This window comes from Melopsittacus undulatus, chromosome 3, assembly GCF_012275295.1.
Source record: "Melopsittacus undulatus isolate bMelUnd1 chromosome 3, bMelUnd1.mat.Z, whole genome shotgun sequence".
Taxonomy (NCBI): Eukaryota; Metazoa; Chordata; class Aves; order Psittaciformes; family Psittaculidae; genus Melopsittacus; species Melopsittacus undulatus.
In genome coordinates this window covers 22,363,145-22,435,233 of record NC_047529.1, presented here as the reverse complement: position 1 = coordinate 22,435,233, position 72,089 = coordinate 22,363,145, and the positions used below count along the sequence as shown (strand labels likewise).

Genomic DNA, 72,089 nt, shown 5'->3' with positions numbered 1-72,089 from the left:
AACCAGCTTGTTGCCAATTTCCGACAAAATAATGACCCAGGTTAAATCCTGGTCCTATTGAAGTCATTGTCCAAATGCTCATTGGCTGCAAGGGGAGATCAGGATTTGTCCCATGCAATTCAATAGTGATGGTATGAACCCCAAGTAGTATTACGCTCCCTTGAAAGAAAGAGAAGCTCCTACTTACTGTTCATACACTAACATTATTTCTCACACGTTTATTGTGTTACTCTCCTTAATTTGGTGCCATGCTGGGTCACTGTGGGACACCACTCAAACATTATGTCAATGATCTCAAAATTGAACTCCAGTGCTTTATTTTACAAATGGCTTCTAGCAGATGTGTGGCACACTTTATTAACTTAAGTACCCATTAGTTGAAAATTTCATTAGTTTGAGCGAAAGGGATCAGGTTCCTCAATAGATCTGGTATGGGTGGACCCTTTGTGTCAACCTGACCCATATCAAAATGGATTATTGTTGTAAGTGAGACAAGTGACCTAATGTTCTGCCTATTATGCACACATGATCTATAACCTTTTAAAATACTAGTGTGGGAAAGGAGCACACTTCACTGCATCCCCAAACCACGGATTCTTAACAGGTGGCAGTCCCTCTCTTAGCAACGTTTGCCATGGACTGTCTGCACGAGCGTATGAATTATCAGGGGGTACAGTTTCCAACCAGGTAACCAGGGGAAAACTGGGATGGAGAATGAAACCAGAATAATGAACGGTCGAGCAGACGTTTTAATGAGTGCAGAAGGCAGACGGTGGACCTGAGTCTGTAGTGCCATCATCTGACTGAGTGGAGCATTTCGGCCAAAGCATTTTGCATGCTGCCTGGGTCTTTTGGTCTGATAAAGCTGCAGAGGTAAAGCTGGATGCAGTTACAGCAGTAACATATGTTACATTTTACTCCACAGTTTTAATGTTTTGATGTTGTTTGCTCGTTGAATGATGGCAGCAGCAGTTTCCAATGTATTCGCCTGACCTTATTTTGGAAACTGGTTTACGGCATGCAAAAATATTTGGTGGGACCACCCACTGAAAGGTGTACCATATAACCCTTTGGCTGCTTTGTGCAGCAGCTCTCACACCTGCCCTAAACTCTGGAGAGGGAAAAGTAAATCTGGAATTGATGAATCATAGAATCACTGAATCAGCTAGGTTGGAAAAGACTATTAAGAACATTGATTCCAACCATTAACCTAGCACTGCCAAGTCCACCACTAAACAATGTCCTTAAGCACCGCATCTACATGTCTTTTAAATACCTCCAGGGATGGTGGCAAAGTGGGCCACATGTGCAGTAAAGTCAATCAAAGTTTGTGCTTTTAACCCAATCTAAATGAGATGTATTACCATTCATGCACATGAATTATATAGCAAATGCAACTTCCTGCTATATAAACCTCTGACAGTGTCTGGGAAATCCCTGAGAGTAGGATGCTGTTGCAAGGAAAGTTGTGCAACTCACCTCTCCTGAACTCTGGAAGCTGTAGGTTGGGAAGCAGAATTAGACTGGATGAACTACCCTGGGTGGAGCAGCCCACTTCAGCTGCCATCCTCAGGTGGCTTTTCAGTACTTTCCATGACATATATTGGATACCAGCACATTGCTAATGTGACATGAGGTGTGAGATAGCCAGGATAGCCAGGAAGATACTAGCTGGAGTAAACTGATCCTGCTACAGCTGTGGACCTGATTTGCAGCTAATTTCTCCAGCAGCACCTGGGCAGCCCACAGACAGCACAGGCTAGATGGAACTGGCATGGAAAAAAGGCTCATTTTTAATGTTGTGAGTTTGGGAAGCAAAGAAAGGTTGGTTGTGCTCAGTGTTCGTGGAGAGAGAGTCGATTGTGGAGACACCTGTTCACCTTCAGTAACAGAGATGCATTTTCCTGGAGCAAGACTCTCCTATCTGCTGTTTATTAAAAACAAAGGCAAAATGCAGAATCACTAAACTATAAAAACTGAACAAATCAGGACAGGGAAAATGGGTTTCCCAGTTTAGTGAAGGGTTCCCTTCCTCCTTCTGCCAGCTTTGACTGATTTTCAAAGGGGTTAGTTGATTTTTGTAGGAGTCAACTGAGCAGAGGGAGGTTGTCTAGCTTCTTCAGGAGCTGATTTCTCTAAGTGACACTGTTGTGGTTTAAACCCAACCACACAGTCTCTCTCTCACCCCCCTCTCCCCTCTTTCTTTCCTTCTGCACCCCCCTCCCCACTCCCAGAGGGATGGGGAGGAGAATGGAAAGAATGTAACTCCCACAGGTTGAGATAAGAAAACTCTTGGACTTTATGAATCATTTAATCCGCTGTTAGTGGTACTGTGTCATTCCAGGTTACTGTTGCCAATGAATGGGTGTATGACGACCCTGCATTCTGTGTAAGTTTCGCCACATGGGTCGTGTACATTCAACTTCATCTGGGTCTATGGGTATATCCCCATTATTCGGCTTGATGAGATAGATCATCTCTACAATGGCTGATTCCCTCTGAGACTGGATGCCTTTGCCTAAAGTAGTCCACTTGGCCGAATGACTCATATCATCCTTGTATGGAAACTTATTTCACAGCTGCCAAGAGCTGCCTCCAAAGACTGAGGGACTTTTTCCCTCTTGCAATTGCTTTGTCAATTCCCCCTTCTCTAGCAAGTGATCCCAGCTGCTTGACTTCTGTACCTGCTAGTTCGTGACCATCGGCCCCATTATCCCAACATCGGAGCAGCCAGGTGATGATGTGCTCCCCTGGTTGATGGGTAAAATCTTTTTGCATACTCTGTAGCTCGGTTGAGGCCTGAGGTTGAGAAGTCACCTCTTCTTCTTCTTATTTGTCATGTGATGATGACTCCTGATCAAATGCTGGACCAGGTGGTGAGTACATTGTTTCTTCTTCTTGCCTCTTTTTTTTTTTTCTCTTGCATACAGGGGCAACTGATATTGGTACTAATTGGTCCTCTGGTTTAGCTGCAGTGATTATCACTGTGGTTTGAGGAGCGACTGTACTTGTTGCTGGGTGTGGTGTAGCTGCTGTGCTTGGAGCTGGAGTAGCTGCACTGACTGCTGCTTTGCCCTCAGATCCAGGGACATTTTTTTCCTTTTGAAGGTGCTGGATAGTGTTGAACAAAGCCTTATAAGCACAGGACAAGCCCCAGCATGTTGCCATGATTTGTCCATCTCTGGTATGGCCAGAATGACAACACACCTCATTTAACTGTTTTACTAATTTTTCTGGATTTTGCACTTGTTCTGTGGTGAAATTCCAAAGTACTGGAGGGGCCTACTGACCTAGATACTTGCCCATAATATCCCACACACCCTGCCACTCATGGCTGTCCAACCTCAGGGAAAATCTCTTGGTCCTCCTATATTGTCATTTAACCCCAGACAAGGTCCAAACCTGACTCTGCTTAACTCTTGAAATCAGACAAAATGGTCATGAGCAAAACATACTCTGTATGTGTACCAACATGGTGATCCCCATCACAATCAGCAAACAGGTCTCAAGGGTACTTAAAGGCCATTCAAAACCTTCAAAACTCTCAAATGATGCTGTAAATGGTTTGGGGAGGGCAGGGCTGGGAGGGTAAAAGAATGTCTCCTTCGGAGGTTGACCACCTGAGAATGAGAAAAAAGATGTGTAATTGCTAAGGGTTTTTATTATATACCTCCCAAAGTATAAAGGTGGTGACCACACTGGGAACATAAGCCAGATCAGTTTCATGACCAATGATTCTATTGTATTACAAGTCATTATTATAAAGTACAATGAGACTAGAACCTTAGCCCAAGCCCCACACTTGAAAAACACTAACACACAAATACTGGCTCTAAGTAAGGTATGATACACTGAAACTGTGAGATCAAGAGAAACAACTTTGAGAGCCAATAAATCAGTATTGTGACAAGTGACTATAAATCCATGCAGATCTGTTGTTATCTCAACCCCTTGAGCCCCACATTGGGTGCCAAAAGGAACTGTCGTGGTTTAAACCCAACCACACAGTCTCTTTCTCACCCCCCCCCTGTTCTCTTCTTCCCGCCCCCCTCCCCGTTACCAGAGGGATGGGGAGGAGAATCGAAAGAATGTAACCCCCATGGGCTGAGATAAGAACAGTCCAGTAACTAAGGTATAACACAAATCACTACAGCTACCACCAATAATAATAATGATAAGAGAAATAACAAGGGAAGAGGATACGATACCACTCACTGAAACGAGCGCTACCCAGAAGAGAGTAAGCCCTTCTGGGTAAATCCCAGTTACCTCCCTGGGCATGACATGCTGGGGTATGGAATACCTCTTTGGCTAGTTTGGGTCAGGTGTCCTGTCTCTGCTTGCTCCTGGCCTTCCCTTCTCCCTGGCAGAGTATGAAACTCACAAAGTCCTTGGTCAGAGTAAACATTACTGAGCAACAACTAAAAACATTGGTGTTATCAGCTCTGTTCCCAGGCTGAAAGTCAAAACACAGCGCAGCATCAGCTACTAAGAAGGAGAAAAAAATTGACTGCTACTGCTAAATCCAGGATAGCCATACAGGTTGGGAACAGAAAAAAAATGGCTCAGGAAATCGAAAAGATGTGGTATGTGCCTTGGCCCACATGCTCTCAGTTGGGTTTCTGGGCTTCTAAGTGGTTGAGGGACACTTAGTTCACTTCTGGTTGCTCATGCCTGTTTTCCACATCTAAAATTAAGGTACATTTGCTTCCTACAAAAAGTGTTTTCAGGTAGATTGAAGAAAACTCTGTGAGAGAAGGAAGTATGTAGATTCTTATTTTATAGTGTCACATCATCATAAATAGTGCTGTGAAGCAAAACCATGTTAATGTTATTACACTTAATCTTCTAGCACCGAGCAGAGAAAGAACTTACGGAAATTTAATTCTAGTCATTGCTTCTTCTGACAAGCTGAGGTCTTCCCTCTCTCAAGTTAGTAGGAAAACATTCATTTCAGTTGCTTCTTCAGCTCAGGTTTGTTGCACCAATCTCAGTATGTTTTGTTGCAAAGTGCTTTCTCACACCCAGGACTCCCATGATACCAGTGTGAAGTATACACTATATTCTTTCTCTGTTTCCCCCAGAGCCTAATATATCCTTTGCAGCACTTTCAGTCTGGAATGACCTGTATGACCTAAAGTCTATAGAATAGCATGAATTATAATTTATGAACAATAATTTATAGGATCACCTCATAATTACTATTGGGTAAAACATGACCCTGTTTATTGGAATACATAAAGGGGAAAGGTTATTGTAAAAATTTTTGTTGTTTATTCAAGCCAAAATATTTCTAAATCTGAATGGATTTGTTGACGCCGTATTAAAAACAATTGTCAAAACAACTGGGAAAACACTTTTTACAGAAGTAGAATCTTCCGGCTCCTGAAACTTTATTTCTGGGAGGTAGGGAGTGATCTGTGGCTCATGGCTTTCCTGCAAACTAATCTTTTTCTTATATAAAGAACTGTTTAGGGATCTGTAATAAAAAAAATAACTAACTAAATGATAACAAAGCATGTTGAATGTTAATGTTCAGAAAAATACGTTGTATTTGGAAGGAAAGCAAGTTAAAGCAAAGAAGAAGCCAACAACTTGCAGGGAGAAAGTTAAGTTTTGGGCTTGTTTCACATATTCTCAGGTTTATTTACTGCCACTATCCCCCTGTGCTCTTTGTCCATGGGAAAAGTAAAAGCAGTAAGGCATAGAACAGGCAGTGCTCAAACCAGTAGTGGTTTTGGTAGTAAACACAAAAATATGTGGGCAAAACACTTCTGTGCTGTTGTGATTATCTGGAAAACTTTGAATTTTCTTTTTCCATGATCATATTTGATTTGCAAGGCCACCAAGGTCACCACTGAGTCCTGGAAAGGATTAATCCTGATGGTGTATCTTCCATCCATACTTCTGGCGTGGAGGTGGGGAAGGAAGAACTTTGATAATCACATTATCTGTGCTGAGGACCCTCCCTGGCCTGCAGGCCAAACTGTTCCTTCTCTCCAGCCTGAGGCTGGGAGCGTGAGCAACACATTCGGAAAAGAGAGGATGTGAAAACCCATAGTCTTTTCTTTTCTTGGGCAACAGCTGCAACATACAGGAGGCACTGCGGTGTACACAACTTTGTGTACTTTTAAAGAGCTATCATAGAAGGCTGAAACATCTAACAGATGTCTGAGTAGGTAGGAGCATATAACCTGCTTGGGCATACACTTTCAGAGGTTTCTAAGAATAATTTTGCATTTATGATGATTGCAGAAATGACCTCATATTTCTGAGAGAGGTGTTGTACAAGAAGCCTACCTTTGGCATATGTCTCTGGAATGAGAACCAGAGTCTGCTGAATTCTGCAGAAAACTTGATGGGTTAAAAACCACCAAGACACTTTACACTACAGCAGTGACTCCAGAGGCTTGACAACCAGAGAAAGTCAAAGCCTTTGCAAGAAATACAGTAAGTGCTGAGTTTCAGAAGCCCAACTTGTTACTCTTCTGATATTCAGGATCCCTTAAAGCAGTCGTACATTCCAGATGTGCATTCCACACTGCTCCAGTTCTGAAAGTATGCTTGGCTTGACCAAATATGGGAGGGTTTATTCCAAGTATGTATTAATTTGCAGTCATAAAAAAAATGTATATTTATGGAGGAAAATTTGGGTATAGCATGCCAACACACCAATTAAGAGTATGCAGAGTAAAGAGGTACTGTCAGTCTCCATGTGTTTTACATATCTAAATTCAGAGACAAAAAATGTAGGGACAGCAGATGGATTAATGACACATTTGGAAAACTATGGGTACTTGTATATTCTAGTAACTTAAACGGTGTCAAGGCATGGGCACAGGCACTGGAACTTACTCATCCATGCTATTCAATTGTTAGAACAGTTCTTGGTGTGTTTTTGGACCAGGTTGACTATCAATCTCCCAAACAATTTCTAGGTATGGTTTGTGAATTAGCACAGGCCAGGAACCATTGCCAGCAGGCAACATGCATGCGGCTGTCCTGTTCTAGAGGTTAAGAGAGTTTAGTATTATGGGTGTGATCAGATTGTTCCAGATGGCTTGATGGCTCTGACACTGTTTAGTTTACTACTATAGATGTAACCTTTAGGATTTTATACTTATTCACTTGGATCCATGACTCACATATGCCAAACAAGCAGCTGTGGTGATTTAAGATGTTATTGCACCTGAGCTCTTTGTTGCTGGCTCTTGCTGGAGGTTGCTGACCCCACTGTAGAGCTGCCAAAAGTTATGTACTTCAAGTGGTTTAGACCAGTGAAGGTCAAGCCACAATGTGAGGTCTGTGGATGCACCATTGGGGAACAGCCCGGTTTAAGAAGATTCTTTCTCCTCCTCTTGCATCCATGTATTAATAAGGCCTTAGTTAAAGCCAGGGCTCTCAATGGAGCTGTTGTTTTCTCAGTCTTCAGCACAGGATACTCTTAATCGTGAGTGACCTTTTGGATAGTACCTCTTAAAGATACTATTTGGCTTCCATGGGCTGCACTGCTTTTCCTGAATTTGTGCTTTTCTGACTAGTATTGCACAAGTTTTGCATTCTATAGTTTTCCCCAATTGCAGTCACACTTGCTTTCAGCTTTCAACAGTTTAATGTCTGTTCTTTTGCACAACATGGATTTATTGTGAATAGAGCTTTCAGCTGCCTTTAGGACTATGGTGGGGTACAGAGATGGTAGGTGATTTGTGCTCCCTTGTCTATAGCAGTGATGAATCTCAAGCTGCTGGTAGGACTATGACATGGTAGTGACTGGGGCTCTGCGTATTTCCTTGTATCTTGGGTAATTTTCCATTTAGAAAGTTGCAATGCTCTTTGGCTGAGTGCCAGAGGCTGTAATACATAGGATAAGGAACAAAGGTGTAGCAACCACCGCTCTGCCTTACCTTCTGATTCCTGCCCTTGTTCATTCAGCCACCTCCAACTTGTTGGCCAGCCTGAGTTGGCAAAGCCCTCTTTGTACCCACTGGACCTAGGTTTGTCACCAGTCCACCTGTGACAGGGCCACCACCATGTTCTGCCTGCTGTGACATGATCATGACTTCACCAGGGCTGATACGTCACTGTGACATCTATTATCTTCTACCACTTGTGAGAAGAAACAATCAAATAAGAATAAACAACAACTTATAATGCTGGGAAGGGAAAGTAAATGTTTGGGCTGCTGCTTGTTATTGGGATTTGAAGATTTGGAGGTTAAATTCTGGAAGAAAAATGCTTATCAGGTTGACTGAAGGTAATATTTCACCTCATTGGTTCACTGTGAAAGTGTTGCATGCTCTTTAACTACATGACCAGAGACAATGAGCATAACTAAAACACAGGTGGTTCCTTCTAATACTGGGGGCTGACTGAGCACCAGCCCAGGCTGCCCAAGTGGATTGTGAAGTCTGCCTCCTTTGAGACATTCAAAAGCAATTTTGGACATTGTGCTGGGCAGCTGGCTTGTGATGGGCCTCTTGGTTAAAGGGTTTGGACGAGATGACCTCTGGAGGTCTCTTCAAACCTCTATCAGTCTGTGAGTCTGATTCTGTGAAAGTATTTAACAAACGGAGCATGGTCTGACAGGCACTCACTGTGCCTTTTGGCAGCCAGATCAATGGCTTAAAGAAAGAACAGAACGTGGAGAAATCCCTCCTAGCTTTCTACCAGCCACTTCTAGGGCAGTACCTGAAGGGGCATGGAAAGGGCATGAACAACTTTTAACACAAGGGATTGAAGCAATTGCAGCCCTCTTAGAAAGGTTCTCAGACCCTGGTGTACATGTTTGAGTTGGTGTAGACTTTACAGACACTCCTTAGAAGGATGTGCATAAATGGTCTTTTTTGTGATTTTTTTGTTTGTTTGTTTTATTCATTTTGGTTGGTTGTTTTTTTTTTTCCCTAGACAGCACTATCTAAAAAGTTTGGGACAACAGTAACAACATGGTATTAGAAGAGAAGCTCAGAGATAAAATTAATCATAGACTGCTTGTCTTGTTCAGTCTCCTTGCCTTCCTACAGTACCTCTTTAGCTGGAGAAACACAGGCAGTAAATGTATTTTAAAAGGCATCCTCAATATTTCTGACCTCCTTAACATTGTAGTACCTGCCATTCTTGCCCTTCAAAATGCGTGGGGAAAGTGTGGTCCTCTCACACAGTACAAAAGGACAGCTGCTGCTTAATGATTCTGCTAACTACAAGTGCATTCTAATAACAAACAAGTTCTGCTACATTTTATTTTAAGCCAAGTTTATGTGTTTATTTTAAGAACAAGGCCCAACTGCATAAAGTATCAGCGTTACTTTAGCTGAAAAAAATGTAGACATCCCACCCCTGCCTTCTCCAAAAGAAAAAAGCCTTCCTTATCTGGTTGACTGCAAGAGCAACAATCTTAGATTAATCTCAAAATGGCATCCAATGAGTAAAAGGAATGCATTACATCTAAACAAAAGATCACATCTATTTGCCTATAGTTTCCCCAAACCAGTTTTTCCATTAGTTGAAGATAAACACAGCAGCAAAGCAGGGAGTCTATGACCACAAAATGTTGTCTAGGGCAATTTTCTGTGGCTTCCAGTGTGAGTGGGGAATGTGAACTTCCTCCGCTTACATTACACTAAATAGTTCTGGGAGCACAAGAAGTGCTGAAGCCAGGTTTAATATACATTTGGGTTGCATGATTGATCATGAGTTGCATTTTAAGATTTTCCTGTGGCTGGGTCACCTATAACTAAGCTTTCCTTTGAGGAATCTCTGCCATTAAAGAGGTGTGAATGTATCCACAGCTTGTCTGGGATCTATGATGGTGTTTGATCACTCATGTGGTGACTTTTTTCTTTCCTTCCTGTGTCTTTTATCTATTGCTTTTTGTGAAAAGACTTTTGCTCTGAGAAGAGCTTGACTCTCTCTTCTCTATAACTGTGTAACAGGTCTTGGAAGACAGAAATAATGTCTCCCCTTAGCATTTTCCTCTTAAGACTCAATAGACCTATCTATCTATCCATCCATATATCTCCCCCTTGTTCACACACTGTATGCTTCAGCTCCCTGACTAGGCTGCTGGCCACTGCTGAACTCACTCTGGTGCGTCCATGTCTTTCACTGGGGATCCCCAAACCAGACACAGTAATCCAGATGTGGTTTCACAAATGCCAAATAAAGGAGAAGGATCTCTTCCCTGACCTGCTAGTTACAACTGCCCAATATGCAGCTGGCCTTGGGCAAAACACCATACTGCTGACTCCTGTTCAATTTCTTGTCCACAAGGAGAATATGAATAAGTAGATCATAGATGTAACATGTAAATGTATATATTATATACGGCATATTACAGTCTATATCTATATATATCCTAAACTTTATTGTTCCCAATGGAAAAAAGTGTGTTTAAAGAAGTTGTGTTGCAACCTTATCCACAGGGGAACAAATGGGGTATCTGCTAACTACATTATGGTGGATATCAGTAATCACTATGGGAGTACTTGACTTCAGAAATGGAGACTGGCTGCACACCAGATACAGAGCAGAAGTGGAGATGGGATGAAGGAGCAGCTGAGCTTAGCATCAGACTTTCCAATATGTGCTGACTTTTTGCTATCAATCTTTGCAGGCTATGCTTTTCTACTTTTTCTGCTTTTTCATTTTTTGTTGCAATTATTTGTTTTTTTTTAATGGAAAAAAAGTAATGTAATTTTATTAAATAAATCATCTCCCTGTAATATCGACTATTTTGCATGCCTTGCTAAACATTAAACCAGATGAAATGGGGCTTGGTTACAGACAGTTAAGTGGCACACTTTTTGTGAACAGTAAATGAGATAACTATTTGTTATTTTTAAACAAATGTTCATCTATAAAAAGAAACATCTCTATTAGACATAGAAGTGACCTCACAAAGGTGCATTATGTGGCAGCCAAAAATTGAAACGGGTGGCAGATTATTTCCAAAGTTAAAAGTTTATGGTGGAACCACGATATAAATTAACTGCTAGCAGCCGTTGAGTCCATTCCTCAGATCATTTATCTGTATGAGAGTGTTATATGTTTGATGCCTGGTATGTATGATGCTTTTGGGGTGGACTAGAGTGTTTCTGAGTGATTTAGCACATGAAATCAACTCCAAGTTTCTAAAACAATAAACATGAAGATGAGAGAGAGAAGTCATTACATGTATCTTGATTTCTTGTTGCTATTACAGTGTGCCTATCAATTTCACGATCTTCAGCACCATTAGATTTGTTAGATTACCTCTAGGTAATGAATTTGTTTTATTCTGACAATTTCATTGAAAAGTAGAGAAGTATAATTCTGATTTTACTTATGGGAAGCTAGTATATCAGAAAATGAGGTGACGGAATCATACAGTAGATCCCAAACTGGCCAGGAACTGAACCTTAATCCAGCATGTGAGCTATTAAAACTAAATCCTGGCTCCATAATATGTTGTATGGGTAATCAGACATGGCGTATATATTAGGCAGATTTGTAAAAAGCAGGAGGACAGTGACATTCAGTAGAAACTTGAAGAGGGAAGACATAAGTCCAGATGACACATGCATGCACATGGCCACAAACAAGTCACCAGGTCATTCCTGGGCTACCAAAATATCCACAAACCTTTTAAAAACAAAAATGTTGCTCTAAAAGGACTGGAAAACTTCAGTTCAAATCTTTTGGTGGAGGAACTGTCCAATGTTGAATAAGATGAGCCATATCTCCACAAAATTGTACATCAAATTCATCAGAGTATTTCCATTGGAAGAACAATATTAAGTCAATCTGCCTCACTACATCTAAAAATTAAAGCTTATTGCTTTCGTGTTCAAACAAAAATTGAAGCTTTAGATGATGAACTTGGTGGAACACCCTGGTGAAGCTACTGAATTAATGGGACCTGAATGTGAAGAGTTATGTCAGCTAACTGTTGACAGGCATGTTGGGAAGAGTTGCCTGGCTTGATGTGCTGAAATGAAGGGGATGACCTAAGGATTAAGGATCAGGTTTAGGCTTTTAACTTGACAGTAATGTACATTGTACATGTGCGTGTGTTTGCATGCATGTGTGCACATAGAGACAGATGTGTCTGAGAGAGAGACGAGGTGGGGTTTGTACTGCTGTAATGCCCTTGACTCTATGTATACAGGCTATGTGTGAGGGATGTGGGTTCTTTCAAATTTGGCTGGTTTTCTGTTCTGCAACTTTAAAATTAAATGTTTTTGTATAACTTTCCATTTTGTTTTCAAGTAGTTGTAAGCCAGTCATTATCATAGAGAAAAACAAAGGTTTGTTATTGAAACAAATACAATAACAACCAAAAACCACCATTATGGAGAGACAAACAGCCTGCTAACAATAAAACCATCTGTCTGAAGTGTCACATAACAGAAATGTAGTAGGTGTTTGTGAGATCTTTTTTTAATTAATGTCTCTGAGAACACTCAAAGGTAGTTTTCTTTAAATAAATTAAACTAACACCTATGCTGACACCTATGCTGAATTTGAGCGACAGCGATACTACGGCTCCCCTTTTCTTCCTTCTTTTTTTGCAGTGTAATGTGATACAGACCCAATGGGAGTGTGAAGTGTGAGGGAGTAAGCATAAACATGGGAAATGGCTGTTTTATGGCTAAATGCAGAATCTTGATTTGATTGCCTTAGCATAGGGGTCTACAAGCATCTTGTTATTGGCTTTGTACATTAACTGCCTCTCAAGCCAGTCACTGGTTTAAAACTTAAGAATTTTAAAGGCTTTATAAGGAATTGTCTCTTAGTGGTATTGGGGTATTTGGGCCTATGTCTCATAGTTGCAGTCAGGATGATAATGCATTTATTTGCAGGGATACTATAAAACTTTGTATAATGATGTATTAGAATAATGATGGAGCCAATTTCTCACAAACCATTTACCAAAGGCAAGTATGGCATTAAGTAAGGTAAAATAAAACCATATCAGTTTAGTCACAAAGAGTCACAGAGTAATTCAGGTTAGAGTCAACTTTGGAGGTCTCTAGTGCAACCTCCTGCTCAAAGCAGGGGAAACCTTCAACTCAGACAGGGTTGCTCAAGACTTTGAAAGCAGGGTCTTGCAAACCTCCAACACATGCTTTTGTTCTACAAGGTCTCAGTTTCCCATAATGCCTTGAATGGGTAATGATATTAGGGAGAGGGTGGTGAGAGGTATATGGATGTTTCCATGTTTAAGGCATGTGACCAGAACCCAGGATTCTTGGCATTGTCAGACCTTCTCTGTGATACTAGGTAAAACTGGGTAAAAGTATGTAAAGGGACTCTTGTTGGTGTTGTGCAAGTAACCTTCATTCTGGCCTGTGTTTAATTCATTGGTGATTAATTTTCCTGTCTGCATGGTTTTTCAAAGATATTTTTGTCTAGTTTTTTATAGATAATAATATAGCCTTTGTCCTACAGGATCCCAAAGTGCTTCTCAAGTTATACACCTAACTGGCCAAAGCCTACTCCTACTGAGGCCAAAAGACATTTTGCCATTGATTTCATTTGGGTCAGGATTTGGCAATATAGAAATGAAATACAAGCAATTCTATATGTCTGTATGGCCTTTAATAAATTCTGGTTTCCCACCTGAGCAATAAATCTGCCAGCAGAAGAGTAGTACAAAATTTGGTGTCACTTACTGAACAACTAAATGTTTCAATATTAACTTTGTAAGGTATCAGTAAGGCCATAATGACAGTTGCTCTAAAAATATCAGTAACATAATTTAGACCCAGAGGTGGATGATGCACTGTATGGTGTGCATGGATGTGTGTGTAGAATCTCTGTATATGCAGCAAATGATACACGTATTTTTAAATCACTTAATAAAAATTCAGCTCTAGTTAGTTGCATAATCTAAAATTCTGGAACATTTTTGCTGTATTATGTCTGCAAAAGTTTTTCATTTAGGAACACACACGTTTCTTGTCAATGTTATTTCTACAATCACTTAGTTAGAGCAGGGCATATTGTTCTCTGAATTTCTTGTTAAAATTTTTCACTTAATTAAACTTTTACAACCAGCTCTGCTCTATGTCTGACACTTGCTGTAAATTATAAAGAAAAGCCCCTCTGGCATTTATGAGAATTTGATGATGAAGACTATAGAAAAAAAAAAATAAAAGAAGAAAAAAAAAACCAGTGTCACTGAGCCCCAGATAGTTGTTGATCCCCTGTTATGTCCTACATGATTCAATTTAATGAAATATAGAACCAGAAGTATTGAACAAGACTGAGAAAAGAAGCCAAAATAGAACTAATAATATTTCAAATATTGCAAAAGTTTCATAAGTGAATTGCAGCAAAACTTGGATAATTGTGGTTTTGTATACATTTCTGTAACATATTATGTGGAAAATAAGGTTAAAATTTTCTAGAAGCTGAAAATAAAACAACAAACAACAGGAAAAGTCATGGAAATTAAAGTTACACCTGGTTGCATATGCTTGTGGGAAGTACCTATGCACACATGTAAACATGCACGGCTCCTTTCTGTATCAGAATGCCAGTTTCAAAGGGGTGCTTCAGATGACCTCTCTGGGGTGGGGATTTAACAGCAGCTAAGTTTCAGCAAGATCTTATTTTTTCAGAGCAATGTTGTGATTCCAGTCCCTCCCAAAACCAACTTGTGGGATGACTGTAAGATGGCTGTCACATCGATTACAGGATTGAGAGCTTTAATCCAATTGGCTGCAATGCTGCTATGAGACTTGGAAATCTCCTCTAACCTCTAACCACAGTTTAGTGTGCAAACTATTGTGTTTGCTCTTGGGAAAGTTCACTCTTTCCAAAGAGAGCCAGTATTTATGCTATTTGGCATATTTATTATTCAGTTAACCTATTCCTTATAAGTAAATCTTTTTCAGAATTTATAACCCTCCCAAGAACGATGGATGATGGACAGAAATAAATACAGAAATAGATACAGAAATATATATGGGGGGAAAAAAAGAAAACAAAACTTTAAATCTCTCTTGTCCCATAACTGTTATATTTTTTCTATTGTCCTTTGTTTCACTGGGCTATTTGTCATGATGCAGGGAAGCAAGAATCAAACAGTCTCTGAGAAATCTGGTTGTGAAATTCAGGGAAACAAATTGTGCAATCTGACATCAAACAAAGATCAGATGACCCGTGGGCTTCAGTTTCCTTGTTAATGAAGGTGAAAGGGCTCTGCAGCCAATATCTATTTTCTGGGATACTCAGTAGGACAAGTAAACAGGGATGGTTATACCTCTGGTTTTCCTGGGCAGGGTGACATAGGCAGATTAATTCTATTCACAAAACTCCTTATTTTACAGTTCACAGGGGACTACTCCATCTCTTTATCTAAAAATTATTGCTGTATTTGTGATGGATGAAAGCTTTAAAGAGAAAAGGGATTTACTTTACTTTCTAAGAGATACCCACTCTGCTGACAGCTAGACAGATTTGTGTATATTGCTGTGCTTGTCAGGTTCTGATTTTGGGGTTAATGCAGCTTGTCTGATAAAAATCATTACTGTCAGACTTACTCAGGTAATAATATTAACTGGCAATAGGGATATTGAAATTCTATAGCCCAACTTGCTCTGAGATCTGGCTATGTTGGTGCAGACCAGCTATAGAGGTGGGAGCATTATTGCTGCATAAACTCAACACAGGCACTGGAATCTCCCATCTCCAGGACCTGAGCTACCATCTTTACATAGTACTGCTCTGTGCTGTAAATATGTATCTGCTGACACCAAACTCATTTGGGTATTTGTAAGCTGGTGCTCAATTGCTTCATACATGTAACCAATCATTCCATGGGATAAAATGAGACTCTCTGTTTATCCAGTAATGATCAATCAACAACCATACTGCAGAGTGAACTGACTGAATAAAAAGCATATACACAAAATTTCTAGTGTTGTTTGTTAAAGAGTTTATTCTCAAAGAGGTAACATTATTTCAGCCTGAGTACGCCTTTTTCAAGGACTGTCTATGTAAAATTCCAAGAACTGAAAATAAACCATAAGAGGTCCACATATTTTCCACTCACAAGCAATCCTATTTTCTGAGTGAATTCTTCAACATTATTTAAATTCATCTTTGAATTGAGAATTCATTTAAATGAGGCCTAGGTTTCAGCTGAGGAGGCTGAGGGAAAACTTTTTGACTCCCACCCTTTACAGTCATGTCAGTGAAACTTGGACAGTTAGCTAAACCCACAATAACTAGAAGTTAGACAATTTCATGTGAAAACAGAAATATCATGGGGAAACAGGTAAGAATACCCAGTATTTCTGTATTATAAATTAGCCAGTAGAAAGAAAACCCATCTAAAATTCTTGGCATAGTTCTCTGAAAACAGGTATATACATAAATTCATTTTTCTTAACAGAACATTGATATTAGTATCTGCAGTTTCCCAGGAGTCAGATTTCTATGTGTTTATATTTCTATGGTTTTTTTTTCACTTTTTGATGTTATTTCCATAATTCATTATTTTTTATCTTCGTGGTTTTGTGTATATTTTTTCCTCTTCTTTTTTTCCCAAACTTACCTATGAATGTATCTGTGCTGGGAAATAGGTATGTTTCTAGGTTGTTCTTCAACTGGCTTATGAATGTGACCTTTCTCTTAAAACCTTTTTATTCTATGTATTCCATAGCTTTTGTGACTATTTACAAAATGTATTGCACATTATTGGCTTGATCCAACATACAGTGAAATTGAAGAAAAGACTTCCCACTGACCTTGACAATTGTTGGATTAAGCCATATGGTCCAAGTGAAAGCAGCTGCAATGAATAACACAAAAATGTAATAAAGAGCTCATTTATTTGCTTATTAAGCTTATTAAAATAACCTAGTGTAGATTATTCACTTTTCATTTACAAATTCAGATTCAAACAGTATCTAACTGAAGCTCCAGTATGCTAATTGCTGTTATTTTTAAATACATTGCGGTGCAAACTTACTACTTCTCCTCTTCTGGAGGTCCATTCAGGTCTTCATATGCTGCTGTATATTTTCCATAATCTGCTGAAGACTCCGTTGCTCAGTCGCAAGTTGTTCATCAATGAATCTTTGCATTTTTTCCCATTTTCTGGAGCCTTGCTCAATGCCTCGCTGAATCAGTGTGCATGTTAGTTTCACTTTTTTTCTGAGTGCTTCTGCTTTTCTGGTGGCATTTGGTAGATGGACTGCCAATCAAATGGCTTGGGCACCTATTCTGAGCTCTCCTTGACCAATAGCTATATATGGCTTTATGCTCTCAGCTGCTATTTGCTCAAACCAACGAAGAAGCTTTGAGATATATTGCAGGAATGCAGAATAATTTTCTATACTTAGATCGATTAACCTTTTGGCCTCACTGACTAGCTTTTCTTGGGAATGACTAAGCTGCTCATAGATCTCCTGGATTTTTTCTTTGAATTGCTTGTTATATTCATTGATTTTCCTCTTAGCAGCTGCAGACCAATATCGCATTTTTTCCTGAGCAGCAGATGATAGCTCCATGATCTTCTGTCTTCCTTTTCCTCCAACATCAGTTATAGCATCATAATACTCCTGGCTGTACTTTTCCACCAGTTCTCTAACTTGGTCTGTCAGGTGTGTAACTGAGTCAGCAAGACCTCTGACATATTTGTTGTGACAATCCACTAGTGCATCTGTTAGATTCTTCAGCCATCTTAGTACCTTGTCTTCCACTTCATAGTATTTCACTGACCATCCAAGTGTAGTTGGATCAAAATATTCCTCCCTCAAAGCCTTTACATAAAGGAGCAGCTGGTGCAGCTTTTCTGTAAGGTCCTGGAATGTCTTCTGGCTAAAATTTTTAAGCTGAGAAATGTATTTTTTAATATCTTCTGCCAAGTATCTCAGTTTCTGTGCATACTCTGAAGCCATTGCATCTTTGTACAGCTGCTGTGTTTGGACTTTGATGTCTTCAAAATTTTTGGATTGCAAGCTTCTCACCATTTCTTCTACCTTCTGAAAAACTTCTTGCACTATTTGTTTCAGTTGCTTAAGCCTTCCTGCAAAGTCAGCTTCCCGGAGAGTAGCAAATGTTTGCCTGATTTTTTCCTGCAACTGTTTCAGCATTTCTTTAATTTGGTCAAGTACATTACGACCTCTCAGAATTGTTTCAGAAGCAGGAACTCTAACTTCAAGCTCATTGATAGCTGCAATCAAGGCATCAAAATACTCCTGGAGTTTTGAAAGCCATAAATCAGTGGTTTTTGCTACCTTTTCTGTAGTCATAAGGTATATTTCTCCACCAGTGTACTTTTCAGTCAGCCCAGGGACCTGGAATTTTGTGGTCTTCAGGAATTCAATAGCTGAGTCAATTAGGTGTTTTATTCTCTTGTGATACTCTTCTATTATGTCAATTGTAGCATCCAAAAGCTTTGCTTTTATTTTTTGATAGTCAAACTGTTCAGCTTGATCTGCTGCTTTTTGATACAGCTGTTTAGCTTTGACCTTCATCTCCTGATATTTGCCAGAGGCCTCATTGGCAGCTGTGCGAAGCTGAGCATCTATTTGATCTATCTGTTTTACAGCAAATGTGTATGCTTTGTCAGCATTATTCTGCATGATGTTCTTCATCTTTAAGGTGGCAGCACTAATTTCCAGTCCCATATGCTCCTTATGATACCGATTAACATACTTATAGACTGCATTTGTCACTTTAGGTACTTTTTCTTTTAGACCCAACAGCAAGTCTTTGGCAGCATCCTCTTTCCAGTTGAATTTTATTTGAATCAGGCCATTTTTGTTGGAGGATATCTCACTTTTTAATATGTCAATGTCCTTCTGAGGAGCAAACTGAAAATATAGAAAAGAAAAAGGTAGCTTGTATATGAAATAAATCCACAATTATTTGTGGGCATATTTCACAGAGTCACAGAATCATTATGGCTGGAAGAGACATCTGGAGATCATCTAGTCCAACCCCCCTCCCAAGGCACAACCACCTAGAGAAGGTTACACAGGAACACATCCGGGCAGATTTTGAATATCTCCATAGAGGGAGATTCCAAGGCTTGCTCTGGTGCTCTTTCTCCTGTTGAAGTGAAACTTTCTGTGTTTTAGGTTATGGTCATTGCTCCTTGTCCTGTCCCTGGGCATCACTGTAAAGAGTCTGGCACCATCCTCCTGACACCCACCTTTGAGCCTTTGTATTTCAGCATCCTCATTTTCTATCTTAAATTGTATTATATATTAAGACAAATACACTATTTTTTTTATTGTGTGTTTGCTCTCATCTTGAAAAGTTATTTTGGAAAAAAATATATAGTATCAAGCTACTATGCGCCTCTTCGAACAGCAGCACCAGAACATAACTGTCTGTTAATGTTTAAAATTTGACTGCAAATAAGATTTTTCCTTCCTTTGTAATAAATGCCTCTCATGTCTCATAAGGCATGTGAATTACTTGGGAAAATAAGCCTACTCATTCTTGAAATAACTTAAAGTGAAATCAGAAAGCATTTTCTTCATATGAAAATACTAAATAGTTCAATTTTGTAATAATTTAAATCAGTGAGACAGTTTAGTTACCCAGAGTAATTAAAAATCCTCAAATGAGAAACTATTTACAGAAACAAATTTTCAATTTTTCAGTGATAATTCACTCATAATAGCGATTTATGAGTTGCTTGGGATTCCTAAATTAGCATTTCATTGTGGAAGATAAGATTTTAAGTTTGACATTGTTGTAGTATGCAAGAAAAACATTTTTTTTTAGTAAATCTAGTAAGGTTTTTAATTCTCAGAATGTATTGTGATGTATTAATGGATTAAAAATGACAGTCTATAGATGGTCTGACTTCTTCCAGTGGCCTGATTCCTAGAATAGCCACTTTTATCGTAATTATAAGTAGCCTGAAGGGTATACATTAAAGCTGATGGGTGGCTTATCTAAAAATGTGTTCGTACATTCTTCACTTTCAACGGGTGTTTCTTCTTGATCACAGGAGAGGGTAAATTAACTGTGTGGAGGAACTGAAACAGCCTCAGACCAATGCTACTTTTGGTATTGGAAAGGCCAATGTAAGAAACAAAAACTTTAATTACTGATAATATACTTTGGAGAAAGAGTGGTTAATTTATGTCTCAACATAAACATATACAAGCCTTAAAAGCAAACCTTTCCCCTGGCCACACCCAACCTTTTCACTTTCTTTTGCTCATATCAAGCTTACCCGAGTTCGGTAGTAAACTTTTGCTGTGAGAATGTCATCGCCCAAATCAATGACATAGCCCAAGGTCCCAGCAGAGGGTGAAGATACAGAGCCAGATGACCTGCTTTCCGTCTCTTCATAATGCATATGGATATCTATGAAAGTTGGGCTGATGATGTCTAGTGATGCACTATTTTCTGTGACGCTGCAATAACAAATGGATACACAGCTATGAAGAAATGCACAAAGCAAAAAGCCCAATGCAGGATGCCTAAATACAATACCACCTATTATATGCATGTAAACAATGGCTTTGTCATCAAACAAAAATGTAGGGGGTTACTGTTCATATTTCTTAGCCTAACATATTTAGAATTTCACATCACTCCAATTTTCCTGGTTTAAATAAAACTATATTGAGCTCTGCTAAGATTTTTCATTAAATTAGGGCAGCAAAACAAAACCTTTAGCTGTACTGCTGTCAGCTTTCTACAGTTTTGTATGAGCTGTGTTGTTTTAAACCAACACAACTAGAGGCAGTACTTTTTATCTGCATTTGTACTTGACTTCACAGACTCTGTCCCTTGGATATATTAACACAACACTTGCAGATCAAAACAGGCAGTTAAAAGGCCAAGTCTGTAATCTCTAGTACTGGTACTTCCAAATAAAAATTATTCTTTGATGGCTTGTGGTGACAGAGGTATTCAGTGAAAAATAACCCCAGCTATGCTGATGGTTGGATCTAGAACTGATTATAAAATACTATGTTTATATCTCAACAATTTTCTCAAATGGGGCTGCTGAGAAGGAACAGCTTTCCAGCTATCTCAAGAGGGAAAAATGCACAGCCAATAATGACATGGTAGCTATACGTGTTCTTATTAACTGTAACAAAGCACTCTGGGGCATTAGAGAGCAAAGCAACAATACTTCATTGGCAATTTTGTCCATTATCCATTATATTATTAGAGCAAATCTTTACCTAATTCCTGAAACAGTAAGATCTTCCTTGTAGTTTGCACTCATGTCACGATGTGAAAAGCTGCCAGTTGTCTTCATAACAAACACACCTTCTTCATATTTATAGTTTGAATCCACTGTGAAAAAGATTTCAGCTGTGTGTATTTCAAGAACTTACCAGCAAACAATGCAGAATACATATGCAATTGTACCTTAGATAGCCAGTTGTGGGATGTTTCAGTAAGATGTAAAATTATTCATTAAGAAACGGAATGCCCATAATGCCCCAAATAAAAAGACTCAAAAATATTTGATCAGCCAGAATATTTTAAAATTCAATTCTTTCTATATTTAGAGTAACATGGATAGAACATTTTGCATTCATCAGATTATAAATGGGGATTCCAATTTCTTGAGTGTTTAGAAATTTATTCTGATGCATATTTTTAGTATTATTATAAAATCTAGAACTCAGAGCCATATGGAACTCCAGAGTTTTTGGAGTTTAAATAATTTCTGAAATCAAATATGCTTATTGCCTAAGGTAAAACATAGGTATTTCTTTATCAGATAAAAAGTGAGCTTGCCTTCTCTCCTTTGCATGTAAATAATGAAGAAATGTTACGTTGCTCACAATTTAAAGAAACTGCTACACAAAAAAAGAGATCTTTCCCATTTTTTTCACAGTATGACATTAATTATTCAGATATATAGTCACTAACCTTCAGGGTGACGTGACTGAGATTCTGATAACAATTAATGAAAACATTCTGCTACTGATAAAAATATAGTCTAATGTCAATGTTAAATAGACAGCAACAACTGCATACAAAAAGTCACTAAAAAAAAAACCCAACCCTGAAAAAAGCTAGTATAAAGTATTACCCCCAAATTTGTGGCTTATTGAATGCCTTACCATTCAAGTCATATTCCAGGAATTGCAATGTTGAGCTGCAGGTAGAGTCAATGGACTGTTCAAAAGAGTCTTTTTTGTTTGTTAAGTCTGTTCTCCAGGTGACATTGTACAAAGGGGAAGCAACTTTGAATGATCCAGTCAAGGCACCAAATGATGGGATGTATATTCCAGCAGGCAAAGATAATTTGAGAGGGGGTATCTCAATTTTCTGTTCAGGAATTGTAATTGTAGGCAGATCAAAATCTGCAATCTTATTAGCTACTTCATCCAGATCTACATGGAAATTGCCAAGAGAAATACTCTTTGGAAGAGTGAATTGAGACACAGTTATTTGGTATTCAGGTACCGTCACTTCAAGATATGGTATTTTATATTCTTCTAATGTAATATAATTGGTTCCTACATCCACTTTGGGGAATCTTAATTTTGGCAATGTGGGTAAGTTGACATCAAACGGCATTGTGTTTAGAGTCTGTGGAACTTTTATGTTGCGCAAGTCAATAGTTTGTGCTGGGATCTGGAGAGTGGTGAAAGGAACTCTGAACTCTGGAGTGCTAATAACAGGGCTTGGAGCCTTTAGGTGTAACTCTGGAATACTGAAAGTGAAACCATCAGTCAGCTTATTCACAGGTATGGGGAAAAAGTAACCATCATCACTCTTTGTGTACACGAGGGATGCTGAACCATTTAAGTACTGTTTTCTGTCAGTACTGGTAGTGACATCCAACTTCAAGATATCCCATAAGCTCTTTTCTGAAATGGGGCACTTTATGTTTTTGAGGAAATCCATGTACGCTTCCAAAGATCCAGAAATATCAAACTTTGCCTTTGAGTTTTCATTTGAGAACTGCATGTCATGACTAAGAGATAATGACTGAATTTGGCCTTCACCCTTCCAGCCAACTTTCTGGTTTGCAGTACTGATTTTCACTGTGACAACTTGACTAACTGAGGCTGCGTCCAGGAAGGTATTTGGCTGATTGGCTTGAATCTGAAGATCTGCTGATAGGCGCCAAGGAGACAGCTCTAAGGTTGCTTTGCATTTCTGAGCCCCTGTTGTTGTGAAAAGAGGTGTATATCGTGCATAGTTCTTCCCATTGTGCTCCCAGACAGCATAAACACGACGGGTAGATGCTTCAACTGCAAGTATTTCTTTCATTTCATTGTTCCAGAGTCCATCTGCTTTGGAGTGCGCCTCAAGCTTGAGAGATGACCGAGCCCCATTAGCATTCAGATAGGTGTTTGCCTCATGGTCTAGATGTCCAGAAAATGCACTTCCAGTGTAAAATACTCCATCAATATCCCCATTTGTAGAAGTTTCTACTGATATGTAAGATGTAAGGCTCTCTAAAGCAAATTTGTGAGCAATTCCTCCCTTAGCACTGGTACCATATTTAGGAGTATTGAAATCATACATTAATTTTAGTTCTGAGGAAAGAGTGGGTTTAGACTTAGTATTTCCAGAAAGTTCTTGGCTGAAGTTAATTTTTAAAACTGGTGTGTTGATTTCCGCATTTGTTTCCATTGAAGTTTCCATGCTCCTCTTTGTGAGACTAACAGTGCTGTCATGATTTCCTCCTAGAAATTTGTTATTACTCAGGGACATTGCTGTGGCCAACTTCAGCCCCCTTTTTCTTGTCAAACTTGTTGAGACATCCAGCTTAAATTGCAGTGCATCAATGACAGAAGAGGATGAGACACTTAGTTGCCCAGCAATATCTGACTGATTGAATAGCCCAGCATTTGCAGTTAAAGTGATCACACTGGATTTAAATGAGAAGTCATAAGTAATGTTTCCCATGGCAGGAATTAAGATGTGGTTTGATGGGCTGTTGATTCTGAATCTAGGAAGCTTTAGAGTGCGTAGATCCTGTGGGACATGAAGGACTGGAAGCTCCAGAGAAGGTAAGACAAGTGTGTAAGATGGTACCGAAAAGCCAATAAATGGGATTGTGAATCCTGTTGTACTTACTTCTTTTGGAAGCATGTAACCAAAGGCTGGCATCTCAGCAGTAAAAGAAGAAACCTCAATATTGACAATTGGAATGGTGTATCCTGGAATCCTGAAGGTTCGTGGTAATTTGTTCAGTGAAGTCTGTATTTTGTATTTGTCAAATTTTGTTTTGGCTTCATTATATGACTTTGTGAGAAAATCTAAAGCGGTGTTTCTTCCTCTCTCAAAATACTTGTTGAAGAATATGATGTATTTATTAAGTGCTTCATGCACTGTTGCTAAAGGAAGTGGGATTACATGCATGTCTTTGTTTTTCTCATACCGAGCATTCAAATTTAAATCAAAGGATTGTCTTGTTGTCTTCAATAAATCTTTCAGACCTACCTGTTCCCACAGTGAATAATCTTTTAGCTGAGGAGTTTTGATTCCAGTGTAGGGAACCTGAAGCTGAGGAATGGTTAGAGGAATATTTAGGAAGTCCAGATTGGCATCTCCATTCATTTCAACATGAGCTTCAATTCTGTCATCATTGTTGCCAGCAGACATATTATGGGAATATCTGTACTGATTGAACCTGCCAGTAGCTTGCCAGTTGACCTGCTGAACAGAGGAACTGAGGGCAAAACCATAATTATTCAGGAAGTCAATTTTCCCACTCAGTTTCATTGGGAAGCTGATTTTCACATTTCCATCATTGTTTGTTAATAGACGAATTTCAAAAGGCTGTGCCAAGAAGAAAAACTCATTATTTACAGTTCCAGTAATCCGTCCATTGAGCCGAGCATTGTGAGAGCCTGTTAATTCTACTTTCATTCCTCCAAGCTGTCCTAAGCCTTTTACATTCAGAACGCTACGCCCCACACGCTGTGACTCAATTTCAGACTGAATCTGAAGTGTTGCATAATTTAGGACACCGCATTCATATCTCATAGCTTGGTTGACTTTTAGGTACTTATCATTTATTCTGTTGTTGGCAGAAAACGTAATAATGGGGCCCTCAGCCCTGAGAGTGGCATGGGAATCATGAGTGCCTTCATCAGAGAAATTAGGAGAAGCAAATTTCCAGTTTCCTTTACCAGTGGAAGTAAAAGCTATGTGTCCTGCTTCTACCTCTGTTGTCATATTATTCACCAAATCAGCCTGGCTGGAGAAATCAGCTTGTGGAATATTCAGTCTGTGGGAATATGCCGTTCCACTCTGAATCCAAATTTTTCTTTGCAGCTTGACCATTAAATTATTCTGTAGTTCTATTGAATTTTTTGTTGTATATAAGTTTGCTCTAGTTTCAGCTTCACCTTCTACAGAAGTCCCTAAAAATACTACTTCATTGGTGTGATCAACTTTAAGAAACCTGTGGTTGACCTTCATGGAATTTTTAAGATTCAGCTGCTTCATCTCAGGGGCTAAGAGACGTGAATCTGCAATAACACTGAAAACTAGGAAGTCTGATTTGGATGTTGTTTGAGCTGAAAGAGAGGTCACAAATTCTGGACTGTTTGTGGATGTTGTAGTATTATGAACCTCAGCTTGTGCAGACAGTGTAAAGAATGGAGAGATGACTCTGAAAGCACCAGACAATTTGCCAAATGTAGGGACAACCACAGTATGTGGGATACGTGGAAGCTGGAACTCTGGTATCTTCATGTTAGGAATCTGGAGCTCATTTAGATTTAGCTTTGGAACCAATAATTCTGGTATTTGAAATGATGGCATTTGTATTTCTGGGAAAGAAATGTCGGAAAAAGGCATATCTCTTATCTTCAGATCTTTAAAATACAAATCAATTGCTGGTAACTGAAATTCACCAGACATGAGTTTGTCTATTGTTCTCAAAATCTGGAATTTAATCTCATTCAAATCAATTGTGTAGGAAGGAACCTTAAAGGTATTTAGAACTGTAAATTCTGGAGTAGCAAATTTCACTGGGATTTTCATGTCCTTTAGTCTCTTAATATTTATCTCATAGGAGGGGATATGCAGATCAGTCAGTGGAACAAAGAAGTCTGGTGTTAGAAATGTTGCTTCCCGAAGACTTCGGAGACTAACCTCAAAGGCAGGTATAGTGACTATAAGCGCTCTGATTTCAGGGACTTTAAATCCTGTTTCAACAAACTGGTTTAAATTTTCAGCCCATTTTTTTAGATCATACTGTTCAGCCAAAGCAACGATTTTCTTAAAAGTTATGTTCCACTGGTCAGAAATGTATATGACAACAGAATTATACAATTGGCTTATCTGCTGAAGATACCAGTGTAATTCCTGGGAAATATCCATTTCAGAAATCCTCTCTCGCAGGTCTTCCAGATGTTCATTTACCTTGCCTTTAAGGTTAGCAAATGAGTTTACGAGCTCCTTGAACCAGTTAATTATTACAGCAAACTTGGTGTCCCTTAGTTGTTCAACATATTTTGAAATAACAGCTCTAAAATCTCTCATATACTGTTTCAGAGCTTCTGCTTTCTGTGGAAGCTCAAGATTTCTGAGTTCCTCATTTATTTTCTGAGATACTTCTTGGATTTTCTTATTTGTGTCATCAACAAACTGGTTATAGTCGAAAGACTTGAGCTTTTTAATAACCACATCAAGGAACTTGTTGACTTCCTTTATCATCATTTCATAATCAAAGGCTTGCACTTTCTTGACAGCATCATCAATAAAAGCAACAACTTTATCAAAACATGACTTCACATCAATATTTTTCAGGTAGACAGTCAGTTTATAGACAGTTTCTTTTATTCTGTACTGGTTAAGCAGTTCTATCATTCTGTCCATTAAAAAATATACCTGCTTATCAATTTCATATTTTACAATCAGTTTGTGCATATGATCTCGAAAAGCGCTGATCTTTTCAGACACTTCATACTCCTCCATCCAATTTAGAATAAAGTCTTTGATTTGTTCAAGAATGTCATTAATTTTTTCAATTGGTAATGAAAGCTTCAATTTTCCTAAGACTTCTTTAGCATCGAAGGTTTTAATCTGCTGTTTCAAATTTTCTGCAATGTGTCTGACATCAGTATTCTGAATCTGAATCTTGAGTTGTTCTAGGCTTTCCTGTATTCTGGCAGTAATCTTATATTCATCATCTACGTTTTTAATCCAAGCCAAAGCACTGTTTCCGATTTTGCTAGGATGATACTGGTAAAAAAAAAACTGAATTTTTTGAATAGTGTCAACTACAGTCATTCTTAATTTATACTTGTTATCTAGATCTGTCAGTGTTTCAGCTATTTGATCAAGAAGCTGAGTAATAAGTTCTTTAATATCATAATGATCTTTGATGTATTGCTCAATTTGTATCAGATAGACCTGCAACCGAGACAGTATTTCTTGAAGATTGTCCATAACTTTTTCCAGCATAATTTGGAGGTCATCAGATGTTACTCTGTAGTCCTTTGTGAAAGCAACCAAATTGTTTTTCATGCTGCTGACTCTGCCTTTCATATCTAATTTGTCCATGTAATCATTAATGTGCTGTGGGATTTTATCCAAAGTTGCTTTGTATTTTCTCATATGTTGCTCTATGTCAATGTTCTTCAGGTAACTTTGTATGACCTGCAGTGTGGATAGAATGGTGCCTCTGACTTGTTCAAAGTAAACTGGTAAATGTTCTAAGAATGGTAGGTTAATGACATGAATATCTTTATTTTTGTCATACTTCACTGAACCAGAGATGCTGAATTCTTGAGGCTGTGACACACTGTCCCTGAGGCCCAATGCATCAATTAAATTAACTGCTTCAGATGCGAATGGTAGTATGACTGACATATCAATTACAGAGAGATCTGCTAAAGTTCTCCCACTAAGTTCCACACCAGTCTTTTCTGCATCATTGTAAGCACTGAGATCTTGTGAATACACGTTATTGTTTAGCTGACTTTTCAATTTCCAAGCACTCGACTGCTCGGATGGAGTAAAAAGCATATGAACTTTGTTATCAAGCAGGGTAGTATATCTTCCTCTAGACCTCAAGCTATGACTGGTAGATCCTCTGTAATCATGGGAGAAAGTGAAAGCAAGAGGCTCTGCTTTAAACAGGAATTTGCTGTAAAGGTCTCCTGTGTGTTCACCCATAGCAATTAGCTTTCCATTGCCATTGGTACGTATGTCAGCAGAGATAGCAAATGGGGCCATAGTGGAACGCACAGCATTGCTGAAACGGAGAGATCTGGAATCACAATTTGTGTCAATAGTCACTGAGGAAGCAAGTCCTGCCACATTCAGATGAACTCTGTGACTCACTGTTGCACCTTGAACATTCACGACTGTATCTGTTTTAAAGTTTGCAGCTAGATCAGCATATGTAATGGTGTAGGTATGCCTTATTTCATCTGCTCCATAGGCTCCTCTGATGTTGCCACCTAAGTTCAGCTTCAAAGGCTCCAGAAGAAGTTCTGCTTTGTTGGAAACCTCTGTTTTAGTGTATTTAATATTATTGCTCAGTTTAGCTGCAAGTGAGCTAGGCTGCAGCTGTAGGTCAAAAACATGCTTGTGGAACTTGTCAAAGCTGAAGCTGTTGTCTAACTTTGAAGCAAATGTTAAGGATAAGCCAGGAATATTCAAGTCATTTGTGTACTCCAACTTAATCTGTTTGAATGATCCTTGCAAATTATTTGAAAACTTGAGTCCTTCTCTATTAACTCTGAAGTTTAAAACATGTTTGTTGTCCATACCCAGAACTGTACTCTGATACTCACTTCCCAGCGTTATTTCCGTTAGGCTCACTCTTCCACCTAGATTGAGTTTTGCATTGTTTTTACCATAGCGCCCATAAGAAGACAGAGACATGGAGCCTCCAGCAGTGTCAAGTTTGGCATTCATTTCACTCTGCATTGTCAGTGGACTAAACTGCACAGTTGTGGTTGCACTGCTGGCTAGACCGTACTGATTCACATTGAGTGATGATTTATGAGCAGCTCGATTCTTTTGATCAGTTATAGAGATATCAGTGTTGAAAACAAGATCCTGGGAATTGAGAGAACCTGCAAATAAGGCATAACACTGGGTTTGCTTGTAAGTGGCTTGGTACTCAGATCGAAGTGCTGCCATCTTCTTTGACAAAATCAAATCAAGCTTATTGACACCTGCAATATATCGATACCGCCCGTTTGTTTCAGATGTAATTTTTAGCTGGCTGTTTTCATACTTCAGTGAAGCTGTGTTTTTTAATAGTCCGCTTTGTACATCAGAAACTGAAGTAATGGAAACTAAATCATCACTGTATCTGCCAGATATCTGATTGGTAGCCTGAAGGTAAGAAGAATCCAACTTCAGATTGGATTTTCCTTCTAAAATCCGTCTCTTTTCATTGTATGAGCTGGACAGAGTATAAAAGCTTCTTGCAAAGACAGAAGCCACTTCCAGCTGCCCTTCCATCTTGACATTATTGATATTCAAGTTACTAGTCTTTTCAGATACAATATCACTGGAAAATGAGAGCTGAGGACCCAGAGTACTGGATGCCATAAGTGATATGGTGTAGTTTGCAACTGGACTAGGTTCATAACTCTTTGTCCTGGCCACCTTAAAAACTGATGTTAACAGTCTGTGCTTCAGGTGATTTTCGTATGCACAGATGAATCCATTTCTATTATATGATGCTTCTCCAGAACCTAAAATAGGAAAAAGAAGACAAAAGTAATGGTATAATTTATACCTTTTTATCTTTAGGACTTTGATGCCAATGTTACTGCTTGAATTGCAATTACTGCTATTATACCATTTTGCTTTAAAGGCAAATGTTTTGGTAAATCATGAATATTTCTGTGAAAATTGTTATTATTTTTACATTTGGGGCTAAAGTTTTGAACTATGAATAAATTAAATCTCTACACTACTAGATACAGTTCTGTAAAAACAATACAAAGTTATGTCATTATTTAAACTTAAAGAAAGAAGATTTACTCTGAAGAATAACCCATATTTAACGTTCCTGGTTTTTAATGTTTTCTTTATCATGCTTCATTATGGTGGAGCATTTAAAAAAGACTGAAGTTAACTTGTCCTTTTGCAATTTGAGATTTCAAACTGCAATTTGAGGGGAGCTAACTGAGAAACACAAGTCTTAAGACCTATCCAGCCTGCATCCAGGATAACTGCTATGTAGTTTTGGCAGTATATGGAAATATATAAAGGACTTTATATATATGTGTGTGTGTATATATATACGTGTGTGTATATATACATATATATATATGATTTGAGATTGTACAATACCTTTCTTGTTTCTAAGCAACAGGAAAATGAATGTGCTGTAACTGATACATGGAATATATAGTAATTAAAATAGTTTTGCTGACATTGCAGTATTAGCACACATTCTTACCTTTCACACTGTAGGAAAGTAGCTCAAAAACCGAATCAGCATTCGTTGTATAAGTAGTTATTATGCTTGTTGTTTTCTCTGTCGTGCTATTAGCCAAAATGTAAGCTGCTGTCCAGTTGTAATAGTTGCTGTACACATTAGCAGAGACCTCTAAAGCACCAAGTAAAGGCACATGAAGTGGATAGGATTCTGGAACAGTAAATGTTGGGATTCTGTACTCCTGAGACGGCACACTTATTCCCACTGACTCCACTACCAGAGGGGGTGTTTTAACAGTCTGTGGCACATTTATGTCATGGGATGATCTTCCACCAAATGGCAATGGGATATTTATTACAAAACTGTTTTTATTTAAGCTGTATCGCATCCTTCCTTCACTAGAAAAAAAAAAATAAATTACTCTATTAGAAACTCTAAGTCCATGCAGCATATACAGAAATTTCCACAATTCCTATTATTTGCATGATACTAAGCTTGCTAACATGCTTATACCAATGTCCTGACATTATGTTTACATTTAGAAATGTAATGTAATGATGATCTATTATTACTGTCATTTTTTAAGCACTTCTCTATCAGAATTTAGTGAAGGCACTTCTGATATTGATTAATTCTGTCAATGTTTTTTCTCCTTATTTCATAATCAGTGAGACTCATAGGACAAATAGCCCAGAAACACATTCTTTCTGTAAGACCTTGCATTAGAGTTCACATGTTCCTGATTCTTTGTTCAGAGCTTAACTAATTTTAGCTCACAGGTGGAGAGTGTCATTCAAGTGGCTAAATACACAACTGTTATGAATCTTGCGTTTGATTTTCTACTCTGAGAATCCAACTCTGCTTCATGAACTTTGATGAAAAGATGTGTTGGCATGAAAATGATCCTCAAAATTAAGGTATCTGAATGAAAATAGCTGTCATGTAGGAAAAAAATCCTCCAAAACCACTGCAATACTTGTGCAACATGGCATGCTGAGTATCAGAAAAAGGTGATTATATTTCTTCTTAGAAAAACAGTGATGAATTCTTACAGAAATCCATGAAAATTCTTGTTAGCATTGGAAGTTCTAAGAACCCAAATTATAAAGAATTTATCTTACTGATTATATGCATTTCAAAAGATTCATACAAATATTCCTCATTTATTTTATTCTGAATAAAAATAAATGAAAATCTAACCATTTCACCAGAAAGTAGGACTGGAGAAATGGATTGTCAGCTGAAAAGCTTGTAGGGAAATCTGTAATTGCAAAAAGGCAAAAGAGGAGGAAATTCACCCTACTTATGCATGAATAATTAGCTGGCAAAGATGCGTTTCTTGTTTGCCTAATTGGTCTTTAATATTGCAAAATCTTTTATTTTCTACACTTAGAGCACATCCTAAGATGTAAACTAATGAAACATTTTTGAAATTTGTTCTTTCCCATCAAATGGTTAAGAAATCAACATGACAGAGCAGTACAAGTTCCTATTATTATTATTATTATTATTATTATTATTATGTGCTTTGCTGATAAGAACATAGGAGAAAAAACAGCTTTTTCCTTGTGTATACTTAGCTTAGGAATACAATGGAAGCAATAGAGATGTGTGTCATTAGCCTACATTTTCATATTACTACAGTGTACATGGAAAAACAATGCTAAGAGAGATGAAATGCAAGTTTGTTCTCCATCTATTTTGTAATCCAATATTACACTACTGTAATTTATATTACATTTCAGCCATCAATATTTACCTAGCTTATGGGAAACTTCAGACGTGTTTCTATATATCACAGTGGTAGCTCCGAGTGTACTCTGAAGACACTTCCAAGCAACACTGTTTCTTAAATTCTTATGCAAAGTCAGAGCAGCAATGTGATATGAACACTAAATAGCAAGAACAATATGTGCTAGAACATAGTGAGAGCAAATTCTGGCAGGTGCATCAGTATTTTAAAGCCTAGAACTACTCTGGCCGATTTGCCGTCTAATTTCCTAGAAACAGAGTAAATATGTTTATCTTCCTTCCAGTCTCTTTTTGTTTTTCAAACCTTACTTAGGAATTTTAAACATATTAGATGATTTCTGTCAAATCTGGCAGAAGGGTAAAACCCTCAGGGTTCTAAATTCATGCAAGTTCTGTGAAACTCTCCATTAGGTGGACGAGATGGGCCCAAACTAGTGCAAGCATCCAGTCCATATGTCTACAACTATGGCACATGCTGCCTCTGAACAAGTGACAGGTGGAGTCAGACACGGGAAGAGGTCAAAGTACTATATTAGTGGAGGTCAAGCAGTATATGCAAGGCAATGAGAAAAACTGTCCAATAGGACTGCACAGAAAAAAGTAAAGATATTAGGGTTATGATCAAAGACAAAGGGCCTGTAGGGACACAAGGCAAAAATCTGGGAGAATCCTGGCTTCGTCACTTCTGTAGCTTGGAGTAAAGATTGTTGAACACTGTATTTTTGTTTAGTTTTCATTACTATATAATGCAATACTTCAGGATATATTCAGATAATACAGGATTGACTGTTGTAAAGTCAAATCTGTATTAAAAACATGCATAATTTCCTCCATACAATTTAATCTCTGTGGTCTTAAAATCTGTTATAATTCCATTTTTAGGCTAATGTTTAGAGTAATTTCATGCTGTTTTATAAAACAAAGTAAGATAAGATATCTCAAAAATATTAACAAATATCTATTTTCAGTTTCCTGTGTGACTGTCCTAATTTCTCTCCATACCTTTTCAGGAAAAGTTCTTCAGGAATTCTGATAACAGGCAAGTTAATGTTCTGAATGTTCAGTTCCTGCAGTCCACTTAGCTTGTCTTGCAGAGTCTGGGCATAAGGGACATCTTTTGATGCCTTTTGCAGCCAGGTGTTGGTTGCCTGCAATAAGGAGGCAGGCAGGTTTTAGGACTTTCCACTAACTTATCTGAAAGCCCTTTTAACTGTTCATATACTGAGCCTTAGGCATCTGATAAAGTGTCTGGCTCAATCAAAGTTGAAAATATACATCTCATTCAATCTGATGAGTGCTTTTACAAGTAGTTCCCATTTTGGCTTTCATGGGGGAGGCAGGAATTCACCAGGGCTTTATGGTCAACCTGTAATATCTACTGTAGATCAAAACATACCACAATAAATTGTGACACAATATGTCGCAGTGTCATATCTGTATGAGCCACTTTCTGATCCAGTAGTTCATTGGCATGCTTCTCTAAAGTTTTTGGGTAGTCTGAAAAGTCAATCTGGAAGGCAGAAGACATTTTTTTCACAGCAGCACTGGCACCTGAATTCCACTCTAGCTCAACTTTCTCAGAATCTGAAAATCATCAATTTAAAAGAAAAAGTTAAAATTAGTAATATTCTTATGATATTTAGGGATATATTGTAAACAAATGCAACAAAATGTTTAAATTTATAGGTTGCACTTGTGGCTCATGCTTTTGTTCCTACCATATCTGAGAAGAACTCTTTCTGAAATTGAGTTTCCATGAGTTGTTGCAGCTGAGCTCATCTCAAGATACCCTTTGTTTGGTGAATAATTAACCAATGCTTCACTTCTAAGTTCAGTTTGCAGGCGAGGAATAGAAAGGGTGCCCCTTAACATTGCCTCTCCCATTCCAGCATACCTGTGAAAGCAAAAAAGTAGCTGTGAATGTAAAACATTTCACTCTGCTTTTTCAGTTATGTTTCAGGAGCAATTTCAGCATTTAAATCTATAGTAAAGGCAGAATAGGTGTTAGAAAAGGACAAACTAAAATTTGTAAACTCTGCCCCAATTCAACTAGTGTTTTCAGCTTCGCTAGCTACTTTGGGTAATATGTGGTAAATTATTATAATGCTTTGTGCAGATGCACACTATAATTCTGTACTAATTCTGTAATACTAAAGAGGATGGAAATACATACCTGTCTTGGTAAAGTTGTACCTGAAACAAATTCTGAACTCCTTACTTAAGCTGAATTCTCTACTAAGGATAGAGACTGTGGCCATGAATCACATATAAACAAAACATTTGACAAAATATATTATGCCACTGGGCTTCATTTTCCTTTACTCACACTTATTTTATATCTCTGTAGCTTTGTTGACTTGAGCAAACTTTAATATTATGTTAGTGCAAATGAAAGGGAATTGAGGTCTCTGACATCTGTCCAAAGCTCCCACTGATATCAGAGGCAATTCTGCATGAACAGCAAAGACAAAGAGTCCCTGGGGCACCATCAAGATCACAGAATTCCATGGAAGATTGAGGTTTATTAAAGAATGTGATCAGCTCATTTCACTATTGGCTTGTGAGGCAGACAATTTTGGAAGCCCTGGCAGGCTGAACATTTTTGTTAGCTCCCCTGTAGATGTTCCCGGAAATATTCTCATCATGAAGTGTGGGAATTTTTACAGGAAGCTCTCAGCTATTTTGGTTTTGTTGCTTATTGAGTGCCATTAGACTTTTTCATGGGGAGATGTAATAACTTTTTGTAGAGCTGAACATAACCAGTAAAATGTAATACTTATCTGAACAAACCTGGCCTGTTTATATCCTTGGATTATCACACCTGCAATAACACTAGTACAATGTCATTTTTGTAGTCATGTGTGTGCAAACACAGACGAACTAGCTCAAGGAACTGGTAATACAAATTATATATATACATACAGTAGGAAAGATCACTTGGTGTATTAGGTGTATACATGACATATTTCAAATAAAATACCTCAAGGGTTTTTTTAAGAGGGTTTGAATGGCAAGCTTCTCTGTCTTTTTGTACAAGCAATTTCTTCACAAAGGGATAAAATTTTCTACATTCAATAAAACATTCAGCTATCTTATACAAAGATGTAAGTGGTTTTCTGAGTTACCTCATCTGGCCAGTAAGAGTAACTTCAGAAATCTTCTTATTGTTAAAGTCTAAGACAAAGGTGTATGCTTTCTTCCCAGGAATGGATTCATCAGTAATTCTGAAGTTTGTACCAAAGTCAACATCAACATCAGGAATGTGGACATCACTGGTCAAAATCTTTCTGTCTCTGTTGTACCTGAAGGTCAGTGTGGCCTCATGCTGCTTTACACCTGGAAAATACAGTGTACTTTGGTTATTTGCAAACATGGAATCTGTTTGGACTTTTCTTAAAAGGAGAATAAAAAAGGATCAACTGGAAATCATATCACCCTGAAGATCTAATGCAACATTTGATGAGCTTTAATCAGAAACTGGGTCATAAAATCATAGAATCATAGAATACTTAGGGTTGGAAAGGACCTTAAGATCATCTAGTTCCAACCCCCCTGCCATGGGCAGGGACACCTCACACTAAACCATATCGCCCAAGGCTTCATCCAGCCTGGCCTTGAACTCTGCAGGGATGGAGCATTCACAACCTCCCTGGGCAACCCATTCCAGTGCCTCACCACCCTAACAGTAAAGAATTTCTTCCATATATCCAATCTAAATCTCTCCTGTTTAAGTTTCAACCCGTTACCCCTTGTCCTGTCACTACAGTCCCTAATGAAGAGTCCCTCACCAGCATCCCTGTAGACCCCCTTCAGATACTGGAAGGCTGTTATGAGGTCTCCACGCAGCCTTCTCTTCTCCAGGCTGAACAGCCCCAACTTTCTCAGCCTGTCTTCATATGGGAGGTGCTCCAGTCCCCTGATCATCCTCTGTCATCTATTATCTCATCTTCTAAACACACCACATGCTGATCCACTAATCCCATCACTACGTCTGTCACATAAACTTGCCATCCCAGAGATTCTCCCTTTGAAAAAATTTTCTGGTTATGCAGTTCTTCTCACTTTTTATGGTTTACTTCCATACTTAATCAGAAATGATATTTTTCTCTTGCTTATAGAGAATTGATTAACGTCTCATCCTTGCTTCTGTTCACCAGTATCATAGTTTCATTTAAAACTTGGGGAAGTATTTCGAGGATATAAAAATAGCCTATGATTTTGAAAATCTTGCACTGGGATTGCATATATGAAATGAAATGAAGTTAAAGATTTGGCCTATTTGGATGTGAAAATGGCATTCTATGTTATACTGTTAAGAATTCTATTATGATTTATTCATACGAACCTTTTTTCTATTAAATGACACAGTTCAAAACTGAGGTAAACCATACTGTTTCTTTCAAACTCTTACCTTCTGCCTGAATAGCAAACTTTAAGGTGTCTATCAGGTAATTTCCCTCTCTCTGCAGGTCGTAGTTTGCGCTTGCAGAGTATTCCTTCACTTCACCTGTGGACACTATTTCAACTTCAAATCTAAAGAAGGATTAAACAAATGTTTTGTAAATAACTATTTTGTTCATGACCACAAGCAGAAGAAATCATACAGTTCTCAATAGCTCTCCTGAGCTGCTCCTGCTAGCCTGTTTTTAAAGATTTTTAAAGGTCAGCTTTATGTGAGAAGATGCTGTAGATGCTAAGCCTTAAGAGAGAAGGTTAGTTAACACAAAATAAACATAGCTAAAGATGATACGACTTACCTGGATTCTCCAGTCAAGGGATAATATGGAGCTGCCTCTGTGGCACTGGCATTAGAGTACAATAATTTGGTGCAGAAATTTAGACCAGCAATGAAAGGCTTGCATGAAGTCCAGGTTTCTCGATTCTCAATCAGAGGTGGAATCTCTTCACTTTTGGTTGGAGACACCAAATGTAGTGTATTGCTGGAACAGAAAGGTGAACCATTTATTCCCAGGACACGTGTTCAGACATTGTCCTATTAACAAGGTTATTTTCCAAATAAAAATATCACTTATTAAGGTAGGGGCTTAATGAAATAACATTTGGTGGTTAAATGAAAAAGTGGTTTATTCTTATGATTATTGGTAATTATAATGCTATTTCTGAAGCCACCCTTTCTAAAATTAATGTAAGTAGTTCATTTAAATTCAATCTAAAAATAGGCATTACTATTATAATATAGAAGAGTGTTGTTGAAAATTTCATAAAATAGAGATGAATTAAAGAGTCTGTAAGCCATGACTCATAGTCACCACTTATTTGGGCTATTTGCTTATCTCACAAAAGAAGATAACCCCGTTTTACAATGCCTGGGATTTTTCTGAACTGAAAATTTCTCCATGCCAGCCCTAGCCTCTCAATTCCATCACAATAAAAATAATGAAGAGAAGGGAAAACCACAGCCCTGAAAGTTCTCATTCAGTTCTCATTACCTAATACTGAGGAGTTTTGTTGGAGTCTTTGGAGCAGGAATGCTTAATTTCAGTTGTCCAGCTTTCATAGTAACATGCGCTTCAATTCCAGACTCATGGAATATATTAGAATTAATCTCCACACCACTTCTAGCAAATTCAGGCATGCTTATTCCCAGATGTGTTACAAAGTCAATTGCCACTGAAGGTTTAGCATGGAGTTCTGCTTGCATCTATTTAATAAAAACAAAATGTTGTATTTATTTGCCCAATACATCACTGGTTTTCTAAAACAAATTAATAGTGTTGATAATCTAGAAGTAAGCTTCCTATAATTGATTTTTGCTATTAAAAAAATTTGATCCCCAAGTCACACAGACAGAGGGATCCTATAAGTGGCAACTGTAAAGTGACAAATAGAGCAAAACTATAGCACTAAGGAACCTTACCTACTTTAATGTAAAAAGTACTCATGCTTCAGAAGGATTTTGTACATGGGACTACTTGCATGTACTTTAAATCTGAAGACAAGAGCCAGTTTTCCATTGTAAAAACAAAAATAGCAATTTTCAAAAACAATGAGCAAGCTGTCTGAAAAAAAAAAAAAGGATCCAAGATTTTAAATTCTCTTAACAGAAAACAGCTTAATTTCAAGATTTTGGTTTGGCCATTACAGAAAGAATGCACAGAATGAAAAATGCTGGAAAAGATTCCAAAGGTAACTAAAAGGCAATTAGTACTAAACTTGAGGACTTTTTTTTCATTTGTATCATCATGTATTAAAAGTTTAGGTGAACTGAAACTATTGATAAATTTATATAAAATACTTAATAAATTAGAGCAAAATAATTACTAAAACTGTAAAAAAAAAAGATATTTTTGTTTGGGGTTTTTTTTTGTTTGTTTGTTTTGTTTTTTCTCTTTTATCCAGAGAAATACTTTTGCGTAACATGATAATTTTAAAATGTTTCCTTTCTGATCAAAAAATGTTCCATTTAACTCAGTTTTCACTATTTCTTTTAACTGAAACTAAAAGTTTCACTTTGAATTGGTCACATCAGAATTTTTTATAAACTGTTTGGTTTGAACAGAAATTTGTAATATTCTCATTTGAGAGAGGGAGAAATAAACACAGATTAAGAAGATTCTTTTTGAAAGGGTGATTAAAATACTTTAATATATTTTATTATGTCTTATACTTAATTTATTATATGCACTACTTCTTACTTCAATGTAAATGTCATCCAAAAATTAACTTAAGACCTCTAATAAGTAAGATTTTTTTTTTTCATTTCAATAGTATTTTATAGTCTTTAAAACTCTTCTGGTGTTACACATTTATCATGGAATGAGACTGTAGATTATTAGGAGACAAAATATAGACAGCTGTCAAGACTTACACTTTTTTGATGAAGCTTCATGGCTACTTTGGCCCCAGGTGTCACTATTCCAGACAAGGCAAACTTCAGTTGCAAGCCTGCTCCAGTTGGGAGCTCAAACTCATTGTCCATGAACATGTAGTGGATGAATAAATCCCTGTCAACACCTTTTGAAATGGCTTGTGCAATCTGTGAAGCAAACAAGGAAATAAACACTAACATATCTATACTTTGGAATATGTACATCTCATATTTTAAAAATTGATCATTTACATGACTGTAACTGCATAATCCAAAAATTAGTTACATAGATAGTACAGAATCTTAATTCCTACAGATTACTTGCTTCAAAAGAATGCACTAGAGACTGTCCATCAAAATCTCAGCTTTAAATGAATACTGGATTTTATTATCTGCCTTCATACACACAGATCATCTACGCTGACATACACACACAAAGGTGAATTGGTTTAGATAACATTTAACATTCTGGCTTCCCCAAAGTCAATGGCAAAGCGGGTTTTTTTTGAGCTTCAATGAAAGAAGGCTTTCACCAAATATTCCTGTACTTCAACCGTACCACAACTTCTTTTCTTAACATGATGAATGGTTGCTTAATATCTATATATGCATTTTCATAATTAGATATTTAGTAGTATAGCATAATTGCCAGCAAAAGATTTAGGGCATTGTTCCAGTAGGTAATTCAGTCATACAATAAGACCTGAACTTTCCCTTTTCCTTTCCTTTCACCAGTCTTCTAGGACTCCACTTGGATATTGAGGAGTCTTCACGGGTTTCTCAGAGTCCTTCACACTAAACCTGGATATTTTAAATAATTTTATTTTCATGTTGGCATCAAATAGCCATTCTTTACATCACAAACACAGCCTAAATTTTAAAAAAAATCTTGTTGAAAACCCCCAAATTAATAATACTTATTAGTGCATCAGAAACATACCATTTCGGGAATAGTCTGAAGAGTTTTAACACTCCTTAAAATCATGGTTCCCAGCAATTTGAAATCATTGAGTTTCATGTACCCGAGTTCTTCTCCCAGGATTCTCAGATATGCTCTACCTTCAGGAGCTTCTTTGCTGCCCAATTCTTTTAGCAGTTTTTCAAGGTTAAGTATGATTCCTTTCATGACATCCTGAAAATTCAATTAGAAGGAAGTAAAGCAGATTTATGAGAAATCTGTAAGACCATGTATCTAGAACAGTCATTTAGTGAAAGTGAACTAATCTGCACATGCACTTCTCACAGATTTGCCTTCAAAGGCCTCTCTCTCATACAATTATGCAAAAAATATTATTAAATAGCATTAAGTATTTCTGGTTTAGCTTATCAGAAGAGGAAAAGACTCATATACAATAAATAGGGAAGTGTTATAATTATTGTGTAAAGACAGGAATGCCATGCTGCACAGAGAATGTTTTCAAGCTTACTTGATCCTGCTTGCCATCCTGAGAGTAACCAAAATAGTCAAAAAGCATCTTGGAAACTGGCTCTGGAATTCTGCCATCAACCCAGTACAAGGCCTTGCTTGCAGTGTCTGGGAAAAATCCCTTCTCTCCAAACAAAGCTTCCAGTGTTGGTTCAAACCCCTTTCCATCCAGTCCAAGCTGTAACAAATAGGATAATGCAATAACTGAGACAGATTCTCTACTTCTTCAGAGCTTTACAACAAAGAGACTTTCTGGGCAACAAACAATATATTTCAAGGCTATCCTGCAAGTCTACAATTTCTAAGGGAAGATATTGAATACTAAGTATTACAATTAATTTTATGTCTCTGGTGAGGTCCAACAAAAAACCTACACATAAGCTGGATCTACTATGAGTATGTCAGTGTGCAGTAGTGATTCATTAGCATGAAGGCAATTTGTTACAGATGGGTTCATTTTACCCTAGCTGAGGCCTTTAGTAACTCCAACAAGGTCATCCATCCAGTCAGTGCCAAGTGACATCACATTATGGCTGGCTTGCTCTAAAACCCATTGAGATTAAATGAAAGTCCCCTTGTAAGCATGGTGATATTTAGATTTCTCCCAAAGCTTGTAAAAACAAGACATTATTTAGAGAAAGTTGTAAGAAAACAGAAATGAGAAAGAAAACAGCTGAATACTAGCAAAAGTTTTTAATAATTGTACCTCAAAGACATCGCTTGAGCCAAATCCATACACATTCAGGGTGGCTTTTAGCATAGTCTCTTTAGGAACATAGCTGTTTGGATCAAATACAACGTTTCCCTCTACTTTGGCAGAGATGGGATCAATGCCAGGTACAGAAACTCTTTTGGAAATCTGGTAATTCTGTGAGAATTTTCTGAAATCTTTGACTGTTGGAACCTGGTTTCCTTTCAGAGCTTCTTCAACTCGGCTTTTTAGACTAGGAAAGAGGACAGCAATGCAAATATGGTTAGTATAAATTCCAAAAAGTCATCTAGTCTTAGTTGAGGGATTTCTTGTGTCACTTGCAGACATTCATACAACTGAAGTGATTGCAAATGGCTAGCGCTGTGCTCTGCACAGTAAAAATAAGACTGTAAGCTGGCACTGCTCTAACAGCCACAGATTTACTCACCTGATACGCTTGTTCAAACAAAGGAAACAAAAAAACCCCCAAACAATCAGAAAAAAAAGAGAAAAAAGGCATTGCTAAATAACCAGTGCTGCAATTATGGTCAGAACTTTGGTCTCCCTAGAAGACTAGCACATAACCAGTATCTAAATTTTACTTACTCTTCAATGCCTAATTCTTCAGAGTCTAGGATGTTGGCAACATGTGAGGCAATGAAGCTTTTCACTTGCTCATTCTTCTCCTTTGTGAGGACTCTCAAAATCTTGGCAAGATCATTTGGGGAAGGATTTTTCATCAGTATGAGATAAGCTGCTAGACGTTTGTCTGTAGGTGCATCACCTTCTTGGAATGCTTTCAGAAGTGCTGAACAGTCCTATATAAGAAAGGTTTGCACTGATGAGCTGGCTAGCAGATGATGTTGCTAAACCCTTTTGGGAATATATAGGGTGAAATAATTTCCAGGATGTAACGTGTTCAAGACTGCATAACTATTTCTATGCCTTAGTTTAACAACTAATCAAAAATGTTTCATTGAAACTATTTTGATAAAATTTCTTTTGATAGAAAATGTCATAAAAAGGATGGGTTCATTAAAGCTAGTTTTCTTATCCTACATTTGGCATATTACTTTTCTGTTTAGAATACTCATTTTTGAGAATCAGAAGACTTCTGGTCAGCAGACAAATTGTCAAATTTTGGAAAAAAGATAATTCAGTTTGACAAGGTGATAAAAATTTTCTGTTGCAGAAAATTAAAAACATAGTTTGAATTAAAAAAAATCTTTAAATTAAACTGAATCTGAGGATGTGAACTCCAGGTGTTTCCATGTTCCCAGTATCATTAAGCCTTGTCAGGAAACATGAGCATATCTTCTTGATATTGAAGCTATATTAATATAGTAAGCTGGCACCCATTCTGTAGCAGGTGCTTTAATGTCAATGTAACGTAATAATAACCTAGATAACAAATCTCACCCATACTATTAATAACAATGACAATAAAAATTAAATGGAGTGCTTTGTTAGTTAAAACCACTTTTAAATAAGTAGAACTCCATTTAAGACATTAACAGGAACAGATCCAGACTTCACATTTAAACTGAGACTACCTATACAAAGCAACTTCATCTCAAAGAAGCAACACCCACTGAGTCAGAACTCTGCAGAACTTCTCAGATATATGTATGGAAACAAACTAAAGGAGTTCTAAAAAAGCAGCAGACAGCTAAAAAGGGAGATAACAAAACTATTGAATAATGGGAATGGTTTTGCATATTCAATAACTTCTCTGAACAAAGTGAACTAAAACCAGTTTGTGATGGTTCTTGTGACCCAATTTACCTCTTCAGTAACAGTCATTTTCCTGAATGCCTGGATGGCTGCTTTCTGAACCAAAAGTGATGCAGCTTCATTTCTCATACATGTCTTAAGAACAGACTTTAGGTTGGGTTTAGCTTTCTCCATGACTGTGCCCATGTTTCCAATAGCCTGTCAGTAATGAAAACACAGAAAGATGATAAACATAATTTTTCCACTAAGACAGTAATATTTGAGCTACGATTTAAACTAGTAGCTGCATAAGGAAAAAAGGAAATAAAAATACCCGAAGCGTTAGGTACGTAAGTTCGTCTTCCCCAGAACAATCAGCGCCAAGCAATGAAACCATGAAGTCTGCAACATTTGTTATTTCCTCTGTCACAGTCTTCTTCTCATTGTAGAACCTGAAGAAATAGACAAACACATTAGGAAAAAAAGAAGAAAATGAGGAATGTCTATTTTTAATCCCAAACAATAATAAATAACAAAAAGAGATTAACAACAAATCCTCAAAAAGTGACTAGTTTTAGGGTTTACTCTCAGCATTTTAATGTTTTCTTGAGGATATTTTGTCCCATTACACGCTATCATTACTTACTTAGTAACAGAATGACTCAAGCCAAAAAAAGAAGCTCTACTTGGCTGATACTGGGCCATATTAAGAATTTCCTGTATTCTTTTTGGAGTTGGAGAAGGCAATAGTCCCAGTGTATATGTGACCAAGTCTACCACAAGTGGGTTCACATTTCCAGTTCGTAGTATTTGAAGGACTGCACCATTGCACTCTGGAGTCCCACACTGAGTCAGGGCCTGAACTGTGATGGAACTGAAAGGAAAAGAGATTACTTAAGTTATACTAATAACATGATTAGCTGTGAACAACAAGAAAGTATTAGTAATACTATAATTACACAGACATATCTTTTTTTCTTCACCAGAGGCTTTCCCACAACTCTTAAGTATTATAATATGTTGAACTAGACCGAGGCTCTAGTCTCTGTACAGACTGAGGTCATTAAGTATGTGTAAAATGATGCCAGCTAGGACAGAAGAGTATGGGTAGGAAGTAAAGGGCATGGTCAGACCAAAGAATTGTGCTCTTCCATGTCTCCAGAAATCTTGTTTTAAAAACTGCATTCTTTGCTATAAGTCATACTTGGGAGTTTGAACTTACATTCACTGTCCTTGAGCAAAACTCAAGGTATTTGGCTATAATAACATATCCACAGGATTGCATCTGGCATACATGCATGGGATGGTGGTGAGGAAAAAACCCCTGCACTGGGCTGCATTATATTCTAATTTATAGTTTGGTTTCTCCAATAAGTTTGGAAGGTTTTGTGGGTTCTTCATAGAAGGCTAGAACTTTCAGATCTATTTGAATTCTGATACTGTTCTCATATATTTAATATTCAAGTTTCAATTAACAACCGAGAGTTTCTGATGGAAAAACGTGAAATCCACAGGTTTTGCTCTCAATTCCTCATTTCTTTTTCTAGATAATTCTGATGATACTAATCTTCCTGAAAGACACTCTTTACATCTAATTAACCTCTAACTGAAAACCACTAGCAGCAAAACTTTAGAATGTGGCATTGAGATATGTTGTGCTTGTGCAATGAACTGTTGTAACATACCTTGAGGTTTCCATCATCTTCGGCACAAGAGAGCTAAGAGTGGTGTCATGTAAATTTCTAAGCCCAGAAACAAATTTGTAAAAGAGTCTTGCTCTCTGCTGGTTCTGCTGGGAGGCTGTAAGTTTCTGTAGCTCTTGAAGGATTTTCAGAGCAGCATCCCCCTCCTTGGGAAATTTGGCATCTGTACTTTCTAGGGCAAGTCCCTTCTCTTCCAGTTCATCTGGCAATTAAAAAAATCACATTCCTTATGTCTTTATTAAGGAGCTATGTTCATTTTTATCTTCCGTTATACATTTAGTATGAAGTTTGTGGATTATATTAGATGACAATTGTTGAAGTTTAACAGCTGAACATTTACTAAAAATAATGGTGTAGAATTTAAATATAATTCCCCCCCCAAGCTAAATTACACTTATTCACATAAATTCTTTAAAATTTTCATTAAGATGATTCCTTAACACCTTTTAAATTAGCATAGTTTGATTTTTTAACTTTTAATGAGCATATCTTAGAAGAGTTACTTATAGAATTACCAACTGCATATCAGAAAAAAATGCTTTGGAACCAAATATATGGTAATGATGGACTGTTTAGATTTGGTAGCTGAAGCTAAAAGTTTCATAAGAAATTATGGTTAGCTAAAAAGGGTTCATCAAAGTAATGTCCAATAAGATTAATATTACTTTCCAAGCAATTTTTAAATTTTTAATTATAAATAATATTTTAAAAGTTAAAATGAAGATACTAAGATTATACAAAATTGCAGTGGTTTTAAATGTTTCTGTTTTTTTCCATTTTATGCCTCAATCTTTTTTCCTGGCTAAATTTATCAAAATATCACTAAAAATGATGAATTGTTTTGGCTCCCTCAACTGCATCTTTATTTAATTTAGTGTTGTTTTTTGGGTTTGTTTGTTTTTTTTTTAATATCCCTGTATTTAATCTGTAATTTGTGTTCATATTGTTGAGAATTGCAGCTATACCTCCATCAAAATTTCTGTTATTGATCTTTGGGGTATCTTCAAGCTTCAGTGTCTGGTTGACCTCCGTCATCACACCATAGCGATTTCTAGCAAATACAGAAAAATTCAGTGCTTTAGTTGAGTCTAAGTACCACTGAGGGGTCTCCTGCCTTTTTGAGAACAAAATGCATATTTGGGGATGCAGTCATGGCAAAATGTGATATATCACCATTTAAAATGTATATTTATAAAAAAAGTGTAATGACAAATAGTGAACAACCCACTTGTATGAGGAAGGCAGAAACAGGTGTTTTTCACTGCAGACAGCATCTCTTATATGCCTTTTCTTTGCATCAATATTGTAATGACAGAACTGTGTGCTCCTTAGAAGGGTGGATAATGGGATGTTCTGTAAAATAAATAGTTTGGTAGTCATTTTACTGACTAGTATGGAAAACAAATACAGTTTTGAGGCTGCATAGTTTTACTGTACTATTAAGTAACAGCATATTAGAAACAAGGTGCATAACTGTAATCATTCTCACACAAAGACAAAATTGTGCCAGTAACAATCTTTAGTCTTGAGTCTCTTCACAGGCAAAAATCCCACTGAAATTCTCCCTCAGACTTAGCAGTTACTTCATAATTGATCCCCTGCTGCCTACAACAAAGGACTCCTTCATAGAAACCAGTTTGTAATTTTTAGAGTAGTTCAAGTCCCTTGTAAGAGCTGATGCTCCTTTTAATTTCACTCTTATCATACAAATTTTACATATTTCTACAAGCTGTAGAAATGGCAGAAAATATACAATGTGATTTTAGCATGATATGTGTTCCTAATAATTGAGGGAAAACACCCAAAAGCACAGATGTCATAAAACCAGGAAAAAGTCTGCTGATATTCAAGCAAGCAACTGCATTTGATCATCATGGATTAAGAGGTAGCCTGAACAGCATGTAAAACCATCTACTTGGGAGCATTTAAAGCCCTCTCCTACTGCACATAATATACATATCACAGTTTTGGTGAACACCATGTTTTCTATGAAACTGGAATGGTGAAAATTTTGACCCAGAAAACTAAAAATTTGGACCTGATAGGCTATCATCAATAGTACTAAGTCCATCTAAGAGAAGTTCTCTTTCAAAAAATAATGACAAGAACATGAAAGAAGGTAATTACACTCTCTGCATCTTTGTTTCACTATTGACCTCCAACAAAACCAGTCTGACCTAATGCAAGGGTGTAGAAAACCTATTTGAGCTTTTAGAAGATAAATACAACATTTAGTTGCTGTAGTAGCTGTTTATAATTTTAGGTGATGTAGTGAAGAATTTGATATAATTTTTAATAGCATACTTACTAGTCCCTTTACAATAGCAATAGGGCTGACATAATCTCTGATAGGACTGAAGTTGTCACAGGCTTTCAGGTCTCTGTTAATTGAAATATCTTCTGCAACATTTCCTTTTCTAGATTTGAATTCAACTTCACTGTCACACTTTCCGTATACAGTATCCTGGAAGTAGGAAAGAAATCAATGTTTTTTTTTTTATGCTGTCAGACATTTTCTTATCTAGCTGAAAGGTACCCTTTCTGATCTGAATTAAGAGGTCTTTTGAAAACGATATTCAGGAGTAATTCTACTAGGTAAGGTTTCTTCCATTTGTTAAGGAAATAAAGTAAATACTTGCAAAACACCTACCATTGAAACAGTTTGTACGTTTTCTGCTGTTTCTGTTGGCACAAGTAGAGCTGAGATGATCCCTCTCTTGAGATTCAGTACATTCAGAGGTTCATCTTTCTTTGGATACAGCTTGACTTTTGTTCCATCTTGAATGCTGAATTTTAGTTCATGCCTGCCCCCCAAAAAAAACATCATTAGTGTGAAATCACATTAAAGCCACCCAGTGAAGAACATGTTATCAATAAACTGCTGGGCAATAGCTAGCATGAATGAAGCAACATGTTTATCTTGGTCTGTCATTATTTACTATTCAGTGTTGTTACTATTAGAAAGTATTACTATTAAAGTAGCAAAATTCTAACCAAGGTCATTCTGATATCATCAGACTACGTCATCTAAGGACAAGCAAATACCAAAAGCAATGGCAGGAAGTTGGAATTGCACGAATTCAGAGAGGAGAAAAGTCAGTTTTTAGAATGAGTTTATTATTAACTACAGCAATAGGCTACAAAGTGATGGGAAGGATTCTCTACTAGTTGCAGTCTTTAAATTATACTTTGTTTTCTGAAAAACAGCTTAACATTGTCTCGAGTTGTTTTGAAGTCTATGGCTTCTGAAACAAGAAGGAGTAGATACTGAGGCATTGAAATAGCATGAGGGTGCATGAGTAAAACATGCACTGACAAGCACTAGAGACTAGCTGGGTGAAAGGAGTAGCAGCAGTAAGTTACAAAAGCAGATAAGTAAGGAAAAGATAAGTTGCATAGGTCATTAAAGATTTGGATAGGAAACCTGGACTTCAGTCTCAAATGCCTTTCTATTGCACAGTCTTTGTACTATGTCAGCAGAGGAAAATCATCTTAAAATGGCTGCACAAAGCCATTTAAGAATTCGTTTATAAGAAGAAACATTCCACTTGTAATAACCTTTTAGGAGACTACCTAACAGTTTCTTGATGTAGATGATATAGACGACAAAAATATTTCAGGTGAATATTCTGGGTAGGAAAAAACCTTCTCTATTAGCAATTGAGAACTGTACCAAGTTAGCTCTAGAAAATTTTGCTGTGGAATCAGCTTATAAATCTAACATTATCATGCAACATGTTCTATGCCTAGCTAAATATAGGGTGAACTGTAACACTGAAGCCTGTTCTGTATTAGGGCTACAAGTACTGTGATAATTGATAACAATTACCTGGACATGGCATTTGCAAAGTCCTCAGAGTTCTTTGACTTCTTCAGCATTGTCCTTCCTTCAGTGTCAACACCAAATGTCTCCCTCAGGGAGCAATGCATTGTCCTCAGGATGAAGTGGCACAGCTGTGGTACTTCCAGTTCAACCTGGAAACACAAATATGATGTATTTATCCTTTTTATCATTATAATTTTTCCAGGATCATCCACTGCAGTTTTGAAAATATGATATACCTTGGGTTTTCTGAGTGTCAGAATTACTCTGCTAGAAACTTCTGGGAAACATTCCAAAGTACTCTAAATAACTTAAGGTAACTTGAGGGAAATGATATAAAAGCAGGTCTTTGCTTGATTTGATGGTAGGGAGTACGCTATATACATGCTAAGCAATCAGCTTAGGTTCTGACAATTTATAGTACTAGAAGAACTGTATGAAAACTTGAGTCATTGCACTGATCACTGTCAGTGATCTGTCATGAACACTGTGTGCTAAACAAAAAAATATTTTTCTTAGTTATCAATTTCAGAAAAAAAAACCACTTGAACCCATGATGGGAAAGTTTGGGGTTAAATGGAGGCACACTAGGTAATTGTCCCTGGGTACAGGATCTTTTTTTGATCCTGTTGAAATTGAAACTGGGTACAGGATCTTTTACTCCTATAGCTCCAGCTCTGCCTTGACTGTTACCATCAACAAGCAATGGCACCAATAAGGTGTTTTAGTTCAACTTCTAGAATTGTTTGTGGATATTGGCAGACTCAGCCTGAGAGCTAAGGAAAACTGAAATACCAGGTCTTCCCCCTCTCTCATGTAAAAGTACAGCTAGATCAGGACTGAAATGCATTTGGCACAGTGGTATGAAGGATTTCTGTCACCCTCGGTGCCCTCTCTGGGACAAGGAAGGGCTTAGTCTTCAGGACTCTTAACATGTGCCTTTCAAAAGAATTTTCTTGTCTGGAAAAACATTGAAGAATGCTCCCCAGCTGCCAGCTTCCATGTTACTCTGTACAGATATATAACAGTCCAAATCAGTTTTATTTACTCCTTTTTCTCTACCTTGCAAGTGATCTTTGAACCACTTCGAGAGTCTGCTGTTCCCGTGATCCCACTTGATGTTTCTGCTTCATATGAATAAACATATTTTCTGAGGTGTTTAAATCTGGCTGCATCTTCTGAAATTGGGAAAACAAGAATGCTTTTATGATTTGTGTAGGATATGTATATGTAGATCCTTACAATACATGCTTAGTGTTGTGTAAGTAAAATGAATGCCACATACAAAGAAAGCATGAGGACCCTCCCACTATTTCCTTGTGCGGAACAGCTTTCAGACAAAGAAGTAATGTCAGAGAGATACATTCAAAAAGTAAGACAAAACTTGTGGGGAAAACATAATTTTTGGGGTTCACTTCTCTGTATGATGAGATCTGACAATATGACCCCATCTGGCCTTCAAACAATGCCCCATTAAAGTTACTGACAAATGCAGCAGAAAACTTCAGATATGGAACAGTTTTAAAAATCATAGAATTGTTTGGATTGGAAGAGACCTTATAGATTATCTAATTCCAAACACCCTGTCATGGACAAGGACACCTTCCACTATGCCAGGTTGTTCAAATGACCCCATTGCTTCTAAATTAAATCAACCAAATGGTAGTTTTCAAACTGGTAACAAAATTACTAATTTTAGCTTAGATTTTTCCATCATAATTCAAATGCAAGGAGATGCTTTATATAAATCATATGATTGAGACTGAAAGCAAATAGACACAGAAAGAGACAGAACACCAAATCTAGCATTCCTCAATACCATTTCACCCAAATCTACAGAGTATATTTCTGCTCCAGACTCTCCCGAAACATGATCTCCTCTAATTTACTTATTAGATAATAAAATTTTACTAATGGAGATAGACATCAGTTATATGAAAAGCATCCAGAGCAAGGCAAAAGCACTAAGTTATGAGTAAGAACAAAGCAGGAGGAAGTATTTGCAGAAGTGTTTCTTTTTTTGGCCAAAGGAAGCCTCAAAACCTAGTGACCTTCCTCAAAGGGATGGATTTCACCTGTTTTATCTGTTCCCATTGCTTTTAGAGGCAATTGACCTGTAATTCTAAAACTTAAAAGCAGTAATGAACTTAGTAATAGAGACATAAAGAAAAGAATTTTTTGTTTCAGTATTAAATATAGGGTTATAAGATCCTTTGGTGTCTGGAATGCATAATGTATGCCAAACAATGTTCTCAATTACAATTCATTCCCATTATAACTGCAGGATTTTTTTTTTAAACTGAACATTACGATGATCAGGTATTTTAAGTGACTGTGTTAGAGAAGTTTAGGTCTATCTGAACCTGAAGTTACTGATCCTTTTGTTTAGACTGAACAGCTCACTAGAATTACGACATTGTTGTGATGTTGAGTGAAAAGGAGCTTCCAAAATTGCTCCTTTGCAGTTACTTGTGACTGTTTGAAAATACTAGAGTCCTGATCTGGTTTTATAAAAAAAAAAGGTAAAGGTATCTTGGTGTAAACCCACATGCTCACCATCAAATCATTATGATTTTGCCTATCTGTATGTGCCATGAATGTATTTTGCTCTTCTTTTATAAACTATTTGTCATGTCAGAGGTTAATGGCAATGTTAACTTGACCTTTTCATGTGACAGAATTACATATTTAAAAGGAGAACAGAATAGCACTATAAATCTCATATTTCCTCCTTGGACTATCACTTTTATAAACTTTACATACTGTAATAATGTTTCAATTGAGATTACTTTCATGTAATTCCTAAACAGAATTAATACAATTAATACTATCATGCAGTAATCAGCATCAAAACATTTGCAAACTGAATTATCTATTTAACACTAAAATTAACTGCTATAAGATAATTCAGCATTATTCCTGTCACTTTTGGCTGTCCTGAACTATAATAATGTTTAACTGAACGTTCTCAAAAATTTTCACAACACCATTATCTACTATGTTAAAGTCAAAAGGCTGATTATTCCTTCATGTCCTTCTTTTAAACAGAAATGAATGGGAAAGGAATAGGGAAATTATTAGATTAGAATTGCAAATATAATGTAATTTATTGTATCAAAATACATAAGAAATTGGCAATGAAGCCCAGAAGTCTTCAAAGTTGGTTCAGGCAGCTGAAATAAACCCAGTTGCCTGGAGATGGCGCTACAGCAAAAAAATGGAAAAAAAGGCACCGAAGACAGAGAACAAAACAACTCCTGCAGTACTTTGACCCTATGGTGGAACATTATGTATCTAACCAAGCAGTCAAGGCTAGTCAGAGTTCATTACAAAGATAGGGCATAAAGTCAGCATTTCCTGAGTCTTGACTTGTTTAAAGAAACTGCTGGCCTTGCTGACAGAGTTGATGATTTATTCTACAGGTATTTAGCTACATATCCAAGTGCAATTCTGTGGGTTTAGCAGTCACTAGAAGGGGTAAATGGGAAGAGAAATTCAGCCCACGGTAGAGTTTAATGTACATAACCTCACTGCTAAAGTACATCTAATAAACAGGGATTTCTAGATTAAGGAATTTGCACCTGACAATTAAGAAATCATCAAAACAAAGGAAAGGAGTTTATTAATGGCAGTTTTTTAAAAGTTTAGAAACTCAATCACTTCTTAGGAAACTTTTGCGATTCTTTGAGCCAAGCTTTATGGCTAATTAAATACCTAAAGTAAGTGGCAATAAAGAATATTACCATCACTTCTATTTCAGAAGAAGAGATTGATGGAAAAGTCAGGCTTAGAAAGATGTATTCAGTTAATACAGCCAAATAAGATAACAAAAGCAGATTTAAAAAATTAGTTACTTGAACATCCTGGATTTCCACTTTCAGGTGTTTCTTCTTCTGTAAAGAATAAAAAAAACCGAGGAATTAAAAGCTGGAAAAGCAGTTTATAGCTATAAAACAAGGGCTATGGAAATATAACCAGAAATACTATATTTAAATTATCAGGCTTTTTAAATTCATACCAACTTTTGAACACTGATGTAAATAACAAAGCTAATATTAACAGTACAGAGTCAAATCCAGAGGGAATTACAGTAGTTGCCTTGATACTGTGAACTAAGACCTCAGAATAATGTCTTTAAGTCACTGAATTAAATAATTTTGATTTAAACTGAGAAGTATCAGCTTTTGGTTAACAAGTACTTTTAAAACACTATGTTATGTGAAATAGAAAGTTTATAAATTATGGACAAACAATGTAGAGGTAGACAAATGAAATGTGCCATATAACATGGTTTACTTTAAAATTTTAGCCTATTTGAGCACACAAAAGTACTGCATAATGAATACATGGCTGTATTTTGCTTCTTGTGCATTTAAAAATGTAAAACCTTGAAGATTAATACTACTATTCTTTTCTATTAAATCTTTTCTGAATATTTAGAGTTCATTCTTTGGAGGAGAAGAACACTTATTGGAAGCCTATTCAAATTAGGAAGAATCATTTGCTCCAATCTGGTTTAGATATGTCCCATATGACTCTATTTAAAATAAACTATATCATATATATAATATAGCAAATCTATAATTTGCTTCATTCATTTGATGCCATGTCATTCTTTAGGATATCATACATGAAAGCCAGGACTTATCACAATATTCTCTGCACACTTTCCAAGTTTTCATTCTGGTAAGATTGACCACACTATAGAAATAGGGTGTCTCATTAGCTACAGTAACAGCAATAGCAATATTTACACTACAATTACTATTACAATAGTAAGAGTAATAATACTGTTAATAACCACTAGAAAAAAGTGCATCCTTTAAAATTGTGTATCAACAGTTGTCAGTAGAATATTAGTTCAACAAAGGTGTATTTATGGTGAATTCAATTTATATATAAAAGCAGACCTGCATAATTGGCCTCAGTCTCAGGTTCCTCCTTAAGCTTCCTGAAGTCTTACGTAACACTACAGTGTCATATTCTAAAAAAGCCACTTTTTGGGAAGGAAGGATAGTTTACAATCCACAGCACCATATTGATCTAAGCTGTCTTTTCTGATTTTAGAGGAAAAATATCTTTTATTGGCTTACTTCTTTAACCACTACTACTACTGCTGACTATGTGCCTTTAACACAAAACTGTGGTTCAAATGTCAGTATTACCAGCCAAAGACATTTTGCTTTATTGCTCTCTATCTTCACATTTGCCACAAAACAGGTTAAAACCATCTGGGATAAATCTGTATGGTATCTCCAAACTTCAGTGTCTTCATGGGGGTTTAAAAGGACAGCAATTACAGAGAAATTACAGTGAATTCCTTTCAAGTTGCAAAATACATTAAATCTGGTAAAAAGATACCAGAAAACATTTGTGAATTTTTGATGTAATCCTCCTGATTGCCCATTCCTACAAAGGAAAGAGATGAGATCTTTGCCACACTTACACTAAATCGATAAGCTACTGTCCTGTGGATTTTTGCATTATTGTTGTTTTAATGGGTTCATAAATAAAGCAGCAAAAAAGCACTAACATTAAAATCAGTACTTACGTGTAAGAACACCACTGCTGAGGAGCAGCAAGAGCAGTAAGAGCTGCACAGGGCCCATGGTGAGCCCTGGACACTCTTGTTGCTTTTTATTTTCCCCTGTTTTTCCTTCCCTCCCCTCTTCACCTCTTCCCTACAGCCTCAGAGGGAGAATGAGCCTTCTGACTTGGACTTCCATTTATATAGTGTGCAGCAAGCAGCTAAGGCAAATGGTTTAGAAAGCTCAGAGCAAATTGCCAAAGGTCCAAAGGTGAGAATTCCAGATCCTCACTGCACTCCAGACAATGCTCTGCTTTGGTTGTTGGGAGCCCTTGAAGGCAGAAGACTGAGCATATGTTGTAGATAAGTCACTGTTCCAGTTCATTTATTTTTTTTTCTTTAACAGAGTCTTAAAAGCAAAGTCCTCCAGCTAACAATGCATTCAAGTAAATTTCCCACATCTACACAGGAACAATTACAACACATAAATTATAGCTAGAAGAAATGACCACTGTAGCATGCTTTCAGTAAAGATGCTGAGAGGCTTAAGGGTATGGGTACTTGAGAAAATTAGAGTATTAAGCAATTTTGACATCTCTCCTTTACAAGCAGAAGAATGAAAGTTCAAGGTTTTTTTTTCCACTGTTGCACTAAAATTTGTCATTTTCCATTCTAAAAAATAATTTTACATCTACTTGCAATATTCCAGTCATGCTCATGCTGAAAGTAAGCTCTGCATAATTCTCTTGTTTCCTTATTTTTAGATTCAATTTCTTTCTTTGCTAATAATAGCCAAAAAATGAAAATAGATAATAAAATTTATCTGAATGAAGAAGATAAACCTGATCAAAATACAAACAAAAGAACCTTTAATGAATATGCATATTGGTAAAAAAGACTGGGTTTATTCCTTTAGAAATTCAAGTTTGGTTTCTTTCTCTACTTGCATCTATGAAAGCTAACTGCAGTAAAAAAAAAGAAAAACAAAAACCCCCCAAAAAACCAAAAAACCACAAAACTACAGAATTAGTTAAGAATATTTTGTTCAGCAAATTTAATTTTCATGTATCTGATGAAATGGAAATGTTTTGACATGCCCGAATCAAAATATTTCCTCTTAGCCTGTTGACTCAAAAATCAAATTTTGGCTTAGCTAAGCAGTAATTTCTTTCCCCTTGACATGTTACCATGTTACCACTCATCCTGGTAGTTATCTTTAAAGTCTCTTATTTCTTCATATCCTCTCTCTCAGACTTGAGAGTTGGGTTATATTTCCCAGTATGCACTATGACCATGTAACTCCTAACATCAGTTCAATCAAATCATAGAATCATAGAATAGTTAGGGTTGGAAAGGACCTTAAAATCATCTAGTTCCAACCCCCCTGCCATGGCCAGGGACACCTCACACTAAACCATATCACACAAGGCTTTATCCAACCTGGCCTTGAACTCTGCCAGGGATGGAGCATTCACAACCTCCCTGGGCAACCCATTCCAGTGCCTCACCACCCTAACAGGAAAGAATTTCTTCCTTATATCCAGCCTAAACCTCTGCTGTTTAAGTTTTAACCTGTTACCCCTTGTGCTATCACTACAGTCCCTAATGAATAGTTCCTCACCAGCATCCCTGTAGGCCCCCTTCAGATACTGAAAGGCTGCTATGAGGTCTCCACACAGCCTTCTCTTCTCCAGGCTGAACAGCCCCAACTTTCTCAGCCTGTCTTCATCCATTTTCTCCTTCCTGAATATGGGGGTTGTATTTCCCTTTTTCCAGTCATTGGGAACTTCACCTGACTGCATGATTTTTCAAATATGTGGCTTAACAACTTCATTCGCCAGCTCCTTCAGGACCCACAGTGGATTTCATCAGGTCCCATGGACTTGTGTATTTTCAAGTTCTGAAGATGGTCTCGAACCTGATCCTCTCGTACAGTGGGCCCAAGGTCTTCATTCTCACAGTCCCAACATCTGCCTTCCAAGACTTGGGTGGTGCCGTCAGAGCATTTGCTGGTGAAGACTGAGGGAAAGAAGTCATTCAGAACCTCAGCCTTTTCCAAATCCTGTGTAGCCAGTTCTCCTGAAAGCTTCTGGAGGGGCCTACATTGTCCCTAGTCTGTTTTTTCGCCACTACATTCCTATAAAATCCCTTCCTGTTATCTTTAACATACCTAGTCAAGTTTAGCTGTAACTGGGCCTTAGCTTTCCTAGCCTGGTCCCAAGCACTGGTGTACGATAGAGCGTACTTTCCAATAACAAAGACATCTTCCTTTGTAATTTGGATTTTGTCTGATGACATTATCAAGAGCATGCTATTTCAGAGATTTCTTGCAGTAATTTCTGTTGTGGATTCATCAGTATTGGAGGCATCATGAAGAAAGCATTTCTTAGATTTTTCCATTGTGTTTTCTGTTCTTGGCTTATACCAATCGCAGATACAATAAAACAACCAATAGGAGATAATTATTTTTTACTTCCATAAAGCAACACAGCTGCTTGTTTACTTTTGTGTCCACAGTTGCCTCAATGTATATTGTGATATATAATAATGATTTTAATTTGCAGCATGATTCTACCAAAGAGACTGTACATATATTTTTATTCACATATAATTTAATCCTTTAAAACATCAAGAAGTTTTGATTATTACTTAAAATACATGTATTTATTCACTTTAGCACTGCAGATAAATAGACCTCTGAAGCGTCCAGCATCGAGAGATTTGTTAGCTATCTCCCAGTTTTGCCTGTGTCTCTTCACTGCTTCCAGGTGGTCATTTGGGCTCAAAACTGAAGCTGATTGTATTAATATGACATTGCATGAACATAAACAGTTTACGGAAGCCATGATTCAGCCCATAAGCATGCAGATAACAAGGGTGCACCACTCTACTGTGACAGGTTTTTATTGCTGGATTACCTAGTCAAAGGACAGCTTTTTTTCCCATAACAGGTGCCACAAAAATGCAACACACTGCTTTTACCTATTCAATCATCAAGCAGTCCTCATTTTTTCAGCTCATTGGAAGAAATCAATGTTCACATGGAGTTAGACAACAAAGCTCTTATTTCATCTTTGTCTGTGAAATCATGGGCTTTGACCCCAGAACACAGTTTATCTTCCATACTAATCTGTTTAAAATCATATTATCTCATTTCATTCTTTGTGTTTCTCAATTACGTTTGGCTAAGTACCACTCTGAGTGCATCTCTTGGAAGTGAAATGAAGACTTTGGAGATGGAACCATTCTAACGCCTGTTGACTAAACCACAGGTCTTACATCTTTGTATCTTTTGCATGCTTTATGGCAAAGGCAGGCAAAGTTTATTGGTGCAGATTTGAAAAGAGAAAGGATTACAGAAACCTCAACCTCTACTCCTTGATGTTCTACACTGGAAATTGCTCCAACCTTTGGTATATGCTGTGTATCTCTAATCTGCACAGATATGGTCCTGATCTAAACTCAAACCCCTTAAATAGAAGTTCTCCAGCTGTCTTTGGATCACGACCATGTGAGATAACTGCTTTGTTCTTTCTTTTCCCTTAAGATTATTTTTTTTTCCTTTAGTTCACAAAGCTCAGAAATAAGGACAGTTTGGGCCTTGGTACTCACCATCATAAGGTAACATTGTTGAATCAGTAGGTACCTCCAAGAGATCATTAAGTTGGCTCACCATTCCATTCAAAAACCTTAAATATCAATATTAAAAAATATTAAAAACTAAGTATGAAATTATATTTAGAGAGGAACCATTTCTGGATATTCTGCACCTTTTTTCCTTAGGAAAAACTAGTAAAGGGAAAAATCCCTAAAGGAAATAAAAATGTCATCATCTTCTGGAAACTAACCATTCTGAAATGAAATTTTATGGCTTATTGAGGAAAGTGTAGGGCATTTATTAATTCTGATAAAATAAGCTAGCTAGAACTGTCATATATTTAATGAATTTTGCCTATTATGTCTTCTTTCTTTCATTCTTCATTTCTTTCTCTCATTCTTCAATCTTGTCATTGATTTAGGATGTTCTGCATGTTCATATGTTGGTTCTACCTAAAAATTAAAAGCATGGAATATGCACGAAACATGCACGAAATCTTTGTAGAACACAGAGCAAGTGCAGTTCATATACATAAAGAACAACCGATAAATTGAAGTTGTCACACATACACGCATGGACTGGGGTGTTCACAAAATCTTCACGCATTCATCAGACATACTCAAGTAATGATCTTATGAAATGTAGGAAGTATGACAATACTTCCAACATGCTGAATTAATTTTGTATGGAGAGACAATTTGTGCATGGGTATTATGGATATGGAAAACCTCTGACATCACATAGAAGCCTTAGCAATTTTAGACTTATAGAATAAACTTGGTTTGGAAGGGACCTCTAAAAGTCATCCAGTCAGCTCCATATTCAAAACATATCTTACTTGATCAGGATGCTCTGGGCCTTGTACAGTGGAGTCCAACTAGTTATGAAGGTACAATCATTTAATGTTCTGTCCTTCACGGACATCAATGTAGCTGCAGTATTAACAGGCTACTGCCTTCTCACACATACAGGAGTTATGCATCTGGTTGGGTAACTGTACTTTAAATGACTGATAAACAGGTGAATTTCCATTGGAACTGCAGCACTTGCTTGAGAAGTGGCTGACCAAGTTTCCTGCTTTGCTATCATGAATGAGGGTTTGATTCTAATAAGGTTTGATCTTATGTAGCTATGTCATAAGTAGAAGGCTACATGTAATTTTGGGTGGGAGCAGCCTTTCTGATGAATCTGAACTACTATGTAGCCACAATTGGAGAGCCAGAAAATTGAACAAGTAAATAATGGAACAACTCTTCTGCATGTTGGGACATGTATCTGGAAGTACAAAGTCCTAGCTGCAAACATAATACTTCTCCTCTCCTCCCCTCTCCTCTCCTCTCCTTTTCCTCTCTTCTTTCCAATACACCCACTACACAGTGTTCAATTTTTTTTTTTTTTTTGCTATTACTCATTCACATTAATGCCCAGCATTTCTGGAGCTCCTTGGAAACACTGGTCTCAGTCTTCCCCTATGTTTCCCAGATCACAGTGTCATCTGTTTAGGTCTTTGCATGTCCCTCATCAGAGAAAAGTAGTTGTATTTTCTGGCAAAACACCTATGGTGTTAACTATAACCCAATGGCAACTGGAGGAAACTGTGTCTCCCAAAGGAGGTGTTGGAGGTGCATAAACATACACTCTGTTTGTCTAAGAACCACTGCCAGAAGCCTGCTGAGGCATCAGGAGTAGAAAAATATTTGGCATGAGCCATCTCCTCCAGAGTTTCTCTCCTTGTAGGTAGTGGAAAATGTTTCCTTTTTACATATTTATTTAGTTCTTTTGAGAATATTCCTGGGCAAAGGGTCTGTCTTTTTGCGCTAACAAGAAAATGTACTGATTCTGTTGAACCTTTTATTAATGCACTCCTTTCAAAGTATTAAACTTCCCTGGTTCCTTCATTTTGTGTTTTGTCCCTAGGCAAAGTAATATGCTTTTGAACTGAGATAGGTTGGGATCTCTAAATTCAGTTTTGAATTCTGCCACAAGATACCTATGAAGACATTGCAAACATCTATTGTCTCTCACCAATAAGGTGACACTTCAAAGTGCTCAGTATATTTCTAAACCAGCATCTTTTCTGTGTTTCCACCTCCCCCTCTCACCCCCATCCTCACCCCATTAATTGCAATTTCTTATTTATCCATACTTTTCACTCAAATGCTCCCTTCAAAGCTCACCACTAGAAGACTGATCTTCTGCTGGCTCTTTTAGTACTAATAACACTGTTTCTGGTACAGATGTTCAGTGCATCTGCAAAAAGGTAAGACTAAGAAATAACTTATTTGCTTTCGCGATGACAATCCAGGGATTTCCTGTAGCAAAATTACCTGCTGCTGTCCTAGTAAGTTCCATTGAACCAGTGGTGTTTTTTTTCATCCTTTTTGTCCAGGTTGTAATGGTTGAGTATTGCCAGCCTTGCCAACATATCATATTCCAGTGGAGTGTCATGACATAAGTGGTTCAGTGAATCACAGTTTTTGAAAACTCCAACTTGAAAATCTGTGCACCTCTTTGCTTCATTTCTCCCATGGTTTCAACCCTTCATACTGTCAGAGCTCATGCTGTCTTCATAGGCTTTCATGTACACACTCTGCCTGCAAAATTCCAACTGCTTTCCCAAAATTAATTCACACCATCTACTTTCTGTGATGGTTTTCCTCATCTCTGCATCTGGCCACTTCTCAGAGATTCAATTTGTTTTCCAGACTTATGAATTGAGTTCATCAACACAGAAACAGTTTCTTTTTCTATTCTTTCTTTTCAAATATTTATCTGTCACATGTTAATTTTCTACAGAAGACCACGTTCCTCAAATAGACAATACTACAGTTAAATACTTAGCCTTCAGCACTTCAAATAAATGGAAGCTTTGACTGTAAGAACTATCGTTTATAGAACTACTGACTTGCTGTTTTTGCTGGCTTCTGCTGCTCAAAAATACACCAAGGAATAATGTTTAAAACTTTTCCAGTTGTTATGGGAGCTCATTTTTCCACTACTCTGAGCAGTTAATTTTTCTTTCTGCTTCTGAGAGCTGTTCAATAATCGCTCAAAGTCAAAGAGTCTGACATGTCACCTTCACTCAGCATCTGAGCTGATCCATCAGTCTGATAGTTTTAACTGACCGGTATTGTGCAACACAAATTTCCACATAATATTACAGGGAATTTTACTAGATCATTCTTAAGCCTTTTCAAGACACTATTCTTCTTAGATAGGGAAAATAATTTGTCTTTACATTAGCAATATGGAATAGAACCACACATGGACTAACTTGCCTTGCAGAGCATAGGAAACCCCAACTACTAGCTTTCTCCTAATGTTAGATAATTAATACTGCTGAAGATACCCCCAGTGACATATTAGATGCTTGAAGGCTCTGTGGACAAAGCTCGCACATGATAATTAAGGATATAGTTAGGTTTGCCCAATGTCTCATCTGAGGAGGAGAAAGAGATTTTTTCTTTTTTCATTTTACTAAGTCAATGATGTAATACAAGGAATAAAAAAAAAAAAAGAGTCAGTACTTTTTGCATGACATTACCAGGAATGATAACAAAATGTATGAAGCCACAAAAGTGATAGTAGATATGGCTGTCAGGTGGGGGCTGAACTTTAATCTATATATGGACCAGGTTATAAATTTCATTACTGGATGATGAACTGCACCTGTTAGGCTTGAGGCTCTGAAAAGTTAGAAGTAACGGGACATGTCATTCATGTTATTGGTACTGACATCAAAGGCTTTTCCCTTTCTGGTCACCTTCATAAATATAGCCTTAATGAGCAGTGGGTTTAGTTTCCTTCCCAGGGTAAAAATGTTTTCAAAATTAAAAATGTTATTGTAGTGGTTGTGATTCTACATTCTAGGACAAGACAAGAGTCACAGAGATTTGAGGAAAAAAAACGTGTCTTTTATCCCTAAAGAGGCTTTGCATTGTGTCATTGACATATCTTCAGTTTACCCAGCTGATTAAACAGCACAATTCTACTAATGATATCAAAAATTCTTGATTTTTAGAAATGTCTTCTAAGAAGAAAGGTCTTTTTAACCTCTGTTTACATTCCTTAGACGTAGCAGTCTTCTAACCAGGATGAGACTTTGTTGTTTGATTTTGTTTGTTATTGTATTGCTGAAGATGAAAATGTGTCTCCTAAAATCCACATTACTAAGAGTTGTAAGTTTGCAAACGAAATTAAGTTCTTATGGAATATGAGAATACGATATAGAATATAAATGAGCACAAAAGAAGTGTATTTATTCAGAATACTAACTTGTCCCTATTATTTAATATAGTAAGTAGGAGTTTTACTGCGAAGATTTTGCATGTGGAATGCAAATCCATGCATTGATTGATATGCAGTTCTGACAAAATCAAGGGGTTTCAAAATCAGAAGTGCTAGTTAAAAATTATGTCCAATATTAGTACATTTTTATTAGTAAAATCATGTTACCTTTGTTAATGCCACAACACAGCCAGAAATAATCATGTTGGAAATAAGCATGCTACCTCTTACTGGCATTCTCTACACATTTGATGATGTCCCAGGGGCTACAGTGACATTGTAACATGATTCCAATTTGAAGTATCAAATTATATGGCTGGGTTTTCACATTGGGCAGTGAATTCTTTTTGTACAAGGATTCTGTTTTGAGGTCTGAGGATCTGAAAATCAGTCCATGACATCTTTGAAAAATGCGTCTCTCTGGCTAATAAGGGGTTGCAAAAAGTTGCCACTTAAGCTAAAATTCCTTTACATCAAGGGTTTAGTGAGGATGGAGCATTCTGATTTGTATTTGTGTCTGACTGTCCAATTGTCTCTGCTATCAACAATGTAGTGATTCATTATGCTGAGCATTCAAATGAAACCAACCTCATTTAACACTAAGATAAGGTATAAACTGCAAAAATAGGTTAAAGTTCATGTTTCAATAGTAGCTGGGGCTCACAAAAGAAAAGGAAACATCCTGTTGTTCAAATGTTATTTAGTTCAGGTGTTATTTAGTAACAGAAGGAAAACTTCCAGAAGTCAATTTTTAAAGTTGTTTGATAACATGCTTAATCAAGTTAAATAAAACATTTAAATACTTATTTAGTTGGCAAGAATGATGATTTCTGAATTATACTTTTTTGGCCTAAAATCCCAAGATATCAACATGCCAATTATGAAATAATTTAATGAAAAATTACACGTTTCATAAAGAAATGTTAGCTCTAACAGTCACTTTATCTACAGGAATGAACTGGTTGACAGTGATGGAGTTAGTCATATTACTCTATCTGATATGAGGATTTGGCTCAGTTCTGAAGCTTTGTCTGTCATTTGATACTTTCATCAGCTACTTTGCTGACTGCCTCAACATTCACCATTCTATTACTTGACCTTTCACCATCTTTCCCTTTGTATCAGGTACCTCTGTTTGATTTTTCATTGCCACAACTGGACCTAAAGTATTTTATTCTCTAGTGTTATTCTTTGTTTATTCCTATTATTTTTTCTGTTTCAGCATATTACTTATGGTATCCCAGTGTTATCTTTACTGCTTCTTTGTCATTTGCTAAGTCTTGCTTTGGTGTCAGAATGAAATATTTTCTTCGCCTTCCCGTTCACTAAGCCCTTGTAGTCCACCATCCCATCCATAATTCTTCTGGGAGAACAACCTAGCAGATTCCCATCACACAGCACTTCAGCTCCTTAAAACAGCCAATTCTGTTGCACTAAACTACGTATAACCTCGAAGTGCTTTACTGTGGAGCTTCCTGAAATAACCCTCTGCCCATTTCCTAAGCTCATGATGCAACACTTCAACAGTATTTCCTCGGATAGTGTAGACTTCAGGCCTACAGTGTTCCGATAGTAAATTAGATAAGATGTATTCCACTGTAATGGTAAAGATTTGCTGGGCAGAGAATGTGGACATAGTTTTGAGCAATTCAGGATTGTGGTCAGTGTGTCCCAGTGGCAAAAAAACAAAGCACATAATGAGGGAAGAGAATGGAAATCAGTGTCAAAATATTGTAACAGCTTTATAGTAGTGCAAACAATGGTATGTTCTCAACAGTAACAATAATAATAATAGAAGCAAACAAAGCTATTATTCAGCTCCTGTGGTTCCAGTTCAAGGAATATATAGTAGACACTGAGAAGTATCAGAGATATGCAGGTTAAAGCCATGGAAAATATTACTATCCGAGAGAGACTAAAGAGACTGTAATTGTTTGCTTTAAAGAGGAGATAAGATAAAGGCACACAAACCAATTACAAATACAGGGAAAGATGAAAAGCACTGAGAGACTCCTTTTCTTGCAGTACCAGAAGACATTTGTGGTGTGCTTGCATGTGGAATCAGTTACTGAAATATAGCCACAGAATTTTGTTTTCAACTCTTTGGTTATCAAGGACAAAAGTATGGTGGTTGTAGATAACAGGAGATTTGCAAACTTCTCAGTCAGAAACTGAAGGTGACAAAAGATAGATAGTCCACTGAGGAAAAAATTATACTCAGTGTCTAAATTCATTTAATCTTGCTTTCAGAGGATTTGAAAGTTGTCAATAAATCTGAATGTAAAAGCTAAACTAACTGAATAAAAACAAGTATTAAACATGATGCAGAGGTACCTCTGGAGACCTCTGGTTTAAGCCAACTAATTTATGTACCTCTTGGCTTAGATTATCTCCTGGATGTCCTATTCTAGCTGGACTGGGATCTTACCACCTGATATTGCTGGGGAAAGAGTGTAGCTGTTTCTGTATGTCTATTTTATATTTTATAAAAATCCATCTTTTAGTCTGAATACTAATTCATGAGGCATGATTCTTGTGGGGCTAGAAAACACATTTCAAAGCATCAATTATGTTCCCACATAAAATTTGCTCTCAACATCAATTACATTTACATCAATTCACATTTATTTTCCGGTATCTTGAGTGAAGTAATTCATGATTCACCCAAATAAGAGTGTAGAATGGAGATTAAGGAAGAATGTAGAATCAGATTCCCTCATGATGGATGGTAGAGTTTGAAATGAGTGAAGCTAAGAATGTAAAACTTCTCCAGTTCTTTGAAAAGACAGTTGTGCTTAGAAATTCAGATGCTAGAACTTTTATTACTCAGTTTCATGGGATTAATATCAAGCCTAATGTTGAAATTCAGTTAGCCGAGATTTATGTTGGGAGAGTGTTCGAAATTTTCCCATGAATTTACTCTTTGGTAAAAAAATTACCCTGAAATGAAATTACACACAGGCTTAACATTTCTATGCCAGCTCTTAGCTGAGTCTCTGCTGGAAGCTTTCTGCCTTCAGTCATTGTTGATGGACATCTAACTCAGCCACAGCATAGAATCAGGATTGCATTGAAACACTAAATTGTCAGCAATCAAATAGACTGCAAACAGGCTATTTTGGATGGTATTTTTTTCCTTATTTCCTTAAAGTTAAGGTCCAAAGACAGTCATGGTTATGACCGTATCCTGGGCTGCATCAAGAGGAGCGTGACCAGCAGGTCAAAGGAGGTGATCCTGCCCCTCTACTCTGCTCTCATGAGACCTCACTTGGAGTATTGTGTGCAGTTCTGGTGTCCTCAACATAAAAAGGACATGGAACTGTTGGAACAAGTCCAGAGGAGGACTGCGAGGATGATCAGGGGACTGGAGCACCTCCCATATGAAGACAGGCTGAGAAAGTTGGGGCTCTTCAGAAGAGAAGGCTGTGTGGAGACCTCATAGCAGCATTCCAGTATCTGAAGGGGGCCTACAGGGATGCTGGGGAGGGACTATTCATTAGGGACTGTAGTGATAGGACAAGGGGTAATGGGTTGAAACTTAAACAGCAGAGGTTTAAACTGGATATAAGGAAGAAATTCTTTACTGTTAGGGTGGAGAGGTACTGGTATGGGTTGCCCAGGGAGGTAGTGAATGCTCCATCCCTGGCAGTGTTCAAGACCAGGTTGGACGAAGCCTTGGGTGATATGGTTTAGTGTGAGGTGTCCCTGGCCATGGCAGGGGGGTTGGAACTAGTTGATCTTGAGGTCCTTTCCAATCCTAACTATTCTATGATTCTATGGTTAGGAGAGAGTAGGTCCAGAAATCTAGAAAGTGTATTATCTTTAGATCAGGACGTGAATGAAGCTAAGCATTTTAAAAAACAGAATATAAGGCGGAGAGGAAATATGAGGAGTGAAAAGGTGGTGCTCAAATAGGGATGGAACAGAGAAGTTAGAAGAATGAATGGGCCATTGAAATATTCACACACCTGAAGATGCCCAGAAATGCAGATAGTAACTTTCATGAACAGAAATAAAGACACCCCTTACTACAGAAAAACTGGTTTGACAAACAGATTTCCTGTAGTGGAGAATAAGAGACAAACAGAAAATGTCTGGCAAAGAAGAACAGAAATTCAACTAGTTCCAGGGGAAAAGGGTAAGGAGGACAGCTGGGTTTGTTTGTACTAAAAAATGAAATGGGTAAAGGATCATTTTCTGGGTCTGAGTCCAGGGGTTGTGGTACAGTCCATGTCCACCAAGTTAAATTCTCTCATGTCACCAAACAAGGAGCTCACATGCAGTATGTGTACTGGCAATGGTTCCTGACCTGAGATAAGTCTTAAGTGGTGCCTCGGCATTATTTGGGAAAGTGCTTGCTGGGCTGGGCTGAAAACATTCTGTTGACTATGCTATTTAGCTGTAAGAAGAAGGTAAAGCCTAATTGCCATCGTTCTATTTAGTTTACTAGTGTAGATGTAGCTTGGGAGAGTAGAGTCCAAGGAGACATGAAGATAATATGCAAAGTACTGCAAGATAAAATTGAATGCCATGACCTGAGGACCTAAGAAAATCAGAGAGGAAAAATGCTGGGATTTCTCTCCAATACAGGAGAGATCAAGTCTACAAACCCGCAAAGCATCTTAAACAAGAAATACTTATAAAGCCACCAAAGCCAGTATATTTTGTTATCAAAGTGTATCCAGTAAGCAGCAGGATATGTTTGCTAAAAGTAAGGATATGACATACGAACCTGAGGAAGCCTGAAAAACTCTCTGTTAATTTTTAGGTGCACTGGAAAACAATTATTCTGCTGATTTCTTCCTGGAAGAGATCTAGATTATGCCAGTTTAGAGAAAACTTTCAAGAAAGTGGTGTTATTCTCAGTGATTCTTCCATTGGAATTTCAGAGTATTTTTCTTCCAAAGGATGAGGATAAAGACTTGACAAGGGAAGGAAAATAAGTAGATTATTAGTATTTCTAGGAAACTGAGAATTGTTCAGCCACTAGGAACCATTTATGAAAATAGAACTGTTCTTGGGGAAAAAAAGATGAAGATCATGGTAAGTATGTGGAAGAAGAATATAACTTCTTTACTGCAATACTACTTCAGAATTTCCATGTTAAACAACAGGAAAAAACCTGAAAGGAAGAACTCCAAGCCTAATTCGATAAGTGACTATGTCAGAAAATGCCACTAAAATAAACAGAACATAAGGAATGAACAAGAAAAAGGAGCAGATCAGCAAAAATGTCAGATCTTGGAAGGGTAAAAGGAGAACTGCCAGAAGTCCAGAGGGAAGGTATGAGTGCTGTAAAAAAAGAAAGCAAAGGAAGGATAGGAAGAAAGGAGTTCATAGAAAGATGCTGTTAAGGTTGGTCTGAAAACTGACATAAGCCTCAATTCTCACTATCAAAACTTGGGGCACACGTAGGAATAGAATTATTATGGTACTTTTTGCTGATATAATGACAATGCCATCAGAGATAGCAATGTACTCAGCAAAACCAGCAAACCTAAAATTTTGACTGAATCCTGCTGTATCTTTCTGTGGATCTAGCCTATAGTCAACACAGAAGAGGTTAGAAGGTCACCCAGGAAGGGACCAAATTATCTCAAAAACTGGGACATTAGGAATAGCATGAATTTCTATAGTACAAAGGGAAAGGTCATTCACTTAAGAACAGACAGGAGTAACCTCTGCTTTCAGTTAGAAAATTTTATATTGGGGCGGGGGGGGGAAGGAAGGGAAGGATTTAGATATATTGCTATGGGCAGGATAACTGTGAATACTGAGCTGTGATAGAAGGGGAAAGCAGCTGCTATCTTAAGGTACACCAATGAAAACATTTGTACTAGTGATTGGGATGTATTAATGTTACTCATTAGAATGTAACAGCAATTACCTATTATTTTTCCTTTGAAAATAATTTCAGATGGGAGTATATACAGAACATCCTAAGCACTTCTTGTTACTCCATTCAGCAAACATGGACTCAAACTAGATGGGAATGAAAGGACTATTCAAATCAATACAGAAACAAAAAGGTTTTTCTTTTTTTTCCAGGAGGAGACAAAGCAGCCTGATACTTCTATCCTAGAAAAGTCTGAAAGCTATGGCTGATTCCCTGTAAATCCATAGGCAGAAAGAAGAGCCATACAAACTTAAGGATTATGTTGTTACAGGCCCAAAATAAAGCAGTCAAAGGTACATCAAAGCTGAAGACTGGAAATTAGGCATCAACCTATGACTATTTGCAGATGGATGGTAGTATGTAAGGGGCCAAACCCAAACATTTTTAGAGCTTAGTTCAATAGATTTAAGACTAGCATAAGAAAACTAGCTCATGATAGCAGGCAGGACTGTGGTCCTTAGGATTTCATTAGTTCCTTTCCCATTTTACACTTCAGAAATGCTGCAGAACTATGCTAAACAGAAATGAATTAAGAGAACAATGAAAATACACAGTGGTTACTTCTTAGACTAAAACTACAGAGTTCTTAAAGAAAAATTTTTCTGTTTTGAGTACATTTATACCTAAGATTAAACATTACCCTGAAAGGTGAAGCCCCTCATTGCAACAGCAGATGGTATTTTGATTCTAACACTAGCGAGCTTTTGAAAAACAAAAAGACAAAAAAACCTCTAAAACCTACACCAAAGATTTTAGGAATGTTTTTTCTAAAATAAGAACTGTGTCTAGTGTCAATGGCTGACAACTATGCAGAAACCCACAAATTATAAAAACTGTTATGACACTGACATACTCAGGCTCAGTACTGCAATTTTATGTTTTTATATGTCAGGGAATGCATAAACAGAAAGGAAGACAAAAAGCAAGATTTTCAAAGGCACCCAAAACAGTTTATCAATGGAAATTAAGGTGCCCAACGGGTACTATCCCTTTTCATATAGATTCCACAATTTCCCCAATTGATGATGTTTATAGGGCTACCAGTACATGCAAAAATGCATGCAATCATAATAAATCTGGGAGTTCTGTCAGAGCAACTGCTCTGCAATTGGATATATTATTTCTTTGAAAGATTCTTTCCCTTAAAATCTTTAGTCAAATTTTGCCTTGACTAAAGAAATTAGCCTCATTACACCTCAGTCAAAAATCCATACTTTTATAACACAAAAAAAAAACTTAGACTTATTTTTCCACAATGGCTGGAAGTGGTAGAAAATCTCAGTTTTTATGGAGGTATCTAATTTAGAGTGACAATGTTATTCTTCTAAACTACCTGCTAACCCCAGGTAAGTCAGCCTGCTCCCAAGAACTCTGCCTATAGAATCAGAGAATAGTTAGGGTTGGAAGGGACTGTAAGATCATCTAGTTCCAACCCCCATGCCATGGGCAGGGACATCTCACCCAAGGCTCTGTCCAACTTGGCCTCTAACACTGCCAGGGATGAAGCATTCACAATTTCCTTGGGCATCCCATTCCAGTGCCTCACCACCCTCACAGTAAAAACATCCACCTTATACCTCCTAATATCCCCTACAGGGATGCTGGTGAGGGGGCATTCATTAGGGACTGTAGTGATAGGACAAGGGCTAATGGGTTAAAACTTCAACAGGGGAGGTTTAGATTGGATATAAGGAAGAAATTCTTTACTGTTAGGGTGGTGAGGTACTGGAATGGGTTGCCCAAGGAAGTTGTGAATGCTCCATCCCTGCATCCATCTTAAGGTCCTTTCCAACCCTAACTATTCTATGATTCTATGATATCCAATCTAGACTTCCCCTGTTTAAGTTTTAACCCATTACCCCTTGTCCTATCAAGAGTCCTTCCCCAGCATCCTTATAGACCCCCTTCAGATACTGGAAGGCTGCTATGAGGTCTCGATGCAGCCTTCTCTTCTCTGGGCTAAACAGCCCCAACTTTCTCAGCCTGTCTTCATATGGGAAGTGCTGCAGTCCCCTGACCATCCTCGTGGCCCTCCTCTGGACTTGTTCCAACAGTTCCATGTCTTTTTTATGTTGAGGACACCAGAACTGCACACAATACTCCAAGTGAAGTCTCACAAGAGCAGAGTAGAGGGGCAGGATCACCCCCTTGATCTGCTGGTCATGCTCCTTTTGATGCAGCCACCTGTGTAAAGCACTGTTTTTATTAAACACTCCAAAGTATTAATTAATGTTTAAAATAGCTTCCTCTTAACTATGCAATAGGGGCAGGAGTAAATGGTGGACAGAATTTAAGGAGAATCATACCCAAGGATGTAGATTTCAACACTGTAAGAAGCTGCCCATGGATCATCCCAACTTTCTTCAGCAGGAGGAATAGTTACCTCTATTGACAGTCACACCTTGCCAGGTCCTATTTTACCGTTTACTGACTTTTCTCACAAAATACTCATTAAAAATTCCCTACAGTGGGACTTTTAAAGACAACCGAGCGTTATATCACACTTTATTAGAATATGCTTAATAATTTGTGATATTTTGTGGCAAGGAAAGGATTATGGGGAATAGAAGGCATTTCAATGAACTGATGAATGGCAGCAGAACTCATCAAACTCTCTTTGAACTTTACCTTTCTGTTATAATTCTGGCAATATGGTGACCATGCAAAGAGCTTCATAAAGCACTTAATGTTGTAAATGAATGTTGACACTTTACCGGTAGAAAGTACTGACTATCCTCATATTTGCGGGGGAGGGTCTATTATTCTATTATTCTGTCATTAGCCATGATGATTCTTATGAATATTTAAAGATTTTTACCATTGGCTTACAGTTAGCTAAGTTATATCAGCCAAAGAATGATTTCCAAGTGATGCAGGGAGGCAACATGTACATTGTATTTCACAAGCACAGGCATAAATTCAACAGTGAAAAACTCATGATATCATGAACAGAATTAAAAGAGAGACACTCTTAATTTACGTATCTATTGGTGTTTGATATAAACAGAGTCATAAAAGTTACTGATGGAAAAGAGCTGAGCCAAGATTTTGAAATACGACAATAATTAAAATGGGGCTGTTAACTGTGCTAAATATGAGTGCATATTTAAGCAATTAAATAAGGACCACAGGGATTTTTTCAGAATGCGGTAGCTGCCATTAAATTTTAAAAAGTTGATTAAAAAGTTAGCTGCAGTGGAAATCAGGCTACTAGTTTCCGATACTGAATACAAACTTGGGAACCTAACTTTTTAAAAACATTTGGCCTTGTTACACTAATAGCTTGTTGCCACTCAGTGATACCTCTCATCCTTTTTTGTGATGGATTTTTGAAGGCACTAATGAGATGCATTGTGTTCATTAATGTATCTGGAAAACTGTGGTGTAAATTAGTTCTCTGAGTTCTTGACCAAAATGGTGACATTTCCTCAAGTATCTGAAATTGTTTAAAGGTAATAATTCTTGACATATGATTTTGCTGTACGTGAAATGTGTGCCCTGTGTTGACTGGGAATTCATGTGAAAACCTGGAAAGAGGCATAGGCTCAGAACAACTGATTCTTGGAAAACAGCAGTAGCTGCTTCCATGGAGTATCTCCAAGAAAGTAAGCAGTGTCATCAAAAACGCTTTGTCTTTGAATATGCATTATTTTAGTACAATACAATTTTTGCTATTACAGACATTAAAAAAAAATGTACAGTATCAATTATTTTCCAACCCTAACTATTCTATGATTCTATCAATTATTTCTGCATCAGTAAAGCTGCTAACAGTTTTCTAGTATTTTGCTACAATTTGAGTATCAATTCTGGTTTTTAACAGTAAAATAGGGAGAAGGGCAATTTTCGACTGTTATCAGTCATGATAACAAAGCTGAGAGAAGGCAGCAAAACCCCCCTTAAGAGCTGGGTGAACAGTTGGGCAGTGAAGCTAGTGAGCTCTGCCCTGCTCTGATTGTGCTGGAGGGCAGAACCATTATTACCAAGTTCAAAATATCTCCATGCACTGTAGTCTGTACCACATAGATATGTGTCAAGCTGAGCTCAGTCTAACTGAGGAAGGGGTTAAGGACTGAAATGTATGGAATGGAAAGAAGAAAGGTAAAGAAACTCAGCACAAACTTGTTATTGTAACAGATGATAAAGGCATTAAAAAAGAATAAATAAATATTATTTTGATATGGGAGATTTTGCCATGATGTCGTTGATTTACAGAATCTCTTACTAGATAAAAAAGAGCAAGACCTGATAGAAATAAGTTTAAGGGATATCAGGGCAGGCTCCTTTACAGCCGATATGGTCTCATCACCCTTATATGGCACTGCCAGTATGTTCCATGAGCCCCTAGTGATATAGTTTAGTGGCAGACTTGGCTGTCCTGGGGTAATGGTTGGACTTGATGATCTTAAAGGTCTCTTCTGACTTAGTTGACTCTATGATTCTATGATGTGTCCTGAAAAAAAAATAGATAACTAAATGTCTTATTATTCTTCTTTCTATACTGATTTTGGCAAATGCACTAAGCATTCCTGAAGTCTCTGGG

The 72,089-nt window shown here is 37.3% G+C and overlaps 1 protein-coding gene across 1 annotated transcript; it reads right to left on the bottom strand.

Annotated features, from left to right (window-relative positions):
- Positions 1-15,904: 15,904 nt before the first annotated feature.
- APOB (apolipoprotein B) lies at positions 15,905-53,904 on the bottom strand. The gene is given in 31 exon segments (XM_005146446.4): positions 15,905-17,164; positions 17,167-17,200; positions 17,202-18,806; positions 20,186-20,369; positions 21,150-21,264; positions 22,044-29,609; positions 30,323-30,699; positions 33,056-33,201; positions 33,450-33,637; positions 33,772-33,947; positions 35,179-35,389; positions 36,465-36,586; positions 36,811-36,993; positions 37,504-37,715; positions 38,883-39,050; positions 39,823-40,014; positions 40,310-40,486; positions 41,015-41,252; positions 41,606-41,817; positions 42,785-42,931; positions 43,047-43,164; positions 43,359-43,586; positions 44,398-44,617; positions 45,381-45,466; positions 45,644-45,768; positions 46,724-46,879; positions 47,066-47,219; positions 48,245-48,390; positions 49,301-49,416; positions 52,093-52,131; positions 53,790-53,904. Coding segments are annotated over 31 exon segments (13,881 nt in total). The 5' UTR covers positions 53,848-53,904; the 3' UTR covers positions 15,905-16,982.
- Between the last annotated feature and the right edge of the window lie 18,185 nt (positions 53,905-72,089).